This window comes from Phoenix dactylifera, chromosome 2 (genome assembly GCF_009389715.1).
Source record: "Phoenix dactylifera cultivar Barhee BC4 chromosome 2, palm_55x_up_171113_PBpolish2nd_filt_p, whole genome shotgun sequence".
In the NCBI taxonomy this organism is placed as follows: Eukaryota; Viridiplantae; Streptophyta; class Magnoliopsida; order Arecales; family Arecaceae; genus Phoenix; species Phoenix dactylifera.
In genome coordinates, this window is record NC_052393.1 from 9,963,016 (window position 1) to 10,014,681 (window position 51,666).

General features: G+C 39.4%; 3 protein-coding genes across 5 annotated transcripts; all 3 read left to right on the top strand.

Annotated features, from left to right (window-relative positions):
- Positions 1–5,686: 5,686 nt before the first annotated feature.
- Positions 5,687–36,272, top strand: LOC103705124 (chaperone protein dnaJ 13). Of its 3 annotated transcripts, none has more exons than XR_005509213.1 (14): positions 5,687–5,947; positions 7,916–8,202; positions 12,668–12,865; positions 13,002–13,116; positions 14,891–14,977; positions 19,123–19,211; positions 21,504–21,588; positions 23,205–23,258; positions 25,055–25,135; positions 27,325–27,396; positions 32,878–33,117; positions 35,292–35,399; positions 35,490–35,609; positions 35,861–36,272. XR_005509213.1 is itself a non-coding variant. In XM_008788740.4 (13 exons), exons 1-13 carry the CDS (start codon positions 5,807–5,809, stop codon positions 35,544–35,546), a joined length of 1,620 nt encoding a protein of 539 aa, XP_008786962.2. In that variant the 5' UTR covers positions 5,688–5,806; the 3' UTR covers positions 35,547–35,807. The 3 variants fall into 3 exon arrangements, 1 of the variants encoding a protein (XP_008786962.2); XR_603742.4 differs by having other exon boundaries at positions 5,688–5,947; positions 27,325–27,402; XM_008788740.4 differs by lacking the exon at positions 35,861–36,272 and having other exon boundaries at positions 5,688–5,947; positions 27,325–27,402; positions 35,490–35,807.
- A 1,307-nt stretch (positions 36,273–37,579) lies between these two features.
- LOC103705125 (bifunctional adenosine 5'-phosphosulfate phosphorylase/adenylylsulfatase HINT4) lies at positions 37,580–41,124 on the top strand. The gene is made up of 6 exons (XM_008788742.4): positions 37,580–37,740; positions 37,837–37,883; positions 38,828–38,904; positions 39,026–39,092; positions 40,653–40,730; positions 40,822–41,124. The coding sequence occupies exons 1-6, from the start codon at positions 37,663–37,665 to the stop codon at positions 40,922–40,924; spliced, it is 450 nt and encodes a 149-aa protein (XP_008786964.2). The 5' UTR covers positions 37,580–37,662; the 3' UTR covers positions 40,925–41,124.
- A 7,654-nt stretch (positions 41,125–48,778) lies between these two features.
- LOC103705126 (probable aspartyl protease At4g16563) lies at positions 48,779–51,048 on the top strand. Its single transcript, XM_008788744.4, has one exon. The coding sequence runs from the start codon at positions 49,015–49,017 to the stop codon at positions 50,548–50,550; it is 1,536 nt and encodes a 511-aa protein (XP_008786966.2). The 5' UTR covers positions 48,779–49,014; the 3' UTR covers positions 50,551–51,048.
- The last annotated feature ends 618 nt before the right edge of the window (positions 51,049–51,666 follow it).

Here is a 51,666-nt window from a genome sequence, read left to right on the forward strand (position 1 = left end):
TTCTTAAATCCAAGATTCTTCCTTTATAAGAATTGTTATCCAAGGAAACATTGATTAACATTGGTCTAAGCCCATCTATTCCTCAAGATAAATTTGTTCATAATTTTTATCTGTTCTCCTTAGCATTATGTTTCTATCTAACCTTGTCTTTGATCTTACAGTTGTTGCAGCTATGGAGACCGATCTGGCGCTGATCCGAAAAGCCATGTGCAAGAGAGCAATCGTGGCGTCTGGGGGTGAAACCCCTCATAAGAAGAAGTTGAAGGGAGCTATATGGAGACCGATCTAGCGCTGATCCGAAAAGCCATGCGCAAGGGAGCAATCGTGGCATCTGGGGGTGAAACCCTTCAAAAAAAGAAGTTGAAGGGAGAATTCCTCCTCAACTCCTACTGAAGCAGCACTTGAGGCCTTGGTTCCCGAGGTCTCTCCCAAGGTGCCGGTACCTCGAACAGAGAATGTGGAGCTCGACCCCGAGGTCAAGATTGTGTCACCGATTAAGTCGGCTCCTCCAAAGGGGGTCATCCTTGCCCAGCCATCTGCTGCAATCATTTCTTTTTGTCCATCATCATTCGAGGCTAATACCTCAGCACGGGCTGGTTCGAGCTTGTCAGCTCTAGCGGAAGACAACCCTTCAGCTCTTGCTCCTGCACCAGATTTCTTAGCTCGGGCTTTTAGACTCTACATTCTGAGGTGGTCTGTCAATAAGTCTGATTCCGCCTTGACAACCCTCTGGGTGGCCAATTTTGACGGCAGATGGTCCTTGCATTTTTTGTTCGAGAAATTTGTTGTATGTCAAAGCTATGAAAAGCCGAATTGATGTCTTTTATTTTTTGTAGATATTTAATCATTAACGACGCCCGAGCCTCAACTCTTCTCGCACTTGGCCAACAACTATCCGTGAGTCACTGATGACCTTTAATTGCTGAATGCCGAGCTCCTTAACAAACTTGAGCCCGATAATAAGCGTTTCATATTCAAATTTATTATTTGAGGTTGGAAATTCGAATTGCAGTGCATTCTCCATAATTACTCTATCTAGGTAGTAAGTGTGAGTCTAGCCCCGCTGCCCCCTGAGCTTGATGACCTATCTACGTGTAAGATCTATGGTGTTTAGTAGTCTTCTTTTTCTTGGAGAACTCAGAAGGATCTTCATCGAGAATGGTACATTCCTCCAGAAAGTCCGTCAACACTTGTGCTTTAATTGATAGCCGAGGTTGATACTCAAGGATGAATTTTTCAAGCTCCATTGCCCACTTTGCTAATCATTCTGCATTTTAGGTCTTTGCAAAATTTGCTTCATTAGTTGGTCGGTTAGGATTATGACTGAATGGGCTTGAAAATATAGCCAGAGCTTTCGAGCGGAGATGGTGAGGGCATAGACAGTCTTTTCCAACTTGGAATACTTCATGTCGGCATCTTGCAGGATCCGACTTGTATAGTAGATCGGCTTCTCACATCTTTCTTCTTCTCGTACTAAGACCGAACTTACATTATAAGGAGAAACAACTAAGTATAGATAAAGCATTTCTCTGACCTGTGGCTTTGTAAGGAGAGGTGATGAGCTAAGATACTCTTTTAGTTGATCAAAGGCCACTTGACACTCCTCAGTCCACTGAAAATTTATTGGATGCTTCAAAGCCTTGAAGAATGGGAGGTAGTGCTCTGTTGATTTGGACATAAATCTTTCAAGTGCTACAATCCGACCAGCCAGACGTTGAACTTCTCTGACAGTCTCAATGGCCGCATTTTCTGTACTGCTCGAATTTTCTCCAGATTTGCCTCGATGCCTCATTGTGTTACCATAAATCTCAAGAATTTGCTCGAGGTAGCTTCGAAAGTGCACTTTGTTGGATTAAGCTTTATTCGGAATTTTCTAAGGGCCATGAAAGCCTCCTCCAGGTCGGTTATATGTTGCTTTGCTGCTTGGCTTTTCACAAGCATGTCATCTACATATACCTCCATTTTTTGGCCGATCTGCTCTTTAAAAATTTTGTTGACGAGCCCTTGGTAAGTTGCTCCTACATTTTTTAAGCCAAAAGGCATGACCTTGTGATAGTAGAGGCTCTTATCAGTAAGGGAGACTAATTTTTTCTCGTCTTCGGACGTCATTTGAATTTGGTTATACCCAGAGAATGCATCCATGAAGGTTAACACCTGATGTCCCGAGGTCACATCCACGAGCTCATTAATCCTCGAAAGTGGAAAGCTGTCTTTAGGAAAAGTCTTATTCAGGTCGATATAATCAATACAAACTCATTTTTTTTTTATTAGCTTTTTTGACAAGTACAACATTGGCCAGCCAGTTAGGATAATTCACCTTGCGAACAAAGCCGACCTCCAAAAGTTTGCCGACTTTTTGGTCTATGACTTGTTATCTTTCTATGGCGAAGTTCCGTTTCTTCTGCCGTACAGGTTGGTATGCCCGGTTCACATTAAGCTTATGAACGATCACTTCATAACTTATTCCCGGCATGTTAGTGGCCGACCAGACGAAGACATCAGTATTGGTGTGGAGAAAGTTGATCACTTTAGCCGGATTTTCTTCATCTTGGCTCGAGCTAATCTACATAGTTCGGTCGGGTTCTTTCCTCAGGGTACATGTACCAATTCTTCGGTTGGTTCTCTCTGTTGTTTCTTCAGTTCATCCCTTGTATCCAACCCTTTAATAGATAGAGTTTTCATTGGTTTTTTTACTTTAAGGGTGGTCATGTAGCGTTGATAAGCTAACATTTGGTCATCTCGAATATCTCTCACTCTGTTTCTTGTAGGAAATCGCATGAGTAAATGGTAAGTAGAGACCACAACTTAAAAAGCATTGAGGCCAGGTCAGCCCAATATTGCATTGTAAGTTGAGGGAACTCAAACCACCAGAAAATCTAACCTCATAATTTGTTTTGGCTCTTGTCCCACGGTGATCGGCAGATTAATCATACCTTCCATGGAACAGAATCTCCTAAGAAGCCGACTAGAGGTGTATTGACTTTTCGCAGTCGCTTAGATGGTAGCTTAATCTTTGGAAGGCATCATAAAATAATACGTCGGTTGAATTCCATTATCAACTAGAATTCTCTTTACATTGTAATTTGCAATTGTAAGAGAAATAACCATGACATTATCATGAGGAGTTTGTATTCCTCCCAGATCGGCGTCAGAGAAAGAAATGACATCTCCTGTGCATTATCTCTTCGAAGCAGGTTTGGCCTCCTACCGGGCTCGATTGTCCGAGGTGCTTGGAACCTTGGAAGTACCGCCAGCGATTGTGTTGATAATCCCTGATGTCGAGTGATTATCGATTGGCTTTGAGGGTGGCTGATTGGCGGCTGAGGCAGGTCCTTCTCAATCACGCTGAGCATGCACATGCCGATCCAACCATCCACATAGAATGAGTGCCTCAATGTCGTCTTTGAGTTGGATGCATTCCTCGGTATCATGCCCTTGGTCTTGGTGAAAACGACAATACTTCTTCTTATCTCTTTTGTTTGTTATTGCCTTCATCCGATGTGGAGGCTGCAGGTATCCTCGGCCTTCGATTTCCATAAGGATCTGAGTCCTCAATGCATTGAGAGGGGTATACCTCTCAAACTTTAGAGGAGGACTCTTTGGTCATCGTGAGCTCTTTTCTTCTAGGGGTGAAGTACTCTTTGATGCACCTCGCTCTTCGTATCTCCTTTTGCCTCCTCAGCTAGGTCTTCTTTCAGCAGACTTGCGATGGGAGGCCATGGCTTCCTCCGTGTTGGCATATTTTTTGCTCGTGCCAACATCTCGGCAAAGTCCATGGGGAAGCGCTTTTCCAAGGAGAAGAGAAAACAAGACGGCCTCAAGCCCGCCCTTCATTGCCGACATCGCGATCGACTGATCTAGGTCGCAGACTTTCAATGTCGCTGCATTGAAGCGGTTGACATAATCTACGAGGGACTCATTTTTTCTTTTGCTTGATATCGAGCAACACATCGAAACCACGATGCTGTCTTCAACTGGAGACAAAGTGTGCCATAAAAAGATGTTCAAGTTGCTCGAAAGAATGAATAAATCCGGGCCGAAGCCCATAAAATTAAAACCAAGCTGCTTTGCGAAGGATTGCAGAAAAAAATTTACAAAGGACGGCGTCGGTGGCCCCATGCAACATCATAAGAGCTTTGAAGCTCTCCAAATGGTCCAAAGGATTACAGGTGCTATTATGTAGTTCTACTTGAGGCATTTTGAACCGATGTGGGATCGACTCCTCTATGATCTGCCGAGAAAAGGAGGGTTCTGTACTGAAGTTGAGGTCATTATTTGTCCTCGAAGTATGTCCCATAAGGGACTGAATCTGATGGCCCATCTTCTCGATTTTTCTAATGAGGTCGACTTCCTGCTAAGGCAAGGGCCCCGTATAGCGAGGAAACAAGAGACTCGGAGCGGAATCGTTGTCGGAATAGGGGCTTGGAGTACTTTGCTTCCTATGCCGACTAGGACCCCTTTGACACATGTGCTAACTTTGGCGAGATCGCTCTGGGCTTTGGCGTCGAGAATGATGGCTAATTTGGCACGTGTGGCTCTGTGGTTGTTGGGAATGGTGACTAGACTAAACAGGTTCGGTCGGACTGGTTTCAGCCGCACTGCTATTTGTTGTAAGCCCTGAATTGTCGTGGTTAAAGCCTGCACCTTTGTGCGAGCATATTAAATTGCTCAGTGTTCACAAGTATAGCGGGTTGTACCGATAGGGCATGTTCCAAACTCTGCAATGAACCTCGTGAGGTCGAAGTACAATGCTGCGAGGTATAAGATGCACTGCGAGTCCTTCGTAACCTCATATTGATGATTTCTCCCTTCATTTGGTGGTGGTATAGCTAACCCTTCTTCTAGCGCCAATCTATTGACGCTAAATCCAGAACTAAGGTCGAAGCATGGCTCGACTTACTTTAAAGTCGGTGAGAACCAAACTGAATGAGATAATCGAGGTGAGGAAGAACTGGTCGCCTTCAAGGATGACCTGCATGAAGTTTACTTGCCGAAAAGTTTTCAGCGGGGCCCTCTGATGCCTAAGTCAAAATGATAGAGCAACAACATGAAATAGAGAAATTTTGTAGAGAGGAGTCTCCAAATGAGCCCGTTTTAGGACCCTCGAGCCACCTATTTATATAGGATAGTATACTGATTCGTTATCTAGTTTGGCGTGACGTACTTTAATTGCAAGATAACGGTCAGCTGCACGTTTACAACGTGAAAACCTCCCGCGTGAGCAGCATGCGGCGGTAATTACGCCGATCGTGCTTTGACTGCAGTGTTGCCATAACCGTCGATCTTTATTAGCACGAGCTTTCTCGGTTTTCACAGAAAGTTGTTCTCTACTGAGACCAAAGAGTTCGGTCTGATCCAAATTCGAGATGTCTAACATTTCTTCTATAAATTTTTGTTTTCAAATCTTTTAACAACCTAGCATCTAAAAAATCTCAAAATTTAAAAATTTAAAAATCTCAAATCATAAAAAACGAAATGATGATTTTTACTCTAAAATCTCCTTAACGTGATTTTAATGAAGCAGTTAAAATTTTGAAACAAAATCAATGACGTTATTTTAGCGTGCTCGGTACTGGTGATAAGTAATCGAGCCACTTCGGGCGGAACGTGCGCCAGCGCCGCACCGCCGAATGCACACGTGCCTCCCGCCGCTCCCTCTCAGGGGCTCAAAACCCCCCGGACCTTCCTAAAACCCTCACCCAAGAAACTACTAAGAAAAGGAAAGAAAGGCCTCGCTCACGCCCACCCTTTCCTTTTGTCCTAACCTCTCATCCAAGGAGGAGAAGAAAGGGAGGAGGGGGGAGCGATGAAGAAGAATGAGCAGGCGCCGGAAAGGGACCTCTACGCCCTGCTCCACGTCTCCCCTGACGCGTCCGACGAGGAGATCCGCAAGGCCTACCGCCAATGGGCCCAAATCTACCACCCCGACAAGTACCAAGCCCCTCAGGTCCCGATCTCATCACAAACACCTCGTATCATATGCTCTCGCTCTCTGTCTCTCTATCTCTTCTCTGCTTCATGTAGTTCTTGCATTTTGACGACTTACATGATATCGTGTATTCTTTTTTCGTGTTCTATTGAAAAAGCTTTATGCGTAATTTAAGATGAGATTCTGATAGTATTTTGAGGCTAATTATTGGTTATAATCAAGAATTTATAGAACAAGGAGATAATTTGGGGGCTGAGAAGCTTTTTATTTTCTTGTTCTTGATCGATAAAGCGAGAATTATGGCATCTGAGTAGGTGTTAGAATCCAGTAATGATTTATCTATATAATATTCTTTATTACGGTAACAATTTTATATAGAAGGGCACGCTAACTTGCTAGATTTTTGCTTTTATTTGCTGGCAGCTGAAGATAACATCTGAAGCGGCATAATCTTTTGAGGGCTATGTGTAGCTCACTTGAAAATCTGAAAAATATCCCACTGTTTCCTTAAATAATTAAAGCTTATGATAACAAGAAAGTCTAACCTTGCACCCCGAACCACTGGCAAAATACTGGGTTCTTTTTGAAGGACTTTCCGATTGGTCTAGCAGTTAGACCTGATAAAAATTGTTGAGGAATTTCTATGTAGGTGTCTAGGACATAACGATCAAGCACCATGATGATTGTGATTCTGGCTGCATGTAGTATGAAAAGCTTTTCAAAACAGATGCATAATCAAAGTGTAGATTGTTCAAAAACCATTCATCTGACTTGTGCAAATAAAAACCTACAAATTCAGATCCAATGGGCAATGGTTGGTGGTAATCTTCCAACTTCATGATTCAAAAGGAAGAGATGGATGAGCAATCTGTCCAAGTTTTAGCATAAAGTATAAGCGAAAACACATGATAAAAATGCTTGTTGCACATGCACACATGCTTAATCAAAGGGTCAAATCATCCTTTAGATCTTCAACAAACTCTTGCGTATTGGAATGCCATGAAAATTCATACCTTTTGTACCTTTAGATCACATCAAAATGGAGATTAGTGGATACAACTCTATCATCAAATTATTTATAATAGAAATATCTATTCTCTCATGATATCCTATCTTAAAGGATTGCCACCTTGCTATAAGGGAATTCCACCTTAATGTCTAACATTTCCCCAGGACTTGGTGGCACAACTGGTTTAGAAATAGTGGAAGCAATAAAAATTGGAAAATGTACTTGCATGAATATGAGCAGCAATTGATCAAAAAGCATGAAGCAAGTGCTTGAAGCAGTTTACTAATCAGTTTGTTTTATGGTGGTGATGAAGAGGGGAACAGGATCAAAGTAACTGTGCTTTGTTTCATTGTCTCTTCCTCCCTTCATCTTTTCCAATCATGTTTTGTTCCCTTCTACTTAATAGTGGCTTGAAAAGAAAGTTATATAATTTCTGAATATATGTGATAGCAAGCGGGTAAACCTTCAAACTGTCAACTGACTAAAAATAGTTTCAGTTGGCGGATCAAATACAGAGTTAGTTTGATGTAATGCTTGTGATTACTCTCTTAAAATCAAGATGTACGAGAGTCTGCTTGGTGCCAGGAACCACAGTGTTCCTGCTTGTTGAGCTATTGCTTACCACCCTGTAGAGATGACCGTGACATTCTATAGATGTAAGATTACCTGTATTAATAGTACCATGGGTTTTAGTTATGCCTATTTTTTGTACTTTGCTTGGGCCTACCAATATCATGCATGTTTATATGCATTCAATTTTCTCATTTTCTTTTATGATGAACTATGAAATTCATATTATTGTAGCATGTAATATATCCATTTTGAGTTTTATTTTGATTATAGAAGGAAATTCCTACAGCAAATAATCCAATTTGACAAGTGCATATGATATTTGCTTTGTTAAACAATGCTTTATCATGCTCATGTATCACGGAATACAGTTTCTGCATCATGAGTTTGTTTTTTCTTTATTATAGATGAAGGATATTGCCACGGAAAATTTTCAAAGGATCCGTGATGCATATGAGATCTTAAGCGATGAGAACAAAAGACAAATATATGATATCTATGGCATGGAAGGGCTGAGCTCGGGCTTGGAGCTTGGTCCAAGGTTGAAGAGGCCAGAGGAAATTAAGGAAGAATTGGAAAGGTTACAGCGTCGCAAAGAGGAAGAGAGGGTATTTGCTCATGCTCGACCAACTGGTTCAATTATCGCTAATTTTTCTTTGCCACGATATCTAAGCGGTCGTGGCATCATGAAAGGGTACAACTTGCTTGTCATCTACGTTTTCTGTTGTACTTTTCTTATCTTTGGTCTAGTATTTATTTATTTTTTTCAAACTTCTGTAGCTGTGTTATAGCCTGCTTCTTTTGTTCACAAGATCACTTTGCAAAAGATAAACATAACTCATTAATTGTGGCTTTCCTCATATCAATTTGGCAAATGCTGTTTGGATAAATTGTAGGAGATGCATCATCTAGTTTAACATAGATATATTTAAAGAGCTATATGTTTAAATTTATAGCTGATGTGGGATTACAAGCCAGTATTAGAAAGTATTGCTTATTAGCATATATAATCAGTACCCTGTACTGGAAAGTTCCTTTATTAGCATATTTAACTATTGACAAGCTTTATGAATTGTTTTCTGCTCTTACTCAAATGATTAGATTTCACAAAAACTGTCTAATTTTCTATTTTTTGAAACCCAATGGCAATCTATAACCATGGAATGTCTGAGCATGTTTGCATAGAAAAGTTGATTTCACTTTTGTTAATTTGCTTATTTGAGAAAATATTATTTTCTTGCATAGCAAAATTTATTTTCTGATTCTAAAACTTTTAATTTCTATATATTTCCATTTTGTATATATATTGCATCATGTGATGCAGTTTGCTTGATTACTGGCTTATAATTTTAGTGGCACAATTATTCTTTGATGCTAGGAGGGTACTTAATTTCTTACGAGAACATCTTAGTTTGCAATCATCACAGAACTTGGATTTGAGGGTGATAAAAGCAGTTAGTTGTTTAGTGAGAATGCACGCTAGATGACTAGCGACTTAAAAAAGGTGGGCCATTGCACGAGGCTCTTGCCACCATGGGGTTTGGGAAGAATCAAATATATGCAGCCTTTCCTTTGCACGCGGAGCGGCTGTTCCCATGTTTTGAATTCTTGACACCCATGTCATAATGGAGCAACCTTACCTTTGCACCAAGGTTCACCCTCGTTAGATGATTGGAGACTATGCTCCATTAATACAAAATAACTATATTTATAATTCTTTCTATTGGTTTCTATTCAAGGCCTAAGGGGTATAAAACAAAGCGTTATCAGTCAAGGTTTTAGATTCCGTGGGATGGGGGTGTCCCAGTTTCTCCATGGAACGAGACGCCCTGCTGTCTTGCTCCATCTCAGCGGCTGTCTCAGTCATGCATCCTGATAGATATCCTTCGTTTATCTCCCCTTCTTCTTTTCTTTTCTTTTCTTCTTTCTTTCTTTCCTTTCTTTCTTTCTTTATTTTTTTCCTACCATCCTTTCCTTTTGTTTTTATTTCTTTTTCTTATCCCTTCCTTTATTTCTTTTTTACTTTTTTCCTCTTCTGTTTTCTTTCTTCCTTCCTACCTTTTGTTCTTGTCTTCACCCTTCCTTCCTTTCTTTGCTTTTCTTCTTCTTCTTCTTCTTCTTTTCTTTCAATTTTTCTTATTCTTCATCTTTTCTTCCTTTCATGCTTTCTTCTTTCTTCCTCTCTCCCCATATGGATGGGTTTTGGAGTCCTAACCCCGTCTTGGTCCCATTTTCTCATAGAAATGGGACAGCCAGGATGCCCCTAGTCCCGTCGGGACTTAAAACTTTGCTACCAGTTTCAGTTTCATTCCTATCACTACATTCTAGTATTTTTTTTTTAGCATCTTTAGACAGAAGGCATGATATATTTTCATTCTCATTCTTCTTTTTGTTAGCCTTTGATTTGCAAAAGAGGGTGAGATATTAAATGCCTGTAAAAAAAATTATGTGAGGAGTGGTACTACCAATATTATATGAATCAAACAAAGATGGTATAATATGGGGCCAAGGAGCCATGCATGCTTGTGTAGGTCTACCATGTGGCCTAAAGTAAAGCTTTAGTTTTCCCAACCTGTGACAGTGACTTGTTTAGGGTTGGACTCCTGCTTTCCTATATCACCAAGGGCCCTGCTTTTCTTCTTCCATCCCATCACTCCTTTCATCTCTTGCTTAAGCACTGCTATTCACTATTGGACCTTCAATGTTTGTTTTCCCATTCTTTTCTATGACACTCTTCTTCTTTGACTATTCCTTAAACTTTGCTTATGTGAATCCTTCATTAAGTGGGCTTTGAAGTGATCTACTCTCCAACGTCTTCACATTATTTGCTTCTTATCACATTAGGTTCTTTGAGTGGGTTACCTTGAATGCATTTTGCTTTGTTTGTCTCATCAAAATTCAATCTTGATATACTTTCTAATCATTAATTGTCTTTATTTTGGTGAGAAATATTTAAAAATATATTAATCTTTATTGAGTTTATTTTGGACATGGTAAATTATGCACAAGATTTTGAGGAAGAAGGTTTGAATACATGGTCAATCCCCCTCCCGAAGTCATTCTATTAGGAAGAAAGCTTGCAGCTCGTGTCAAGTTGCCAAGGGAGGTGTGATTTGAATTCATGAGGGAAAAAGAGTGTGGCCATGGATTGGTGTTTTAATTGCATGTCTCTCCACAAATACTCTTTTGTTCCCTCCACCACCTCATTCGTCCCTTACAATGGCCATCACTATTACTGCCTTGCTTTCCGCCTTTTTCATTGAGAAGCTCTACATTCTTGTGATAGAGAACAATATCTTGACTGCGAAATTAATCCAAAGGAGTATGATGGTGCTAGAGTGAATGAAGGGTGACAAAAGGATAGAGAATAGGAACACAAGGCCTCGGTGAAGTAGAAAGGAAACCACTCGAAAAATCAGTTGCAATTACCTATTTGAAAGAGCGAAGATGTTAGCCGTGAAGCATTCTCTAAAGCCATATGTTGGACCTTCAAACTGTTAGGGTTCAAATAGGATGGGTTGACCTTGGTCCAAAAAATATGGGGCTTCAGGCTAGGCCTAGGCCCAAAAGATTTTTCAGGATCTAGCCCCAGCCTTAACTCGAGCCTGAACCCACGGATTCGCCTTAAACTCGAGTCTTGCTGAAGAGAGAGGGGGGGGAGGGCATTGAGAGGGGAGGGGAAGAAAGGGAGATGATCAAAGAGAGGGGAGAGAGGGCACTACAGGATTTTTTAAGGTCTTGAGCATCGGGTTGTAGTCGGGTTGGCTTCGAGGTGGGCCAAGGTTAGATCTGAATCGAGCCCAAGACCTAGTCGGGCCATGGCTTTTAGGGCCCAAGTGCGCCCTAGACCTTTTTAGACCTGGCCTGAAGCTCGATCTAAAGTTGGCGCGGGCCCATTTCCAGCCTTATACATTACGTAGGTCTCTTCTACTTACATGCATGTATAGTTATCTTTCACGTACACTTGCATGTAGGTCAAGCATGCTTTGGGCTTTATTAGATATGACTTTTTGAATGTTCAGCCTACTATTTAACAGTCATATGATGCTTAAAACGACCTATTTAAACAAAATATATGGCTGCTTTGTCTATTTAACTACTTAATTGATTCTGTATCAATATATATGAAAATCTTAATAGGCATAATATTTTTCCTTAATCTGATGATTAAAACGTAATATGCCATAATTGCATACATATTTTCTCACATAAATTTGCCCAGTTCTTAGCAATTAGATCCTCTACCTAGGATGCCTCGCTTGCCAAGATATCACACCCACAACTGCTTCATAAGTGCTTCTTTTGAAATTCTTAAGCACTCTAGTTTCTGGTTGCCGCAATGCACGACTTGACTTGCTCTTGCATGCATTCTGAAGTCATGTAGCTTAACTCCAATCAGGGTCTTGAAGGTTATCTTGCCCATTTTGCAGTTTGGAGGTATATCTTGTCTTGATTGGTCTAAGAAAATTAAACCCAAATCCATGTATTTGGGATTAAAGAGCTAAACACATTTTCACCACGGTTGGATATCGAAGACTAAGTACAATTAAGTTTGATTGGGCTCAAAGAGTTAATCCTTCATTGATTTAAGTTGGCTAAGCTTGTAGGCTTGAACCCTTAAGTAGGAGGTGGGGCAGATTTGGGTGCAGGTGCTTGGAAGTAGATCTCCCAAAACAGATTTATGATAGGATGCACTTAGGAAGCAGGAGTGACATTCTTGAGTGATTTTGGAGTGGGCATGACACGTTAAAAGTTTCCTGCTATGAAGACCAATTTCAGCTTAACTCGAGTTAGACCAAGCACCTAGCCTTAAATGTTACTGCCTTTGTAAAATACCTACCTGATCAGTAGCAGATCTATGACATGGATTTGTTAGTTTCCATTATTGTAAGTGCTGAAAAAATTCTATATCATCAACGTCATAACGATACTCCTCTGCCTTCTTTCACCAAGGAAGCATTATGCTAGATACATTATATCATGACTTTCTTGTTTGTACAAGACAAATATCCACTATGGTCATAGTGCTTGTACAAGACTAACATCCAATTGCTTCCCTGCCTTTAATGTGTTTGTACAAGACAAATATCCACTATGGTCAGTCATTCTATATGTCTACTGTCTTCTAGCCATCTCCTAAAGTTTGATTTTCATGACAGAATGGCAATGGTTAGTGAGGTTCAGTCACAGGTATCCAAGCGCAACACTGTTGTCATTGCTGGGAACTTGGGAGTCACTGATAATGCTGGAGCTGGTGCTGCAACAGCTTTGCTGCGGCACCAGGTGTCCCCAGTTGCTTCAATAGAGTTCATGGCAACAGCTGGTCTACGGTCTCTTATTGGCGTACAAACGTCTCGGTAGGGATTTATTTTTCTAAGTTCTCTCTCTCATTCCCACAGTTACATCATCTGTACAATCTATTTTGGGTTTTTCTTTTACGACTGCAGTAAGTGCATACAAATAATTTGAATTTTATCATGCTGCATTTGTCAGTCACATTTCACTTCACTCAACAGCGACTGCTGGGTTAACAATTTCTTTGAGAGATGGATCAGTCAATCTTTCAAACACCTGGACACGACATCTATCAGAAGCAACTGTTGGAAACGTATGCATTGAATTATTTATTTATCTTATTGTTTTCACATTCCTTTTGCATCTCTTTTGATTTTGCTTTTGCTATGCTAACATTCTGGCCTATGATCAGATGCTATTTCTGATTTGATTTGGACTCAACTTGAACCCTATTTGAATACAATTTTTTAGAATCTTACAACCAAGAACTTTGCAAAAATGGACTTACTCCAACAAATCCTACCTGCTTCTGATATTGTACATAAACAGGTTCAATTCAAAAATCATAACCCTGGCAACTCATCCCTCTCTCTTTTATCAAGATCTGATCCTGAACCACTCTAATGAGCAAGGTGGTCATATGTATGACCAAATCCTTAACCCTGAAACCTAATTGAATTGGTTATGTCCCTAACTGCACCTATACTCAATTTGTCTTGGACCTTACCATCAAATTAGCATCAATATATTGTAGCACATATTGATTTGCCCTTGTTAAAGGAGTTGGTGCTATTTCTTACAAATCAAGAATTGGAGGAGATACAGCCGATCTTTGATTAACAAGGAAAGGAAAGTGTTTTACTGTAACTTTCCTTAGTGACATCTCGGTCCATGAGCAGAACGAATGATTTCAAACTCAGCTGGGTGAATGGCAGAATTGACTGGAAGGAGTTGGCATGTGGGAGGGACTTCAATATCTTTCAAAGGCATATACAGAAATAAAGGAAAAAAAGCTCTTTTAACAGGAGTTTGTTTGACTTATGTAGCTTGTTAAGACATAAAGCTTCTTGATGTGCCTCATTGAAGAGTTTCATGAATTCCAAGTCTAAAAGGTGAGTATGTGAAAATTGGAATTGGGCTGCCTTCATTTGGGTGATTACGAAAGAAGTGTCTATATCATATTAAGTAGTCTCAAAATTCAAGACTTAAAACATGGTCTTTGGGGGTTTATAAAAATCTCATGTGTTTTGTATACTAAGTGACAATATGGAAATGTAACTAGAGGAGGGGTTGAGGGCTACAAAAGAGTTTGAGGAGTGTATTGGTTGGTTTGAAAGAAAGAATTTAAGACAAAACTTGATGGTGTTATGCCCTGAGGATGGTTACTGTTGAGGTAAATTGTTGGGTGTATAGAGAAAGCCAGTACAGGTCCTGATGGTGAGCCAGGAAAGTTGGCAGTCTTTAGCATCTTGTTGATGTTCCTGATTTTCAGATTTTTGCCTTAGCCACGGTAAATGCACCCACTCTTCATATTAATGGGCTTCAGTCCTGCTGTTTAGCAGCCAAAGAACACATTGTTTAAAACCCAACTCAAAACTTCAGAAGTATGTAAAGTAGATCAATACTTCAAATAAATCTTTGAAGGATGTGAAGGCTATTCAAAGGAGTAGATGAATCATGCTCATTTTCTTTCCCAAACGCAGTAACTAACACATACTGTTTAATATATCTTGTATGAATTATTTCTCAGAGACCTGAGGGTTTGGCCATTCTTTTATTGTCGTTTTGTTTTAATGATGATGTAGAGGTTTTACCAGGAAACAGCTTCTAGTGAATAGAAATTCGACGCATCCATATGAAAAGACATTGGTGGGGATTCACATGTAATACCTTGGTTTACCATCTGGTCTGGCACTGATTTGAGTCATTTGACCATCACTTTTAAAGAGTTATCTGATTGTGTTCCTCTTTATGTTTTTGCGGTTTCAACTTGTCTTGTATAACAAGCATAATCATCCATGTATATTTTCTTTACTTTTATGAAGGCTGGATGAATTTATATGTTTCTTGACCCATGTTTTCTTCAGATACAACTTGTTTTAGGAACAGAATCAAGTATCGCTGTTGGATGGCAAAAGCGAGATGAAAAAACTTCTGCTGCTGGAGAAGTAAAGGTATATTGTAGTAGCATCCTTGTGACATTTTGTATTTATCTTTCTCATGGATGTAATAAGCCTTGCCAGCTAGGTCTATTCTGTATTTTAGGCATATTGAAGTAGTTATCTTTTTACTTTTTGAGGAATTTATCATTTACTTGGGTTTATCTCACTTTGTTAATAATCAATCTAATAATCATTGATTATGCCATACTGCGTTCTGCATGTTGCTTGCCTCTTCTGCTTCATTATTTTGCTGTGCAGCTCTTGTTTTTGGGATTGATAAAGGAATTAAGGCGTGCAGGTGATGTGTGGTTAAGGACCATTTGGTTTCATGGAAAAAGGTTTATTTGATCTTAAAGCAATTTTTTTCCTCTGAAAGTCTTTAGGTTTGGCACATAAAGTTGGACCCATATTTTTTTAGGGAGCCATGGATAGTGAAGTAGGTTGCATAGGGCATAAATTGAAAGCTCATATGTCTATTTTGATATTTTTTTTAAAAAATTTTGCTTCTGTTTCTCTTTTTTAAATGTTATGTCTCAGCACAACTAGCTGTAAATCTGCTTGGGCATCTACAAAGGAACTCTTTTTTCACAAGAAAAGGGAGTGCCAGGTTTGACTATCCTTGAAACTCTAAACATGGACCTTTTGGTTTAGTTTTGTTTATGAAATTTAAGTCAGTATTAAGGTCTTGAAAAAACTGAATAAATAGAATGTAACCGTTTTCTTTTTTAGTCCTTGTGGGATCAGTCAGAACTCCGTCCTGCTCTTTATTCTTCTCTGTTTCAGCTTTGGTTTAGAACCATTTTTAATGGTCATGTCGATCAGATCCCAATACCCACTTATTTACTCCCTAGTACTCGTCACTTAAGTGCTATTCTTTTTCCTGACACATGTAAAACACTCTTCTTTGCAAAACTTTCATTATCATTTTTCAGCAACTGCCACTTATATCGATTTCCTTTACAACTTCTTAGCAACTACTTCACAGGTTAATCTTTTGTATGTTTATAGTCTCTAATGACCTATTCAAGTAATACTTACTGGTCTTCCTAACAGTTTTCCCATCATTTAGTCTTAGGGTGTTAGTTTTATTAGTGAATGTTGCATCATTTCCTTTGAAGTCAGATATTGTAGCTTGTGTGATTGTAGTATTTGAGAAAAAGGATGGCTTGGAAACAGGTGGCGCCTTTTTTGATGTCCTTGAGGAAAGTTTTGATCCACAATAAAATTCTATGGATCAAGGGGATGGAGAAAAATACTATCATAGTAGGACAATCAAGATAATGTCAATGACTCTTGTGATGACAATGTTAGTGGCAATTAGCTCTGTGATTTTTTTCCCCAGGACTACCTTAGGGCTGAAAATAAGTAGATTTCACATGACTTCTGGACATGCTGGTAAATGTTACATGCTTTATTGCAATATGCTTGCATATCTCCAACAGCACTTGCTCCATATATGTTGGCTTTCCTAAATGGAAATGTTAGGAATTTGTTTCCAATAACGTTATCGTATCCTAAATTGGACGAGAATGTTTTTAATGTTAAATACATCACAACTTGGTTTATCTTCCCTATTTTATTCTTAGGCTGAATGTGGATGATGATAATGTGCATATATGCCCGCCTTGTGGATGATGTATTTTAATCATGTGCTCATTAAGATAAACTTAATGTTGCCTTCTTTTTATGTCTTAGTAGGTTTGCAGTTCTTAACATCCCACCTCATAGTTACTCACTTGAAATCTCATTTTCATTCTTGCTTCTTCCAACAAAAGTTTCAACATAGTAAGAATGCTAGAGAGCTGAAGTATCCAGAAATTCATGTCTCAAAGATGATATACTCAACTAAGCTAAGCCTTAATCCCAAACTAGTTGGGGTTTGCTACATGAATCCTTTTCTTCCATTTTTCTCTGTTTAGGCCATACTTTTTGAAAGATGTAACAATATCAAGTCGTTCCTTACTACTTCATCTAGCATGATTTTCGGTCTACCTCTACCACTCTTTTGTTCTACATGTATCAAATCACTCCATAATGGTACATCTCTCAGCCTATATTGTACATGTCCAAATCATCTAAGTCATTTTCTCTCAATTTGTCTTTAATTGGTGCTGCATTTACCTTGCTTCAAAAATGATATATATGCTCTAATTTAAAATTAAAGCTTGCATGTCCATATGAAAGTCATTTGCCCTAGTGGTGTTGAACATTCAAAACTAGCTATTTTATGACAGTGAGGCTGTGATTGAGTTCGTTCATAAGCTATATCTAAAATATTACGCTTTTATGGACATTGATGCCCATATGAGGAGACTTCATATTGCCGTAAGAAGAAAGATGAAAATCATTCACTAAAAATAGGAAAATGATAGGTAATAGTTAGTCTTATATCCAAAGTTTGAAATAAAACAACAATGGGCTTTTCCTCAATTCAAAATGACCTTACATAATGCTGCCTGAACTTGGCCTGAAAAAATATCAGGCTTCAAGCAGGGCCTAGGCTCGAAAATTCTCTTCAAGCTCTAGCCTAAGCCCGAGTCCAAACTTGAAGCCCAAAGGGCTCGATTTGAACTGAGCCCAACTGACCTAAGAAGTCAAGTATCTCAACCGTCGAGGGGAAGGGTAGGGGGGAGAAAGAGAAGAGGAGAGAAGAGAGCTCACATTAGCCATCTGTTCATTGCCCACAACTACAATCCTTATGCGAACCCTAGAGCCAATTTTGATTCTCTCTTAACCCTAGATCTCGATTTTGATTCTAATTGCCTACGTCGTGGATCCCCAACCCCCAGTCCCCTAATCAGCTTCTATGGCCTCCCACTAGGTGCTCTCCCCCTCTCCTCCCCCATGCTCTCTATCCCCTCTTGCACCTCTTCCTCACCAGCTTCTTCTACTTCCATAGCATCGAATATGATATTGCTGCTACCTTACCCAACTCACCATCCCTGCTGCAGATCACTACATCATCGGTGCCATCGGCGCCATTGGCAAGATAAGGAAGAGGAGATAAAGAGATGGAAATTTTGGCATAGGGAATGGACAAGAGAAAGGAAGACTATGTGGGGCTCTTAGACAAGTGAGGGCGTTGCTTGGGCCCATGTCCAACCCTACCTACATACATCATTAATCTCATCCCCTGGCAATAGAACTATGACTGATGCGTTGGATGGGTCAATTTTTGGAGAAATCTCATATGCTCTCTCACAAGAATTTTCCTTGTCCTATTTAGTTAGTCTCCCCATCCACCCACCCACCCCTCACACTTCTGCTCTTTCCTTCTCAGAACATTCTCTCTCTCTCTCTTCCCCCCCTCCTTCCCCTCCCCATCGGGCACCCTATGAGTGCACGTGTTCCCCATTTGAAGTAATATTCTTCTATCTCTTATCTGCTTCTCTTTCACATCTTATACAGAATGTTTTCTGACCCTCTTATGCTTATCTTTTACATAAAATGAAATAAGATCTGATTAATCATCTGGTTTGAACTGAAATTGGAACCCATTATAGCCTGAACTTTACATGGAGCATTATTTTCTTCATTTTTCATATCTCAGAAAATCTAATGTAGCAACTATCATTGATAAATAGAAATTTGATTTGCTCTCTTAAGCGCTTTAGAGGAAGTGATGAGCCATTTGCATTTAAATGCAAGCATGATTGTTCTAGTGCGTAGCTGAACCTTGAAGTTTTTCTATCAGCACTGGAAAAACTACAAGGTCATTCTGTTTACTAGGACTGCACTGTTATTGGATTAGCCACTTTCTCTTAAACTTGTATGAGGTTGTAATCTCTTGATTTCCTTTTCTTGATCTCAGCAATCTTTTTAAAGTGCTTCATTACATTGACCTGGTCATTCATGCTTTTTATGCTTATTTCTTTGTTGATCCTTGTCATCTTTTTCATGTGATAGAGATCCATGGTCACTTAGGACTTTCCTACTGAAAAATATCAGTTTGATGCTGATACAATCTTACATATCTTCTCTGATCAAAACATGTTTACATTTTCTTGGTCTTTATCCTGTATTTGTTGCTCTTATGACGAATTATCATGAAACCTTCAGCATTTATTCTTTTTATACTAATTTTTGCTGGTCCATCTTGAGCTTTGGTGAGTTCATGTCATTGATTCAGTATTTGATGGACTTTCTCTGTCTTGCAGTTTGGGACGAGTTTTTTTGGCACATCAGGCCATTATACTTATCATTTTTCTTCCAAGTCTCATGGCAGAGTTGCTTGTAGGATTGGAAGGTATATGAATTTTTCTGATGCAGTTTAAATTAGATTTTCCTGACCAATTGTATGCTGTCCTATCTGTTATAACAAGATGCCTGTTTTATTATATAACAACATGGCTTTCTACTCTTCTTTTCTCTCCTACATCATATGCTCCTAGCCTCACGAGTTATACTGAAGTTCAATATGATTTAGCTGTTTCAAGTGTATAAAGTGTCAATTTGTGCTTCTTAGTCAATTCACTTCAACATTTCAAAAACTTTTATTGTTTACAAACTTATGACACTACAAATCCTCTCAGCTATCTGTTGCTACTTCTAATAACATTTTGTAAACAAACAAGCTATAACATAGTAACCACTACATGCTAATGTCAAAATAACATTGTGAAAGAAAGTAATTTCTATGATGTAATTTGTAGACAATTTTATTATTTTTCAAATAAGTAATAAATGCTCTGCTTGAAAGTCTCAATGATTAATGCATTACAGATGGTTGGTACTCTCCTACTTTTTAATTCCCATGTAAAAACTGAACGAATAGCCAACAGAGTGTATCTATTCAGAATGGGACTGTTGATTATATAATATTGACATGACTAGTTGAAACTCTGTGGCCCTAAAATGACCCGACCTGCCAGCAGGTTGAGTTTGCTGTACTTGTGCTTGACCCATGTGATTGATGGGTTGGATTAGGTGATTTATGTCAGGTTGGTAACTATTGTCTATTTCTTCTTCCATCAAGCTACATGTGTATGTAAAATGACCCATGTATGTATGTATGAATTGATGTATGTATGTATGGATGGTTGGATGGGTGCATGCATATATGTATGTATGCATGTATGGACTATGCTTCTCTTGGAGGATGATGGTATCTATCCCTTTCGAGTCCAAAATCAATAATGGGGCATTTAAATTGAAGATCCCTATTGCTGCTCATGATCTATACTACTAAAAATGTGTTGAAACCAATTATCACTTATTTTGGTGTTCTCTAGCCTATGCATCATGCAGAGACAAAAATGGATGGTTTTCATTGTACTAGCATGCTAAAATATATGATAAAACATTTAAGTTGAGAATCCATCTTATTGATCATGCTCTACACATTTTAAACATATATAGACGGAAAATCAATAGATTTAATGCTTAGATCATAGCAAAACAATTTCTCATATCATTTTAACCGATCATTTTTGCACTCACTTGATGTATAGGTTAGAGAATATGAAAAGATGATGTGGATCTTTAATTTGGATGTCTCTTTGTTGATTTTAGACTCGAGATGGGTAGAAACTTGTCCTCTCGAGAAGCACAGAGCCCATCTTTTATATATATATATATATATATATATATATATATATATATATATATATATATATATATATATATATATATATATATATATAAGACCAACATTTGAAACCTGAGATTTACTTGGTAGTCAGCTACAGCCGTACCTGGAATCTTGTAAAACTATGAGGTACAGTTTCCTCACATCCTCAGGGATGCTCGAAACCAATGTTCAGCTTTAAAAGTCATATTGGATATGTGTAGGACTTAAATATATGCCTTGTTTTGAATCCTGTTCTCTGTGATAGGATGATAAGGTGATCTTGTCACTCAAATTCTGATTTTTGTCTAACCTTGCGAGTGGAGATCCATCTTCATGTAGTACATAGGCCACCCTCTGCTGGTCCTGCATAACATGTACATGCCATTGTATGTCACAAGTTATATTAGATGAAGTTTGTTTGTGAATATTGGCATTCTAGTCAGCGATATCCTCCTAAATCTTCATCATTGTTTTATGAATTCATTTACTTAATATATTATTTTTTTTTGACTGTTTTCTATTTTTGTAAATTATTTGCAGCACATGCTTAAATTTCATTTTCCTTAGTTTCCTTTCATCGTTAAAAAGGCTTATTGACTCCTTTAAGTAAAATCATTCCACTTAGTAGAAGAGGTTTAATGGATGAATCTTGCTAAGAATTATTAAGTTTATAGAACTTAAGAAAATGTCTTGCCAACATTAGATACATATGAAGAACTCTGATGAGCCTATCAAATTCACAGTATTATTTTTCCTTGATTGTAGAGAAACCAAGCTTCAATTCATTTCCAGAAGTATCAAATTATTGTGCTTGTTGATCTTTACGTACATTTTCATATTAAAAGACATGCTGCTAAACTATATCTATTTTTTTCCACTACATCATATTATCAAGGAGGGACTCTTTGCTGATTGAATAATAGTATGTAATGATATTTTGGTTCTTCATGTGTTAAATTGGACTTGCAGCACTGCTCTTGACTTTGAAATTGGGGGTGGAAGACGCATATCTGATTTTAGTACTGTACGGATGCTCTACAACATAGGCATTCAGGTGATTGAATTTTTGCATGCAATTACTTTTCTTTTTTCTTGTTTGTTTTGATGCTTCAGCCTACCAGTTACTCAGTTTTTTTCTGTCTTTATATGTCACGGATCATGTTTTGTGTTACTGAATTTGCATATCTAAGCAAGTTTTTGCATGCAATTACCTTTCTTTTATTCTTATTTGGTTTGATGCTTCAGCCTACCAGTTACTCTGTTTTTTTTTTTTCTTTCTTTATATGTCATGGATCATGTTTTGTGTTTCTGAATTTGCATATCTAAGCAAGTTGTTACATCACATGTATGGCAACTGAAATATGCATGTATAAAACATTATAATTGGAATGTTCTTCATACATTACGTGTAGACACTTAGCTCATGGATTCTTTTCGTTTATTACATTTGCGTAAGTCAGAAGAATGCATTCCTGGACCTTTGGGTGAATCCTGGGAACAACTGTAACATCCAACAGGTTTTTTGTAATTGCTGTTATAAATATCTCATTGACACATGGAAAATATCTATCTTCCATGATAGTTCTATGCTTCTCACTTCATGGCTAAAAGCTAGCCTTATTATAGATCAATTATTTATCAAGAACATCCTCGTCCAAAGGTATCTCATACTTTATATTTTGTCCAGACACCTTGTTCTTTATCTGTTTGCCTTTATCCATGTGTCTTACATCCAGAGCTTACACCATAGACTAGTTGATATCTTCCGAGTCAATTCCACATTAAGTCAAGAATCATAGCATGCATTTGGATGCTTATTTTTTTATCGCCTCTTAATAACATGGCACTCCATGTCCTTCCCAAATTGTAACATTTTCTCACAGCGCTGTAAAATATGATGAAGCATGGGATGTCTGTGCTGTAAGTTTTCAAGTATTTTGATCTACGTAATTGAATTTTTAGCAGCACAGGTTATTGTTGGTAAAAAAAAAAAAAAAAAGTCTTGTGAACTTATTGCCTCTCTTGTATGTCAGTATGTACTATAAAGTCTTTATAGCTTAATTTACGAATTCTTCCTTTTCGCCCTTCACTAAATCTCATCTGCAAGGCCTAAGGAAATTTTCGCTTCCTATCAGAAATCTCTATTTCCACCTAAATCCCATGACAAAGTGTTAGGCAATGGCTAGGGATCCTAGAAATGGTTATGGCACTACAATCTCAATGAAAAACGTGTGAGAATGGCAAGTATAGATGCTATTTACCATCATTCTTCGTAATTTTTTCCAGGAAAAGTAAATGCATGACAAATTTAAGGTCATAATTCAATTTTTATTCGATCCATTCGTGGAGGATATGGTGTTGAATTTTGTCTTCTGCCTCAGCTGTTGGTAGATGCATCAAATCAGCATTTCAGCAAGTTAGAGCCACAAACAATAGAGGATCAATATAAAATTCAGGACTGATTTTATATCTCTCATTTAACTGTTTTGTTTTAGTCAAATTGTTTTGGATTCTGGACTATAAACTATTTAGTTAACTGTTGATTGAGTTTGGTGCAACAGTCATCATGTATCTTCATTTCAGTAAGAAAAATCTTATTTTGCCAAGAACTGGATGGAGATGTCCACTGTTCCATCTGTTTTAAGTGTATTTGTTATAAATTTTCTGTAGGGAATCTCTTGGAGGTTTGAGTTACATCGTGGGGGCCAAAAGCTAATAATTCCAGTAAGTTGAGCTTTATCTATTCTCTGCAGATATCTACCTATCTGTCACATTTTTGCATTCTTTTGTTTGCTTGGTACGGTATGAAACTAAAGTGTGATTTGTGTCTGTATGGTAATATATGTATTTACAGAAAGTAACATACACATGTGGCACCATGATCTAAAGCACTAATACTTGTACATGAACTGGATCGGAGCTGTACCAGCACATGGTACACCTGCTGGTGCTGGCATAGCAGAAATGACATGTTGTACCATGTTGGGGTACTGTGTAGTACCCAGGGGCATAACAGTATCAATAGCTTACCTATATGGTATGGTATGGGATTGTATGACCAGTGCAGACTGTTACTTCAGTCCATGCCAATGCCTGTAGAGCTTTCTAAAAGTATCAAAGAAATAAACATTCCTTTGTCTTTTAGTTGCTATCTTCGGCCCTGTATCTCATATACTTCAACTAAATAGCACAAGGTTTGTTGCTTGAATTTATTTTATTCCTTTCGAGGACTTGGAAATTCATGCTAACTACCTAAAAAAAATTTCATCTTCCAAACGCTATTAGTTGGTCTGGCACCTGCCTGCTTAAGTAGAGATCATGTGTTGGATTCCACATTATGTGGTTCTGTGGTATTCTCAAATACCTATTTTGGAAATGGGGGAATGGATGTGTTTTATGTTGTGATCAAGGCATGCAGCAGGTGCATGAACAGTCTTGGATGCAAAACTGCTGGGATTCACAGAGAGACACAAATAGGTAGCATGGTCAAGAGCAATTTGTGGACAAAAATTGGTAGCATGGTCAAGAGCAATTTGTGGGTTGATCAAGTCCTGTGGGTTGTCACTTACGCTAACTGCTAGGCTATAGGGCTGAAAGGGTGCTGGCTTAGCTGCCTTGTACAATCTGAGTAGGACTTAATCACCTAAAGAAAAATAAAGCATTAGATCTTATAGACTAGTTTTCTGATGCTGATATATTAAGGACTTATTAAAAATGTCGCAAACTTAACTAGCTGACATCTCCTGGAACAAGTTATTAGCCAATGTCCATACATTTTTGTAGTGACATGAAGAAAATGTGCCCCTTCTAGGTAAGTCGACTAATGTCACAATTAACAATTATTATATAGGTTTCAACTTTATTACTCATCTGGATGCCTGCTGCATGATTATAATCATATAAGGAAAAGCAGTTCCAGAGAAAGTGATGAATGCCTAACAATTGCTCAAGTAATCTAGGGGTTTCTATCATGTGGTTTAAGGATGTTTATGATTCTGAAGTTTGACGAAGTTATGGAACAGCTGAAGGAAAATACCCAAAATGAAAATGTTCCTTGCTGTGACAAGTGAGAGCACCCATAGTTGGACCATGTTATTAACCGCTAAACAGTAAAAACTAAAAAGAAATAATATCTATATCATCTACTTACATAGTATATGTATTTAGATTCTTGATACATGTCAGGTCTCTTCCTCCAGTCAAAAAACTTATGTAACTCAGCATAAGCACAAGGCCTTATGGCACATACAAGAATATTATCTAATTGAATATAGTTCACCATGTGCAAATTTTTGAGATTCTGGCCTAGTTCATGTTTATTAGAATGCTTTTTTTTTCTTGATTTATATTGATTCTGTGTGACTTTGTATGTTAGATGTCCTGAATGTTTGGGATCTGGAGAACTTTTTTATCGTAGTTCAGATTGTGACACACCTTGATAGTTCAAATAGTTTCTAAATTTTCTATAATCTGTGCCTTATCAGTGTTTCACATATTTATCATCAGTTAAATACATACAGGTCTTGCTTTCCAGACAGCTGAACTCGTTAGTTGCAACCAGCACGCTGATAATACCTTCATCACTTTATTTTCTTCTGAAGGTTCTATATCTTTCTCACATGGCTTTTCATACTGTTTATTGCCTTCCACAATTTTATGCTCCCTTTCGCTCATAGCACGTTAGAAGATAAAAGTTCGGACAATATTTGGAGGGTAGTGTTGATTGTAGCATGTTAAGATGTTCCTTTGCTCCTAACTGTTTGGAGCTCTGTAGCATTGCTTTTAAATATTTAGCACTTTTTTCACATCAATGTTCTCAAACACGGAAATGTTCTGTTTCTGATTACGAGACATCAGTTAAGTAGGTCAAGCCAATGATAGATAAGTCATGTGAATCTTTAAGAGTTGACATCGGAATGCTGACCTATTGATTAGGTTTGGTTGCTTGGAGTGGGATTCATGTTCTAAAACCCCCCACATGACCTAACATGGCAAACCGATAAGCGTTGAACTTGATCTAGTGTAAATTAAGGTATTTGACTCAAAAATCCAACCCAAACCTGACAATCAGCTTTATGTCATCATTTTTGGTCATAGTTTTTAAGGGTTAGGTTTTTGGCTCAATGTAGGCAGTGGTTGCAACAAGAGACTGGGAAATTGGTGGGACTGCAAACTGGGATGGGATGGCAGAGTGTGTGATGGCTGGGTGGTAGAAGAAGGCTGATGGAAGGTGATGATTGGGATGGCAGAGTGGGGAGAAAGGGAGGGGGGGGGGGGTTTAGGTGAGGGCTAGAATAGCCCCTACAGAAGGGATGGCCAGTAAGGGTTGGGATGGGCTGGAGAGTTAGAGGGCAAGGACGGTGCATCATTGGGATGGGGGGGACGGATGAAGTGGTAGGCAGCTGGTTGGCTAGGAAGAAAATGAGACAGGGAAAGGGTAAGGAAGAGAGGGTGAGAGAACTCTTCCCCAACTAGAGGTGCCTTGGCAATGATCTACCACCTTTCTCCAACCCCTCCACCCCTACTGTTGGTGAGCCTGCTTGGGTACCCCTTTGTGCTAGTGTCACTAACTCCATGTTGGTGCTTCTCCTTGTTGGATCCATGCTTTTCCTGATGTTGATGGGCCACATTGACGAAGGCTGGCCCCATAGTTGTGCCCTTTATTGCTAATGCTACATTACACTCCAGACTCCTTTGATCTGGCCAAGTGAACTTTAAAAACAGAGAGGCAGTGGGCTAAAGTTGACTAGGTGAGCTAGACTTACATTTTAATTTATATTTATTATAAATAAATTATGAACTAATATATATTATACAATTTATATGATATCTATATGTGAGTATATTGACACTGGGTTCGGTTGATTTAAATCTGGCCTCCCCAATTAAGCATCGTGTAATTGTATTTGGTCAAAATTGGGGTAGCTAGATCAAGAAGTCAACCTAATTACAACTTAATCAGGTTGGTTTTAGGCCAATTATTGACAACACTAATTTTCATGCTTATGTAGTTATGTGAGATGAGAGGTGACATTAGCTTCTAAGACAACATGCATCGCACTCATTTAAATTTCTCGGTTATCTCAAGGTTGGTATAATATAATAGTGAGAATGTGTTGCAATACCTATGTACTTTCTCATGCAGTATTAATGTTCGACAAGTACATTGTATTCTAGTGGATGACATTTGCATTGACTACAATGCTGTAAAAAAGTAGACCTGTTAGACCATTACAAGGAGATTATTAGATCTCAAATCTGTTTTTTTTATTGATCTTTTTTCTTTTTATTGCTTCTAGTTACAATACATCAAAAATGCATTCCTATTGTTTATTTAAACGTTCCAGTTGAAAGAATGGGCAGATAGGCTCTTAAAATTAGTCAAAGGCATCATCTTTTTTTTTTTTTCTGGGTAAGCTAGGTGTCACCCCTTTTTTACTAGCCATAATGAACAACTATTCATATAACAAACTATTTGAAAGTTCTTTCCATAGTGTGAGTGCACAATTATGTCAAGCAAATGTTCTAGCTGTTCTGCTGTTCAGTGGTAGTAGCTGGCTCTAGAAAGCTGGATATCTCCTGTAATTTTGACTACTTATTTTCTCTGAGATTCTTTAATATCTATGTGTGTGTGTGCGCGCATGGGCATAGAACTGTCATCCTTTGATTTCTGTGTGCGCGTGCATGAGCAATAAAGCTAATACTTCATAGTAACTTTTGTACTAGATGCATGTATTTTACCATAACCTTTAGCAAGGATGTAATTGTTGTTCTAACAACATTCTTGCAGACGTATATTGTGAAACCTTACTATCGTAGACGGGAGCGATGGAAGGCACTTGAGAAGATGGAGAAGTCATCAGTTCAGGTAGTTAAGAGGATCAATAAATTTTGTGTTGTTATTTTTTTTCTTGTTTCTTACATATTGTCAGAATCATGGTCTACCGTACCGCCCCATGCCATCCGGTACAGGCATACCATACCATACATGGAGGAAACTAGTACGAAACTTAATTTTAAGTCGGTACAAGCCCCGTACCGAGACGCACCGCCCTATATCGAGGTGTACCGACTTGTATTGAGGCATACCAGATAAAAATTAAGAAAAATTATTAGAGAGCTATTTCGATAAGGGGTATACCGTATCGGTACTGAGATTGTGGACCTTGGTCATAATGTAGAACTTAATCGAGTTACTATATGATTCATGCATGAAGATAAATGGACCAACTTGGAGTAGAAGCATCGATTAAACATGACATCCAACAAGCTTGTAGAATATCATTTTTATTACACTTTATTGATGCCTATAATGTACTAAATCCATATCTGCTAAGATTTTGCAGTCTTGGGTATTATTTCTAGATGTTATTATTAGATATAATTGAATGATATGCAATAATAATAACTTATATTGTAAACTCTAGGTAACCTGTAGTAAGTAATAATATTCCTCTGTTTGATGAAGTCATAAGTTTATAGTCCAAAACATATTTTATTTTGAATGATATGCTTCGGGTCTGTTAGCTATTTCAAGTTTTGCAAGACCTCTCTCATGATTTACATTGTTAAATCTTAGGTTCTTTTCTTCATACTATAATTCAAACTCAGGAGCAATTCTTATCATGGCCTTCAAAATATTGTCGCACGTGTATAATTATTTGTTATCCTATACAACATCTTTTGTATTGAAAAGTCAAAAGAGATGACCAATGCAAGGTCAGCTGTCAAAACATGGACCATTAAAGCTAGTTTGAGTACTTTTCTCTTGCACAGAGAAATCTAGTTAAAATCCAACATTCTTGTGTTTAGATTGATTATTGGGTTGCAGGGATTCAAAGAACACAAACTTTATGATATCCCTTTACTCTGATCCAAATTTTTAAGCACATAATGTCAACTAGCAGCTAGTTTGCTAGATTCTAGTGATTGACTGATTTGGTTGTTGAAGGCATGCTAATGTTCATCGTGATTTCGAGATTCAAACAATTGATTGTTTTGTGGAGGAGTCCTCAATCTTGGATAATGTGTCCATCATCATTTCAAGTGCTGACTTATGCCAACTGGCATGCATCATGCCGGGACAGTACTGTGAAGGAATCGTGCAGGCATGTGTTTAGTCACAATGGATTATTTGCGGGAAAGATCTTGGGTATATGTACACGACTAAGAAATCCAAATAATACCTTCTTGGCTAGCCTTTTTTGGTGGGGTTTTGGGTTGTAACAAATGGCATCAGAGCCAAGTTTCGATCTTGGGACTAGTGGGCTATGGGACAACCATTCAGGACCTCATCCAAAAAGGATAGTCGGAAGATATTACTCGGGTTCCTTGATCTAGTATAAGTACCCAAGATCTACCAATTGCATAGCTGATGTTAGACTAAACACACCCGCATGAATCCTCACATATTTTTTTCATTTAAACTCTAGCATCCTTGTCAGGCTAAGGGTTCAAATCTACTCAAATCTACTTATATGTACTACGGATCCAATCAAAAACACCACGATTAGCTCTTAGCCCAAATAGACTCGTATGCAATGTCCTCTAGTCCACATAGTCCATGAGTTGGGTTTGCTCTGATACTATTTGTAACAATCCATAACCTCATCCAAAAAGGCTGCTCGTCAGAAGATATTATTAGATTTTTTGACCCTATATAAGTATCCAAGATCTACCTAATGCATAGTCGACATAGGATTAAACACGTCCGCAAAGATCCTCACATAATTTCTCCATTTAAGTTCCGATATCCTTGCCAGGTAAAAGGTCTAAATCCATGCAAATCCATTCATAAGTACCATGAAGCCAATCACAGATACCACGATCTGTTGTGGTCAACTTTAATGGATTCGTGCCACAATGTCCCTTAGTCCACATGGGCCATGGTCCGAGTTCTCTTTGATACTATTTATAACGACTTAGGACCTCACCCAAAAAGGTTAGCTGAAAGATATTATTTGAATTTTTTAGTTCTTTATAAGTACCCAAGATCTTCCTATATAAGTACCTAAGATCTTTCAACTATGGGACTAAACACATATCTATACGATCCTCACATACCCTCCCATTTAAGCCATGATGTCCTTGCCAAGCTAAAAGTCTAAATCTATTCAAATCCAATTACAAACACAACGATCAATTTCTGGTCAACCCAAATAGACCCGTACTACGGTGCTCCTTAGTGCACAGGTTATGCGCCGAGTCCGCTCTGATATCATGTCACAATCCAGGATTTCATCCAAAAAGTTAGTCAGAAGATATTATTTGAGTTCATTGGTCTTGTATAAGTATCCAAGATCTACCCAATGCATAACTAATGTGGGACTAAACATGCCCGCATGGATCTCCTCCTATTTTAGTTCTACCATCCTCGTCAAGCTAAGGGTCCAAATCTATTCAAATCCAAACACGAACACCATGTTTAGCCCGTGTTGTAGTATCGACAAGTTCATATGGGCCATGGATCGGGTTTGCTCTAATACTATTTGTCAACAAAAGGCTAGTCGAAAGGTATTATTTAGATTTCTTGATCCGATACAAATACCCAGGATCTATCCATTGTATAGCCCGATATGGGACTAAACATGCACCCGCATTGATTCTTACATCCTCGTTTAAGCTCTAGTATTCTTGTCAGGCTAAGGGTCCAAATCTATTTAAATCCAGTCATCGGTACCACAAATCTAATCACAAACTCTATGATCAGCTCGCGGTCAGCCAAAAAATAGACCTGTGCTGCAGTGTCCCCTAGTTAATATAGGTCATAGGCTGGGTTCTCTCTGGTACCATTTGCAACAATCCAGAACCTTACCCAAAAGTTATTATTTGGATTCTTTGGCTCTATATAAGTACCAAAGATCTACATGGTGCATAGCCGATATAAAACTAAACATATGTCCGTAAAGGTCCTTACATACTCCTTCCATTTAAATTCTGGCGTTATTACCAGCTTAAGGGTATAAATTCATGCAAATCTTCTACAAGTATTACAAATCTAATCACATGCACCACGATTTGCTCGCAGTCAACCCTAATGCGCCCATGTCGCAGTGTCCCCTAATCCACATAGGCCATGGGTTGGGTCTGCTCTGATAGCATTTGTAACGATTCAAGACCTCACCCAAAAAGGCTAGTCGAAAGGTATTATTTGGATGTCTTGGTCCTATATATATACTCAAGATCTACCCAATGTATAGCTGATGAAGGTCTTATATGTGTAAGGGCCCATGCGGGCGTGTATTTAGTCCCACATCAGCTATGCATTGGGTACTTATACAGAACCAAGGAACCCAAATATATATTTTTCGGCTACCTTTTTTGGAAGAAGTTCTAGGTCGTTACAAGTGGTATCAGAGCGGACTCAGCCTGTGGCCTATATAGACTAGGGGATACTGCAGCGCGGGTCCATTGGGACTGACCATTGGCCGATTGTAGTGCTTGTGATTAAATTGGAACGGATTTAGACCCTTAGACTGACGAGGACGCCGGGGCTTAAATGGAGGCAGGAGGGGTGGGGGGTTTGTGAGGGCCTATGCGAGTGTGTGTTTGACAAACCAAGTACTTTTTGGTAACCAGTACCGTGCTGAAAGAACTTTAAAATCCTTTTTATTCATTCATTGTTTGTTTGTTGTTAGGCCAAATCATTATGTCCTAACAACATTTGAATCTTGGAGTTAATTTTTGTTTATTATTTGTCGATCTACATGGAGGTTATATGGACTTGTTCTAGGACTAACATGTCGTTACAGACAGGGTCCACACATTCAAACTTTTTACTAATGCTCGTTCAAAGTCATGCAATTAATAAACAGATGATGAATATAACATAATTTTAGTCACAACTTCAGTTTCGAGGAACGATTGCGCTATGATAAAGATTCAAAATCTGAAAAAAGTCCAAAGCCTCATCAAAAGTTTGAAAAGTTGGTATGATGTGTGAAAATAAGTATTGGAGAGGCAAGATGATCCGAACAAGGGAGGTAGACATGTAGCTTTTGTCCTGATCGTGAAGCAAGAAGGAGAGAGAGAGAGAGCCGTTTGAAGAACAGTGGGTTTTTCTTTTAATGGGGAGACCCCTCACATATCCCGTGGCTCTCCCTGTTGCAGGGACTATTCCCCTCCCCTCTGGTTAACACTCCCGTCTCACTTCAAAAAAGAACTCCCCATCGTGAGACTCGGGCCATCACGTTGAGGCACCAGCTCCCCACGTCCCACGTCCCACGTCCCACGTCCATGCGACGGCCCCCGTGCATGACGTGGGATGGCTTGGAGAAAGGTTTCTTCCCCGCGTTCCACGTATTCGCAAAGGAGCCCATCCTTGCAACGGAACCCGTGCATGATGCGGGATGGCTCAGAAAAGAGGTTTCTTCCTCCCGCTTGTTGTGGCTCCCTGCGTCCCACGTATTCGCAACGCCCATTCGCTCAATGAAACTCGTGCATGATGCGGGATGGCTCAGAGAGGTTTGTCATGCATGGAACTCGGGCACATCAAGCTTCCCCCCACTCGTCGCGCATGGGACTCAACACGTCTCCCACTCATCGTGAGTGGCACGTCTCCCGCTTGTCGTGTGTGGCACGTCGAGCTTCCTCTTGCATGGAACTCGGGCTCGTCGAGCCCTATCTAACCGAGACGCTTAACTGAGAGCTCCCGAGTGCTGGAGATCGTCCTGGATCACAAGAACAATAAGTTGTAAACAAAAAACAATTCTGCCAGGTGCAGTCTATCATTACTAGTTTGTAATTCATAAAAGTTTCTTGAATTGGTTGTGAATAAATCATGGGATACATGCATAACCTGTAAATGATGTAATAATTCTTGATCAATTTGTTTATCGAGGATATTTTGGAGGATCGTACTGCTAAGCAAAAAATTAAGAACAACTCATTTTTTTCAGCAATGTAGAATTGTTACATTGATTTAAAGATCGTTTTTTGACCACAGGTAGGGGTTCATATATGCAAATTCTGTTGATAATACTTATTCAGGCTCATGCAGTGAATAAATGAATGATAAAAAAAATATGGACATTGTGCTATTCTGAAATATATAGTTGTAGCATGTCTACCATGCTATGCCCCACCAACAATTAGTAATTGTAATGAAAGATAATAATTGCTGGGTTGATTCTTTTCGGCATACTTTCCTTTATAGTTTCCTGATATTGTAGCTCTATATGTTATCTCAGATTAAATAAATAAATAAACAAATTGTTATGCAAGTTCTTTGTGTTTACTCATATTCCTTTACAGAATAGTTAAATCTGTAGTCTCTCTTATGCCTCCATTGTAGGTTTAAGTTCCTCTGACAAGGCAGGCATGTTCATTTTTTGTTTATATGAAGGTTCAGGAAGCAAGGGAGGCAGCTAAAAAAGCACAGAAGCTACTAGAAAATGTATCCAACAGGAAGAAAAATAAACAAATAGAAAAGGATGGATTGGTTATTACAAGAGCCATATATGGAAACCTTAAAGCTATTAGAGTAGGCAATGAGCATGGTGAGGTGAATGATGACGTGGCTTCGCAAGTCTTAGATGTAACATTACCACTGAACTTTTTGGTGACTGAGGCTGGACAGCTTAAGGTATGTTGCTGATTTATGTGATGTCTCTATATACATTTTTTTTCTTCCTGTGATGTAATTAGTTTTTCAATGATTCTAATGATTCTGACCTAGAATTCTGATCATGTTATGGTTCTCTCAGTTCTCCTTTTTTATTATGAAATATGTGAAAATTAATGATATGTTCTGCCAGTGGATCACATATAACTATTATTCATTGAATTTACTAAGATCGTTATGGATGGTGCAGATTGCTACCTAAAACAGTTCCTGCATACACTTCAAACCTATTCAGGATCATTTACTCCAGTACATGGAATTCACACCATCGTTATCGAGTGAATGAATTTGAATCATTTATGTAATGTAAATTCAGTGAACAATTTGCACAAGCTGGATAATAGGAAGCGGTTCGAAGAAGGTAGAATTTGTTAGACTGAATTAAGTAATCAAATCTAAGGCATGTTTAAGATGCTTAGTTCCCATGTTTGTGGGATGTCTCAACACATGGGAAGTGATGGGGGGAGAGGAGGGAGGGAGAAAGGAAGGAGGGGGGGGGGGGGAGAGAGATGCTGTTGGATGGGGGAATTGATGTGTAAATCCACATAATGACTCACACATGGAATTATAATAACATCCTTTCATGGGACTGTATTGTAAATGTCACATTGGCCTGCATGTTACATATTTTGGCCATACCTTTCTTTCAATCTTTCTTTGATTTCCCTCTGAACCCTACCATGCTTATGTTGAGTGTTTATGTGCCCATGAAGATGGAAAATTATTATTGGCTGGCATTCATAACTTGAACCTTATGTTAAATTACTTTCAGAAGTGCACATTAAAAGTTAATTTCATCCTTCATGTTACGTGTGTAAGCAAGAAAAGGAGTTGGCCAGTCATTGTATGGCTTGCCGTGTATGGACTTACGGCATTTGGACTTGTCTCCAGAGGTGACGGAAGACAGGTCACCTTGGCTATTTTTTGGGGTGGCTTACAATCATTTTACCCTAGAAAATGAATTATGAGAGCTCCTTTTGGAGCTTATCTGTTGGATGATGGAAGATGAATTATCATTTTTTTTGAGGATGTATATTTACTGGAGGAAAGGAGCAACAAACAGAGAGATAATTTTCTAGTCTCTAGCTTCATCCAAGGGCGCCAAATTCCTTATTTGGATATATGGTTGCAAAATGGTTGTTAGCATCTACACAGGGAACAATGTGTCTTCAATCTCATTCTCTTACTAACGAGGCCTAGAGGAACTTTAGTGCTAGCTTCTTTAGTTTCTTTGGAGATGGGGCTGTTTTGCCTTGCCTTCTCTGGCCATATTGGTAAGAACACTTAATATGGGGGCCTACGTTCTGAAGTTTGGGCAAATTTTGGCAATGTTTATTCTTTTGTAAAATTTGGTCCTATGAACATTGTCAACAGAGTGTCGGAAGACATTGCAATTTGGATTATGGTTTGTGTTGTGCAAGAGTAGGCACCTTGCTTCATAGTTGGTTGGCATGATTCTTACATTATGTATTTTGCAACTGACAAGCAAATCCAACAATGGGAAGAGGTTTTAGTGGAAGGTTATGCTTGCCAAACACATCCACTTTTTTTTATGACAAAGAATTTTCAAGTTATTAATTGCCTAATATTAGTAGCACAGCAACAGTAAGAACTGGTATCATAAAATGGTGATAGGCAAGAGGGTGCCTAATCGGCAGACAGAGTACTGGCAGTAGGGAGGATTTAAGGAATTTTGTTCTCCCAAAAAAATGCCGACACTTCCAAGCGAGCAAAGGGAGTTATCTTACTGTCAAACAGTTATTGTTTAGAGGAAACCAATAATTTTTGTAAAGAGCTGACATGGAAATTTGTAGTCACTGTTAACAGGAGCATGAACCTTTGTTGACAAACATGATCAAGTTTGTCAATGTGATTATATTAATTAATGTTCTGGCTGATTTGTTACTTAAAAGCAGTCTGAGGGAGTTTAAAAGATTGCTTTTTCTATTACCTTTTGACTCCATTCTTGAAGACTACTACTTTTACTCTCTCTCTCTCTGTCTCTCTCTCTCTCTGGGTGCTACAAAAGTTAATAATAAACTACTTAACAGTTGGGTTCCTTTTCGTATATGTCATGAAACAGTTCTTTATAGTGTGCATTTTTATCATATGGTTCTAACCATGAATATGTGCAGCTTCATGAGGGCATAAAGAAGTCAGGAATAATGGGTTTCTGTGATCCCTGTCCTGGCCAGCCTAAGCAGCTACTAGTGGAATACACATTCAGCGGCCACAGAAGCCAGGTTTCATTCCCACTATTCTTTTTCTTCATTTATGGTATTGTAGTATGAGCAACGTGCCTCTAATAATCTCATAATTGGTTTGTACAACAGGTGGTGGTTGATGACACTGATGAATTGCTAATCCCACAAGCGGTCCATCAATTTTGAATACTGTTGATTAAGAAGTAACAGAGGTGCTGCAAAAAATTTTGCATGCCGTCATGCTCTGAGGTGCTGCACATAAGCATTATTGCTCCCTCTATTGCTTTGCCAAATATTATTTCATGAATACAGTGTCATTTTTGTATTTCAAAAAATTGTCACTTTTTTGTACTTGATGCTCATAATGAAATAAAACAGAGCATCCTTTTTGTAGAATAGTTGATGGACATCCTTTATTTATTGCAAGATCAATTGATAATTCACAAACTCCATGTGTCATGCACATACTTTTAACTCAAGCCAGTCCATCCTTTTTGTAGGATCATGAATGCCCTTTATATGTCGCAAGATCAAATGATTTTTTACAGACGTGTGTGTGTGTCATGCACATGGTTTAATTCAAGCCTCTGAGACAAATCTGAATCCTGAAGTATTAAATGGAAGACAATGTTGTATTCAAGCCTTGATGTAAATATTGATGTTATTTGGTGGAAGCAGCACTAGAGATCCGCGTAAAACTAGTTGGACTCACTGAACTGGGGACCTCACGAGGTGCATATTTCAAGAAAGCAAGGAGTATATTTATGTCGGCATACAACTAAAGTTTGATAATGATCTTTTCAAGCAAGGCTTGTACTGTTGGTTTCATTTATTTAGCCGTGAGAATGTAGCTATCTTTCCTTTATTTTGCTTTTTTTTTTTAAAAAAAAAGAATAGAATCCTTTTATTTTACTTTTGTTTTAAAGTTGTGTGGAAGAAACTGTTTCCTCTCATATTCATGTCACGGAATTGCTGAATAATGAAAGCGGTATGTCTGATTGAAAATCTTTAGGAGGTTTGGGCTCCAATGGAAAAGAATAAACGTGGAGACTTTTACTGGTAAGCACAGGGACTAAACGGATAATGCTCTAAACGGATCACCTTGGCTGTTACATGTCCTGATATTTTGGCGGATATTAGATTGAGAGAAATTTATTTATTTAATATTTCACAATCCAGTTATGTGATTCAGGGCTTAATGCAGGAAACATACGAGCACTCGTTGCTTGCTTTGTTCTTTCTTTATTGATTCAACAAACAGGAAATTTATTTTTTTTTCAAAGTCAGAATACAGTGATTTCTTTTGAGATCTGATTTCTGTTGGCTGTGAATGCAAAGTAGGCTAACATGACAACATTTCTAGGCATTTCCTAGGATTTTACGGAGTGATTTTTTTTTCCCGTAAAATGCCTTCTTGTAAGCTCAGGTAAACCCACTGGTCTGAGATTCAGAAGCCTCATGCTCTGGAGTCACTGACTGTCGGATTTTCTTAGGGCTTTTAAACTCCAATTTTGTGATCAGGAAAAGCAAAGTTCCTGCCGAGCAGGGATGGACTTTACGTGAAGGTATTTGACGTAAAAAACTCACTGTAGTTTCTGCTGCCTGGTTAATATTAGTTTGTGCGCTTCTGCGAGTCATTTAGTTAATATTAGAACCGTGAATGGGTCTCCTTCTACAATCAGAAGCCCAGAACTCTGTGAAAAGAGAGTTTCGCTCTCTATGTAGTTACAAGGAGTCTTGCATCGTCTTCTAAGCATGCTCTTGAGTTACAGTTTTGGTTGTTACAAGGGGATGTGATGACAGTTTCGATTGAATGAGTAATGTTACGTGAAGATTGCTTTTTTATTTCGTTAATTAAGAAGCTTCTTCTGTGATTTACAGTTTTACTTTACCTCCCCATCGGCTGTATTGGCTAGTTTGCAAAATTAGATTGTTTTACGTCACAGAGCATACAGAAAAGAAGCAAGCGACCTTTTAACCTCCCTACAGGAGCTTCTGCTGCTTTGCGTTCTAAGAAAGAAATTCCGCACCGCAAACCTACGAGAACTCGTAGTTAAACGCTCGCAAACGCTAATAAAAGTTGCTGTTCTTTGAGCTGCCCTGACTACAGAAGGTCCTTTCGATGGACGTCTCCACGACTGGAAATCTCACCGCCGGTTGTACGCAAATAGCATCTTGATGGGACCCACATCAAAAATAAAAAAAAAGGCGGGGGGTGGGGGGCAAAATAAGGCATCAGGAGTCTACGAGAGCTCGGGGGAGGGTAGAAACAGAGCCTCCGGGTCGTGGGGGCAGGCGAGCCATGGCTGGTGGAAAAGCGAAGCCGTGTGTGTTCTGCCAGATTGCACGGGCGTCGACTTCCACTCCTCTCCTCTACACCGTCGGATCTCTCTTCCCCTCCTCCTCCTCCTGTCTCTTCCGATTCGAATTATTTTTCCTCTTTTTTTCCCTTATGTTTCCCTCGTAATTTTAACAGGACGAGAAGGTTGTTGCCTTCCCCGACATCAATCCTTCCGCGTTCAGGTGATTTTTCCCACCCTCTGGCCTCCTGTATTTGGGAAGTTTCTGCTTTATAATTTTTTCAAAAGATTTGCTTTAGAATCGATGTCTATCGTTCTAGATGATTTTAGTGAACAATAGATTCTTAATGACACAGGTTGTTGGAGTTTTTGATTTGGAGGGAATTATCTTTAGATGTTGTAGCTCTCCTTGCGAGTTTGCGTGTACGCAATTTACATTCTTATACTTATGTGGAATACCTTCAGAATCGTCAGGAATCGATTCAGCTTTCTGTTGAAGACCGCATTCTAGAGTTTCCTCGTCTTCATAATTACATGACTCAGTAATTTGTAATGAGATAAGAGCACTACAAATGGGAAAACTTCGACATTTTAGGAATTTTGAAAAAAAAAAGACTTGGAAATTCAGAAAAATAGATAAATGTTTAAAAAAATAAATCCCGGCATTTATTATCCGTCTCATTAACCAAAATCGCTTCTTTTTTTTTTATTTCAAGGAGTTCGTGTTTTTTCCCCCTTTTTTTCTCCAAGGTGTGCACCGTGCAAGCCACTTATACTATGTTTTCGAACATTGGTCCTTTTGAATTATCTAGATAAGGCTCTTTTGGTGTTAGACATTATTGTTATCAGCAATTACATCAGAACATTAGTTAAACTACCGATGCTACTTTCTGATTTGGATTAGAAGTGTGGAGACTTGATATTAAGTTGATTGCACGTCATAAGATAAATGAGTCTCAATATGAAATGAGTTATGATAGGACTAAATTATTTAGAAGTTTGCAAAGTGGATTTATAGTTTGTTCATTTTGATTATCGTTATGGCCTGACATCATCAAATGTTGGTCACTTCATGGCCGTTTTGATTTAGTTAGATGATGTCACATTGTAAGTTGTTGACTCTGTCATCTTTGTTTCTGACTATTTGATTTCTGATTTCCTGGATAGGCATTATCTGGTTATACCTATAGAGCACATTTCAACTGTCAAAGACCTTCGAAAAAGAACAGAAGATTATCAACTAGGTACTTTGATATGTACTCTGAATTAGTTCATATTTATGCATTTTGAACAAATCATGCAACTGCAGGCTGTTCACGCTACACTTGCCACTAACTTAACATGCTCTTTTTGTATCCTTTTTAGTAAGTCACATGTTGAATGTGGGGCAAACTCTTTTGCAGAGAGACACACCTGAATCCAAACTATATAGGTATTCTAAGAAAGCCTTTTATTTTCCTTCTATTGTTGTACTCATGTGTTTTTATGATACTTATCATCAACTAAATGGAGTGGATATGTTTTAGTTCATTTAATTAAATATATATTTTCTAGCCAAAACACATCTTTTACGTTTATTTGCCTCCTTTTTTTTTGGGGTGGGGGGGGTAGTCAGAGCTTATGAAATTGACTCAGAATGTGCAAGCTTTTAGGATTTGTTGAAGATTATTGAATTACTCTGCTAATGCCTTATGCATGTACCTGATGGAGAAACTTCATTACTAGGCATCCAAAGGAATTTTATTGCTAATACCTTATGCACGTACCTGATGGAGGAACTTCAGACTGAAAAATTGCTAGTGGCCAAGGAATTTTATTGGTTGCCCCCTACCTTATGAGAAGAAAAGGTCTGCATAGAGAAACTGTTGAGTATTTTTCGGCATATTTGACAGAATTACAACTTAGCATTAGGAGCATGGGTGCAATATTTTTCCTTTAAGCGATTTTTGTAACTATTGTTTTGGTCATTGATGAGAAATTTTGAGAGAAAAGTGGTTTTCGGGCTTCAAAAATTGATGAGAAGATTGCAAACCATAACCTCACAGCCATGGATGGCTGAATCGTGTTGAATCATCTGATTCGGGGCGTACGAAACCAAACCGGTTGATTAGCGGCACATTCAGTCCATTGGTTCGAAATGGAGGGAGAGGGAGATGGAGAGAGAGAAAAAGAGAGATAGATAGGGAGGGAGGAAGTGAAGTCGGGAGGGGGTTCCTCTGTTTCATTTCGAAACATGGAATGTCTTGTAATTCTTTTTGCCATTTTTTGAGCTGAAGTCGATAAATGGTTTGCCGACTTCAGTTTGAAATTGAAAAAAAAAAAAAGATACGTCCCAGAACGGTATGGTATGGACCACCTACCAACCGGTACAAATCTTGGTACTGGTTAGGCGAACCTTGCTTGCAACCATATCTCAACTGATGAAACACTCTGAAAATATGTAAATGATCCTGATATGGTTTCTATTGACGTAGAATATACATATGGAATTCAAGAAAAGTTAATCTATGTAGTGTATAGGGCGATAAGATTTGCTTAGGATTTTCATCGATCTCTTTAAAGATATGGTTAAAAGAAATAAACAAATGGAAGGACTTATGTTGGTGAAGCTGATGGTTCACTTCAGCAAGTCAGCTATCCAGATTTCTTTACACTTGTCATAGATGGACATCTTGCAGACGTCCACTATAAGGTTCATTTACTTTCAGTGAGTTTATCCGCCAGTGGCATGCTGCTGGATTTAGTGGCTGGTGTCAAGGCAGACTTTTGGCGACTTAATCTGATAATAATAATCTGATTATAAAAATTTTATAATAGCAAAAGGAAATTGCCCACTATGTGCAGTCTTGCTCTTAGAAGAGACTCACCCTTACTGTAGAAACATTAATAAGAGAGGAAAAATGCATGTAGAAAATCTATACTAACACATTTTTGGCAGTCTTGATACATTAAAATATATGGCATTCCTTAATTTTCAAGCACCATCTTGCAGATTTGGATTTCATCAGCCTCCATTTAACAGTGTTGACCATCTGCATCTTCACTGTTTGGCACTACCATTCATACCAGGGTACTGTTAAATGTGCAAAACAATTTTTCTGCCTTGATCCTTGAGGAACAGAAGTGTGCACTAATAAGTTGCAGCTTTTTTTCATAAACAGATGGAAACATTTGAAGTATACCCCTTTGGGGCCATTGGGTGGGTTCATAGAGGCTGAGAAGTTGCTGGACAAAATAAAGCCATTGTCAGCAGTTCACACATGATTATCACAGCTACACTATGCTAGATGAAATTTATTATGGATTGATTCTCCCAACATTGCTTGCCGTTGGCTTGTAAAATCATCACATTGATAGTTTTTTGTACACTTCTTAATTATCGGGTCAATTGTTGTATACAACATCTGCAATGCTTGACATATAAAATGAAACTAACATAATGTTGTTCTCTCTTTTCTTGATCATAACTGTGCCATCAATGACTAGCGGTCATATTTGATTAACCTTTCTGAAATTCTGTTTTCATTTGTTCGAACTCCCCACAGGGAAAATCATGTTTCTAGCAAGGCTGTTTTATTGCTTAGATATGCTAAACCATGAGACTCGCATTTTGTGTTACCTCCTGTGTAATTTATATTTATTCTCTAAATAAATAATTTTGTGTAATTAGTCATTCACGAGCTGTGTGGCTGTCATGAAATACGGAAGATTGGATTTCCTTATATTTGAGTTACATAATAGCAAATATGGAGGAAAGCTCGAGGATTGATGTCATGAGGTGCTCCTGTGATCATCATCATCATCATCACTCTCATTATATGCCTCTAAATGCCCAGATATTATTTGCTGAAATGTCTACTTGAGCCTATGGGATTGTTGTGCGGAGATTCTATGGAAATCTGCATACCATATGAAATCTTTTTTCACCCTTAATATTATATTTCACAAGACATTGGTATCAGCAGATGTGAATTTATTATATTAATAAGTCACCCAAATGTAATCCTGCCTTGCTATTTTTCCTTAGATTTCTTTCCTGCCTGTTCTGAATACCACCTCTCTGGCTTCCATTTTTATGAAAAATCATACGGGAGTCTAATCAAAGCTGGTTTATACACAAGGGTTCAAACTTATATAAACTTAGTGTTAAATAAACAAAAAAAAACACACACAATAAATAATGTGAGTAAATGCACTGATACATGACCTGCTAGCTTTACTTTTTAAGGTTCTGGATTTTGTGATAGCAGCCATCTTGATGTTTGGCTTGGACATAAACCATTGTAATGCACCCTATTCCTGAAAAGGATGTTGGTTAATCGAGATTTGTTATTTATTAACTGAGTCAGATATCTAGGTTAAGTAATTCTTTTGAAATTTCACTTTTTTTTTCTTCACAATGCATGTATTGATGTAGTAATATGTGAGAACCTATTTAAATTAAAAGGGATTAAGCTTCTCACCTGTGTGTCTATTAGTCAAGTATTTTGCCTTTGAAAACATTTTTTTTGGCTTGGACCTGTGCACATGACATTGTATTAAGCACTTTATTTTTGATATGTATGAGGGTCTTCAGCATGGATTCAATTCCATTGCATTCAAGGTCAGTGATTGACATACTGGATGTAGAATTAGCAGCTCTAGGTTGGTTGAGCATTTAATTTGGCAAGGAAGGCAACAAGCTTCATCTACTGCTGATGTTGAATGGAGTTATACGGTGGAGTTGTGGATGAGTGTGTATTCTTCAACTAGTGTGCGCCTTGGTGTTAGAATTTAGCATGGGATTTATTTTTATTTGTTGCTGTCCTATGCATATCACTTTTCATGATGATATTAAATCTAAAATGTGGATTTCCAGTAATGCTAGTATGTCTCTATCCCCATAAGGAGCTCAGAATGAGATTTAATGCATCATGTATTCATGACATCTAAATTCAAAAGGGAGGCTAAAAGCAATATCAATTTGGTTCCTTACAGCATTTGATAGTTCTGTTTGAGCCTAAAAAAAGGTTCCATGGTGCGTAGATAAATTGGTAAATTTTGCCTAAATCGAGTGAATATTTGTTTGCATGGTGCAATTCCCCACTCTGAAAAAAAGGTGTCTCTGGCTTCTACTAAAAACAGCTTATACTCATTTTAGTATAACCATGTTGTATGCCTGTTCTGGAATTTGAATTGGCATATCCTCAGTATGCTTGTTTCCACTATGAGAATCATGATGGTCGCTGATTATTAAACCAGCGGATGGAAAATAATCAGGGAAGATTAAATGCTTAGTTCTTATTGGTAAATAGTGTATCTTAATGTTTTCCATCCAAACCATCCTTTATTTTGTTCCGACTGCTCTAGTTATTATTATTAAATTTTTTTGTAATCAAATGATGCTTAACTGATTGTCTTCGAAGTTTTATTGGCTGACATATGGGTAGTTGTAGCACAGAATGCACTGAAGGGGTGGTATATGTGAGGACTCCAAAAGTCTAGACATGAAACTCCTCTGGGACAAATTTGTAGCAGTCTTATTTGCTCTTACAAGAAATATAATGCAATGCATGAATCTTTGGCAAGAGAGTAGGCTTTCGAGGATGCAGATTTCGAGTTCCACACAAGGAAAAGAGAGACTCTGGATCTGTGGTGGTCGTGTCCTGAACTACACGAAATTATCATGCAGGATAGGTTTGGGCTATGTGATTGCAGCATCCAGCAGAAATTTATGCATGTAGCTGAGAGGTGGTAAATAATTAGAACACGCCAAAAGGTGTTCTATGGTCAATCTCTTGGATATTAAAGTCTTAAAAGGGTTTAAAAGATGCTGTGTTTATTAAGCTGTGAGTTGTGGATTGGTCGAGCTTTTGTTATATGCTTGCCTCGTGCTCTACTTCTTTGACAATAATGAACGACTCCTGGGATAGAGGGGGAAAAAGAGGGAATTTTTTTATTGCATCATTTCCCCATGCAGCTGTTCTTTTAAGGTGTCCTTAGAATGTCATACTTAATTCGATAGCTGAGTCTGGTTCCTATGGGTGAACTTGAAGATTTGCTTGCAGTAATTTAAGTATGGTCTCCTCCGTGTCCTTAATAGAGTCGAGCTTGGAAACTCACTATTTGTCAGTTAATATATTGATTTTTGTTGAGAAAAAAAGGACTGGTTGATTGGTGACCATGTTTTGCTCAAGATTGCAAATAAAAATAAGATAGTCATACATTTATGTTAGTAGAAATGCAAAGCAGATATCCCAAGATTAGGAGAGTCGATTGGTTGCCCTCTCAGCCTCTCAGGGAAAAGAGAGAGCGAAAGACTATGAGGTTATATCATGCTTCCGGTAACTGATAAGACTGTACCATGTTGATGTGTACAAGATGGAAGGCAGATGAACATATCTTGATTCTTATATGAGAAGGAAAGACATCTTAACCAATGTACATTGGGCATCAGTTGGCAGGGCAGATTCATCTCGATCACTGAGGATGTGGCAGCTCCGAGACCTCTTGTGGATTGTGTCTGCAACGCACATTGAGTCTCAGGTGTTTTTGGGACGTTCCTTGGGACAATTAGAATCAGGTAGGTCGCATCCTCGGAACCAGTTGTTTTTAAGGCTGCAACTTGCTTGTTAACTCTCAAACCAGCTGCTCAGTTTAGCAAGGAAGTTGCAGGGTACGTATATGTGTATTCTAGCTGTTAACTTATGGATATCTTTCCTTATATCTGAAATAAATAAATATATTAAAAAATAATTATTTATAAATATGAATCAAAACAATATTATTTATATATTTATTTACTTACTTATTTTTGTTTTGACACAAGCAAAATGGATAAATGTCAAGCTCGGTTTTGCAATTGGCTAGACAAAATTTAGCTGAACCTAGGGAATTGGATGGAAGAAAGTAGAACCCTCAAGGTAGGCATGCCACCACCTTATAATATCCTAACTTCTTTGTTATGATAGCCATGATGACAAAGATGAGCTTTATTGGCAACGCTTTTCGTTCTTGGTTTCTCTTTCTTTTCTTTTTTTTATACCAGAACTTTAGTGTTAATCATCTATATTACTGGATATCTCTATGATTAGTAGTTAATTTGTACTGTTGCTTCTAACCAGCGAGCAAGGAGAAAACAAGGTGTTGGCCCGCATGAACATTGGATAAGCAATAATTCAAATTTAAAAATTTGTTTGAATGGTTGGGCTCAAAAATTTATAAAATTTATAAGTTAAACCAGTTCAACCAACAATATAAATTAGATCATATCTATGTTCATAAATATACAAAATTAGCTTTGAGCCTTTGAGTAGGGTGGCTCAAATTCTATTAAAAAAATATATTAAAATTTATGGGATTCGAACCTGTCCGCTCCAAAACTAATCTTAAATATTTATGGATATAAGATCTAATCTAACCTCTAATTTCATGGTATGCTGGTTGTACTGGCTTGCTTTATAAATGTTATAAAATTTTAAGCCTAGGTGAGATTGCTCCCTGGTATCTATTACACGACAAAAGATGCAGGGACGCAGGTCCAATTGGATTTCGGCATTCAAAAGAAACCGGCTTGGAGTTCATGCCGAGCTGTCGGAAATCTCGAACCCTCGCCGGATTCGCTTCTGTGACGTGGATGGAAAAAAAAACAAACAAAAAAAAGCTCGCCAACTGGCCTTGGAACGCTGCCCACGACGTCATGGAGATAACTCTCAGCCACCCGTGCAGCTGTTCCTCTGTCCTGGGCCCCACACGACAGCTGTCAAAATGAATTTAAAATTTCGAAAAATATTTGCACAGTAGCGGCTGTCTTTATCTGGGTCTCAGGCCAAAAGAAATGTCGGATCTCGGAGCTAGGATATAGGCCGTGGACCCGGTTCAGTGGACCCCATTTCGTACTCCGCATCCGCAGTGCACCCTTTTCTGGAGCGGAGTTGGTTTACCTTCCGGCCCGTGGACCGGGGTGCGACGACCACCGTGGGGCCGTCCACCTTCCCCACCGCCGTCCAATGGTTGGAACCTTCAGTTTCATAGCGAAGGAAAGAGGGTGGCGGTGCTCCATCTCTTGGTGGTGGCTCGTAATGCACCGACCAGAGCGTACGGACTCTTTTGCCTTGTTTTAGGTGAGGGGACCCTTCTATTTTACTCGCATCCCTTTTGTTTCGAGGTGTGGCATGGGGCTAACCTTCTCTCCAATGTATATCATAATTTGTGATTTGTGGTGAAAAAAAATATGAGACATTTTTACTTTAGATTAGACCGATATTCTTAGTTCCAGTATTAGCCGAGGTGAAGATAAAAATTGATGAGCAGTACGCTCAATACATAATTGGCATAATTACCATCACATACTGTTTATATCGTAAATATATGGTTAATTGTTATTTTGCAATTAAAATATATAAATAAATTAAATAACGAATTAGTATACTATCCTATATAAGTAGTGCTCGATAGTCATCAGATAAGTTCATTTGGAGGGTTTTTTTTTTTTTTTTTCTATGCTGCTATTTTATTATTCTGATTTAGCCATCCAAGAGACTCCCCGGTAAGTTTTTAGCAAGCGAATTTTTTTTGCAGTTTCTCACGGGACAACTGAACCTATCCAATTCGACTCTGGCCAATTTTAAAGCAAGCCGTACAGCAGCTCCGACCTGGGTTCTGAATTTAGCGGGAACAGTTTGGTTCACTGAACGAGAGAAGGAAATAGGCAATGGAGTGGGCGATTTGAAAGGTGGAGGCCAAAAACCATGGACGAAAGGCATGGTCCCTAAAATGAGTACTAGTTATTTATTCGAGAGGACGAGTCTCATTTGATTCTTGTGATGATTAGCTTCCCGCGATGGGACTAGTTATCTATTTAGGGGTACGGCGTGGGTCCTCCGCCCTTTGAACGGCCGGACGGGAAGCGAAAGATTAGTTCTTCGGAGAGTGGTTCACGCCGTTGGGATGAAAGAACTTGGGCATGGGGCCCCGGCCGATTCACCCGAAGGGCCTAACATTCTCAGGTGATCAAGTAGCTGCTCTCGTTGTGGACTCCACTAATTGGTGCTGGTCAATTGGGCCATCACCTTGAAGTACTAAAACACAAGAATAGTTCAACCTCTAGTACTTTTGATAAGGTAGTTGTCCGTCGCCCTAAGTCACAGGAAACTAGTCATCTGATGTGAAATGTGAGGAGCACCCCTGAGGCAATTGTACAGTGAACTGTTGTGCGACAGTCAGAATACTCGCACCATTGACAATGAAATTGCTTGAGACGCATGCAACTTTGGCTGTTGAATTGATGCATTATATGACCACAAGCTTGGATTCTACTAAGTGATCAGATAAGTTTTTATCTTAACTTCTAGATATCATCCAATATAATTGTGGTCCATCTTCATTCCCCTCGCCATATATAGCCCACCTAACCTAGAGATCAAATAAGGCCTGAGAACCATATTACTCGACATGTTCTTTCTTGAATGATCTGTGAAACTACTTAGAATTACTGGTCGATCATTCAAGAAAGAACATGTGAAGTAATCAAAACAACTTGACGTGCAGTTTTTCTCGCTTGAATGGGGCTCCATCAATTGCTCCTCGTCGTCATGGTACGTGGCCAACACGCCATGCACGTTTCTTGTTTAAATATCTTCCACAAGCGAGTCATTTGTCTCCCCCAAGATAGGAGATGAGTTTATCAAGCAATTTGTTGCTATTCCATTTTCACTATCTGTGACGATGGACATCTGCATCAGGTGGGCCTTGTAGTTTCATTTCATGTCTTGATAAAAACAAAATATTTTAGCTTCGATTCCAGGCTTGAGTGTAACGCCTCAAGGACTTTGATATTCATGTACATCTCGATACAGTGCATTCGAAATGTGATTGAAGATATATAACCCTCAAAGTTTACATGTATCACGGTAGAAAGCCACAGTAGAAACTCATGCCTTCGAAGGTTAGAAAACATGCAGGGACCACACCTAAGTCATCTCCACATCTCCACAAAAGGCATGATGTGCTGATTGAAGTGTATAGGCAACTGGGTAGAGGTGTTACCAGTAGTATTTATGTCCAAAATTTAATTAATTATCAATCAAGTATAATAAAGTGATCGATAATATGATATTGATCAAGATTTAATTATTTTGTTATATTTTGATATTTGGAGGAACTCATTTTTTAAGATAATTTGAGAAATTTGGTGAAGAAACTACCTTGTCACGTTTCTAATGTTATGTATTAAATTTAAGTTTCACGTTCATTTGAAGTCTTCATTGTCAAGGATGAAAAAGAATCCATCGATCATTTCTCTCATCAATCATGACATGTTAGATATCGGCCGAGCCAAAGCATTTCCAGCGAAAACGAGTAATAAAAGAGCCTGATGCATTATTGTCCTTCCCGTCACCTTACATGGCCTCAGAACACCTACCTGACAAGCAATCAGTGCTTGACAAGTTAGCCTAAAAGAGCACAGCTTGCGCTCCTTACTATTTACGACATGGCTTTCCCCCCCCCTTTTTTTTTTTTTCTTTTTTTTTTTTTTTGCCCCACGTTCTTTCTTTTTTTTATTTTTTATTTTTATTATACACTGGCGGCTTACATTAGTCTTGCATATCTATTTAGTTAAGAGATAAAATACTTCACAGAAATAGAAAAATAGATATAAAGTGAGTTTAAAAATTTTTTCCAAAATAATAAATAGCAAAAAAAGTGATTCAGTTAGTAATTCTGTTCATCTTCCGAAATACATACACAATATAAAATATGTCACACTTCTGTAGTAGCCGCCAGACATCCTCTAAAAATAGATGGTCGAACATCTCTGATTCTTTATGTAGAATTCACTCAATTATTTTTACTAAATTTTTCTCTAAAATAATACATCAGACCTCCAAAATTCGTCTTTCATGGAAGAGACTCTCCCAAGCATCCTAAGTCCTACCCCCGAAACTGATGGCCTTTTCCCCTTCACTCAAAGCAAAGCTCCCTACCACCTTTTATGACCACAAGGTTGGACTGGTGAAGGGGCTACTCCCCCTATGCAACCGTGCTCTTCCTCCCCAGCATGGTAGAGTTGCATCATCACCACAAAAAATAAAAAAAAAAACGGATAGAGATAGGCATGTCAACGGTATGCAAGATGACTTACTAGAAGCTTAAGGCTCTTAAATAAATGAAATGATGTGAGGCCATCCACATACAGCCCCCTTTTCAAATCCATTCATTGGTTCATTTGGACTCCATCTTCGCACTGCTGGAAGCTTCTTACCTCCCCCTTACCCCACAACGCACCCCATATCTCCCCCACTACACCCATCAACTCTTCTTAAATTCTTAAACCTCCTCTCTTTCTCTTCCCCTAACCCGATACCACCACTCCAATGGCTAAGGCTTTAACACCGCTGTTCTTGCTCTGCTCCCTTCTACTCTGCGCCACCCTGTTCTATCTCCAACTCCAGCCTCTCTACGCCTCCTCCCAATCCGATCAACTCATCCTCCTCGATCTCACGCACTCTCTTACCCATTCTGATTCCCCCAATGCCACCATCCACCACCTTCTCAAAACTTCCTCGATCCGCTCCGCCGCCCGCCACCACCGCCGCCGCCGCCGCCGCCAGCAGCGCGGCCAGGTCTCCCTCCCCCTCTCCGCTGGCAGCGACTACACCCTCTCCCTCACCGTGGGCCCCCCCGATTCCCCTACCACCGTCCAGCTCTACATGGACACCGGCAGCGACCTTGTCTGGTTCCCCTGCTCCCCCTTCGAGTGCATCCTCTGCGAAGGCAAAGAAATCCCCTCCGCCTCCCCGTCTACTCCGCCTCCGCCCCCCGCGGGCTCTCATCTAGTGTCATGCCGCTCCGCCGCCTGCGCCGCCGCCCACTCGGCCATCGCCTCCTCGTCGTCCTCCTCGTCGGACCTCTGCGCCATCGCCGGCTGCCCCCTCGACGCCATCGAGACGGCCTCCTCCTGTGCTGCCCACCACTGCCCCCGCTTCTACTACGCCTACGGCGACGGTAGCCTCGTCGCCCGCCTCCGCCACGGGCCACTCTCCGCCGGGCCCCTCCGCCACCCAGACTTCATCTTCGCCTGCGCCCACTCCGCCCTCGCCGAGCCGGTCGGCGTCGCCGGCTTCGGCCGCTCCGGCCCCCTTTCTCTCCCCTCCCAGCTCGCCGCCCTCTCCCCCTCCCTCGCTGCCCGCTTCTCCTACTGTCTCGTCTCCCACTCCTTCCGCCCCGACCGCCTCCTCCGCCCCAGCCCCCTCATCCTCGGCCGCCCCCTTCCCACCTCCGGTCCATCCGAACCGGACTTCCGGTTCGTCTACACCCCCCTCCTTCCCAACCCCAAGCACCCCTACCTCTACTCCGTCGCCCTCCTCGCCCTCTACGTCGGCCCGACCCGCATCCCGACCAGGCCCGATTTGTCCACCGTCGATTGGAACGGAAACGGCGGGATGGTGGTTGATTCAGGCACCACCTTCACCATGCTCCCGGCCGAAACCCACTCCAATCTAACCGCCGAGTTCGACCGGCAGATGGTGCGAGCCGGTTTCGACCGGGCGGTCCGGACGGAGTCTGAGACCGGGCTGGGTCCGTGCTACTATTGGGGGTCGGACCGGAACGCGAGCCGGAGGGTTCCCAGGCTGGCTCTCCACTTCTCGGGGGACGCGAGCGTTGCGCTGCCACGCAGGAACTACTTCATGGGGTTCGAGAGCGGAGGGAAAAGGGTGGGATGTCTGATGGTGATGAGCGGCGGTGATGGAGAGGAGGAGGAGGAGGAGGAGGACTACGGTGGACCCGCGGGTACACTTGGGAACTTCCAGCAGCAGGGTTTCGAGGTGGTCTACGATCTGGAGGGCAAGCGGGTGGGGTTCGCCCGGCGGCAGTGCGCCGCCCTCTGGGACTCGCTGTCACGTGGGTGAGTCCGAAGTCACGTTCGTCGCACGCGTGGGTGAGAGAGCAGTGGGGGTGGGTGGGTTGACTACTGTGGACCTGTGCGCACGTGCGGCGTTGGGTGATGGTTTGTCTTTTTATCCTGCTTCTCCAAGTGGGCTTTGGTATCGGTGCACACATCATGCGTTCCACGGAAGTCTCTGTAAGCGAGGGATTGTATGTAAATTAGGAGGACGTAAGGGTTCATGTTGTAAAGGGTGTTGATATGGTCTCAGGTATCGGGGACAGGGGCATCCTGGGAAGGTGCACATGAGTGGGTATCATAGGGAGCATAAATTGTACAGCTGTGCAGTATATCCGCTTCAACTTAAAACTTTAAGCAATCCGAAATAATGTTCTATTATTTTTTTAATTTACAAAATAGTTGCATCACCCATCTTTCTATAGAGAATTGATGGAAGGGCTCGATCGAGAAAGTGTATTATGGGGTTCCAAAATATATAAAAAATGGCACAATCATCAGCTTATTGTGTGTGCTTTTTTTTTTTCACAATTTTAAGTCTACAAACCAAAAACAGCCATCTCTCTCCAAATCCTAGTAGAAGCATGATTCAATCTCAAATTCTTTAGTATGATTGATAAAAATTTTACCAGTTTGGTAATCTAACATCTTTTGAATCAAAAAAAAAACTTAATCAAAACATCTCAGAAATTGCCTGACATGCGTATATCCTATCCAATCAAATTGTGAACATTAATTCACTTGAACGTACTAAATCAAGATGTCCATCGAGCTGGGTTAGAGTTTAGACGATTCCAAACCATAATCTTCAAACGAACAACAATGATGCAACGTGACAACTACCCGAATAATTAAGCTTATACGTTTGGACACTAATAGAGTCATTTGGGACCTCATGAGCTGTCCTTGTGCTGTGTAGCCGAATGAATATGCCCTGGTCCACCTACACTGATAGCTCCAAAATATCTTTACCATGAGTGGAATGCAATGAATTTGCATTTGATGGGATCCAGCTTTGCATTCAATCTCTCCTGTCACCTGCTCTTGCTTTTGGACTGCGAGAAAACTATAAATATCCGAAATCCAAAGTGCTAGATTACAGAGCTAGATATAGGAGTACTAT

Coding starts and splice junctions, on each gene's coding strand:
- LOC103705124 (XM_008788740.4), top strand. CDS start 5,807: ATGAAGAAGAATGAGCAGGCGCCGGAAAGGGACCTCTACGCCCTGCTC. Junction 5,948..7,915: donor ACAAGTACCAAGCCCCTCAG/GTCCCGATCTCA, acceptor TCTTTATTATAG/ATGAAGGATATTGCCACGGA. Junction 25,136..27,324: donor CACTTTATTTTCTTCTGAAG/GTTCTATATCTT, acceptor ACATTCTTGCAG/ACGTATATTGTGAAACCTTA.
- LOC103705126 (XM_008788744.4), top strand. CDS start 49,015: ATGGCTAAGGCTTTAACACCGCTGTTCTTGCTCTGCTCCCTTCTACTC.
- LOC103705125 (XM_008788742.4), top strand. CDS start 37,663: ATGGCTGGTGGAAAAGCGAAGCCGTGTGTGTTCTGCCAGATTGCACGG. Junction 37,741..37,836: donor CCACTCCTCTCCTCTACACC/GTCGGATCTCTC, acceptor TAATTTTAACAG/GACGAGAAGGTTGTTGCCTT. Junction 38,905..39,025: donor AACAGAAGATTATCAACTAG/GTACTTTGATAT, acceptor TATCCTTTTTAG/TAAGTCACATGTTGAATGTG.